The sequence below is a fragment of the Mytilus edulis genome, unplaced genomic scaffold (assembly GCF_963676685.1).
Source record: "Mytilus edulis unplaced genomic scaffold, xbMytEdul2.2 SCAFFOLD_131, whole genome shotgun sequence".
Taxonomy (NCBI): Eukaryota; Metazoa; Mollusca; class Bivalvia; order Mytilida; family Mytilidae; genus Mytilus; species Mytilus edulis.
The window spans coordinates 1-72,089 of NW_027269189.1; the positions used below are offsets into that span (position 1 = coordinate 1).

Below are 72,089 nucleotides of genomic sequence, written 5' to 3' on the forward strand. Positions count from 1 at the left end.
CATAGGGAGTACAGCAGCTGATATTAGAGATTAATATTGAACGATATGTCTTTATCAATAGATACGTTACATGATCTTACATTAACTTTTATACGGCGTATATTTAAGAATTGGATGCTCTTTTTTGTAAATTTATTGGGGTGTAAAAGCGTTGACCGAAGTACATTTTGTAAAAATGTGCGCACGGTCAACGCTTTTACAACCCTATAAAGTTACAAAAAAAAGCATTCAATACTTATAATTACATTTTTACCTATAGGATCACGAAAACACGCCTTTTATCAAGTTTTTATTTCATTTACCTGTGCACTTTATTGTGGGACCTCGTGTCATCATGAATGAAAAGTTGTATTGTGTAATGCAATTGTTTAAGGAATATCACGAGATTGCTAGTTAGCCAATCAGAATAACGTATTATAATGAAACATACATCTAATGTAATTATTTAAGAATTGAATGCTTCTTTTTGTAAATTTATTGGGGTGTAAAAGCGTTGACCGAAGTACATTTTGTATGAAGCGCGGAAGCGCTTCATTCTAAAAATGTACGCACGGTCAACGCTTTTACAACCCTATAAAGTTACAAAAAGAAGCATTCAATACTTATAATTACAATTTTTAGCTATGATCATGAAAACACGAATTTTATATATTTTATTATTTAATTCACCTGTGCACTTTATTGTTGGAGCACGTGTTATCATGAATGAAAAGTTGTATTGTGCAATGCAACTGCTTACGGAATAACACGTGATGTGCAGTTAGCCAATCAGAATAAAATATTATAATGAAACATACATCTAATGTATTCATATATGTATGATTATTGGCTTACTTGTCTGTCTAGAAGTAGAGCTATATTGCAAACACTTTGTTTGTTCTTCCGTCCGATCGTCTAACAATATGTTTGTTACTTTTCTCAGAAACAACCTTACTGAATGACATGTATACATGTATAAATAAGAAGACGTGGTATGATTACCAATACGGCAAATCTCAAACAGAAACCAAATGACATAGAAGTTAACGACTAAAGGACATCGGACGGCCTTCAACAATGAGTAAACCCTTACCGCATAGTCATGACAAATGAAAAACATCTCAAACGGGAAACTTACGGCCTGATTTAAGTACAAAACAATAAACGAAATACAAATATGATTCACAATAACAAACGACAACCATTGAATTACAAGCTCATTTAACAGCATGTGAACGGGCGTTTTCTAGTTTTGGTCTATTACATTCAGTTTGATGTACACAAAAAAATACAACCAATTAAGCAAACTAACCTGTGACAATTCTGCATCTATTATCAATTTGCTAAAAATCAAACCAAAAATGACACCAATATATTTTTTTGAAATCTTTTTAATGGACTTTTGTTGACCCTTTTTCTACATACACATAATATGTCATGTGTTTTTTAAAACATCAATTAAATTCGGCAATTTTTTGTATGTACCAATTGCAATTTCAAGTACAAAACAGGATGAGACACTCTCTTTATTTATTATTTTATTTACGTGGGGGTGTTATACGACCTTGTCTACCCATGAGGGTTTCGCACATGCAGACGGTTTTGTTATTTTGTTGATAGTCTGTTAAATTTGATCGTACAATGGCAATTCTCCATACAATTTGGAGTCTGTCTAATGCTATACAAGAAAAACAAAAAATAAAGACACAAAATATTAGAAACGGCGTGGCCGCTTTTTTAGCGGGTACGCAAAACCGGATTTATGACGTCAGTGAATATTTCGCGAAATTAGGACTTCATTTAAGTTAACCCCAACCATAACCCCAATTCTCACGTTTACCATAACCCTAGGTTAGTCCCCTCCGTGAAATATCCAATATTCCTACAGAATATACAAAGTATTGTCAAGAATTTCAATAACGACCGGGAAACATGCAAACTACCATAACCCTTCCCCTTAACCTAGCCCTAACCCTAACCCTAAACATAACCCTATAACTCTAACTCTTACCCCAGCCCTAACCCTTACCCTTAAAGTTATAGGTCACATTAGATGTATGTTTTATTATGATACGTTATTCTGAGTGGCTAACTGCACATCACGTGTTATTCCTTAAGCAATTGCATTACACAATAAAACTTACATTCATGATAACACGAGGTCTCACAATAAAGTGCACGTGTGAATTAAATAAAAAAAATGATAAAATTCGTGTGTTCATGATCTTAGCTAAAAAATGTAATTATAAGTATTGAATGCTACTTTTTGAAACTTTTTCTGCACATTTTTAGAATGAAGCGCTTTCGCGCTTCATACAAAATGCACTTCGGTCAACGCTTTTACACCCCAATAAAGTTCCAAAAAGAAGCATGTCACACAAAATTCATTTGAGCATGTTGAGCTAAAAAGGAAGTTTAGACTTTATAATGCTAAGATCAAACAACGATATCTTTATTTTTATTTGATCCTAGCATTTTTAAATCTGAACTAAGTGGTCGATTTTTGTCTGTTTAAGCTTAACTGGCCCAACGTGCTATGCGAGCTATGACGCATGGGTCTAATTTCAAAAATAAAAGAAAACGAAAATTTGGTTTTTACTCAAGTACATCATTGGAGTTCAGGCACGGATTAGAACGGAGGCGCCCCCTAAAACCAGAAAAAATGTAAATCCCAGGAACCTTGAAAGTTCTCCCCCTTTCCAATAAACACAAACGCGCCTACAGTAGAATTGTAACGTTTGTGGATCATGGTAAATCCCCGTTTTCTATTTTTAGATAGAATCTATATAACTGTTTGTCAGTTCACTTTCGCGGGGATCGTTTTTCTCGTGCTTGAGGCTCAATGTCCAAACTAGAAAATTCAAACCTCGTCTGGACAACATTTCTTTAGATTTGGGAAAACTTTCGTACTGGTAAGTTGTACCTAATTTCATTTTATTCGTTTTCAATGTTTGACTTATATATATCTATTTCTTAACATTTGATATATTTTTTGGTTTTAGAGTAAAACATTTCTAATTCATAATTTACGTTTACAAAAAATAGAAGGAATTGTTCAATAGCTATATATTTCATGATTTGGGGTTTATAAAAAGAGATGGGGTACATTTTGGTAGCGATATTGAATCTGTGTTCTTAGTGTTATTCTAGGGGGGGGGGGGGTCCGGGGGTTGGAACCCCCCTTTTTTTTGACAATCAATGCATTTGAATGGGAACATGTAGTTGCCCCCCCTTTTGTCCTGGGTTAGGAATCCCCCTTTTTTTAAATGGCTGGATCCGCCCCTGGTTCTCCAAGTGTTGCATCATTTCATATAGAACAGTCAACACAGTCAGTGATAAAATCATATAACAACGTGACTTATGTGTGCAGTAAAAATGTAATAAATGTGACGGGTGAAGATTGTTTTCATTTGTGCATAATCTCAGAGGCGGATTAAGAGGGTTTCCTTTTCTGGGAAAAAAATTTGTTGATTATATAGGAATAGCTGAAGCATTACTGGAGCGGACCCCTCTTAGGCAGACAGTGGGCCCCTCTTAGGCAGTCAGTGGGCCCCTCTTACAAACATTTCTGGATCTGCCTCTGAATATAACAATTAAAACTGAAGCAGGAGTTATCTGGACAAACCACGTTGGACGGACGAACAATGGTAAAACAGATTGTCCTATATTTTGTAGCCGGGGAAAAGGGGGGGGGGGGTCAAAACCAGTGAGTGATAAAAAGAATTAACCAGTTCTTGACGCTGTTGTCAGACAATATCCGGGTTACTAAGATAGTTATTTCTCTGATCCTTTTTCCAACTCCTACAATTCGAAGGACGAATTTTTCTAAAGACATTAACCTAATCGCCCATATGTTTCCCCCAGCTGCTTTCATCATCGTTTATGCATCTGTGCAATGTCTTGTTTAATAAATTATTGTATAATCAATTCTTTATTTTTCAGTTTTTCGTAAAAGGACACTGAAAAAAAAACTTTTAAAAAGAATTATCATATAGTTTTTGTCTATTTGTTAAGTTTTTCGTAAAAAAAAAAGTACTTTTAAACTTTGTCAACACGTGTTTATTGCAAAAAAACAGGGAAATGTATATTATAGATTTTAATTGTAATCGAAAAGTAGATACTTCTAACTACTTTTATATTTCTATTATCAACGAAAATCGACATTGAATAGACAAATAATCAGTTTCATATATTTCTTGACCGATGTGAAAAAGAACAACTCAATTTCAAACCGTGCTCAATATTTGATGAAAGAAAATCGAGAAAAAATATTGCAAACGTCGAATAGTGACCACACGTACAAGTTATATGGAATGCAGGATGCGAATGGACGGCATTGCGCGAAAGGATGTTCTAAGATTTACGTTTTCATTGTTATTGATTCTCATAACGATTCAGATGGCATTCAATTTGTCCGTTCAACAGGCATCTTTCACACTTATGTCAAAATGGGTACAAGTATCGGACCAGTTGTACTCGAGTTCGTCTCTTCTAGCACAATTGCAACCATCAATATTAAGGATAACAAAGAATTCTTCAAGTGCTGCATTATTTCATATAGAACAGTCAACACAGTCAACACAGTCAACACAGTCAGTGATACAATCAGATAACAACGTGACTTATGTGTGCAGTAAAAATGTAACAAATGTGACGGATGAAGATTGTTTGCCGTTGTGTCCAGTAATTCCAGATAAACTAGGTAAGCCAAATTAAAGGATTAAAGAAAAGTCAGGATTACCTACTAAGTATTTTGAATGATAATCTCCTTCTTCTTGCACTCACAATAGTTGTCTTTTATGCTTTCTGGTCTGCAAGTCCGTTCGTTCGTCCGTCCGTCTGTCCCGCTTCGGGTTAAAAGTTTTGGTCAACGTAGTTTTTGATGAAATTGAAGTCCAATCAACTTCAACCTAGTACACACGCTCCCTATGATATGATCTCTCTAAATTAAATGTCAAATTAAAGTTTTACCCCAATTTTACGGTCCATCGGGCATCCGTGTACTATGGACACATTCTTGTTTCAATATATTCTTTAACGTCATTCGTTCCATTGTATCGTTAGCGTCACACCATGGAAGTGCTATTTTGAAATACAGTAAATGGTATTTTAACAATGTTTTTTCCTGATAATTGTTATGTGGGGTATCCCATACAACTCTCAAAATAGATATGCTCATTTTCAAAGTATCAACTGGATATTTACCATACATTCCTATCGTCAATCATTTTTATTTGTATCTGAGCAGTATGGACATAATTTCAAATTTTAATGGAAGCTGAACAGTCAAGTTTGCAAGATAAATTGTTTAACAAGAATTATAAAAAAAACATGGCGTAAAACAGTAAGTGAAATATGGATTTGTTTTATCTGTGTGCAAGTTTATGCGGTTGTATACGCCAGTTTACTGGACATATTATTATGGTACACCATTGTCAGTCCATCTGTCCGTTCGTCCGTTTGCTGTAACATGTTGGACAATAACTCCAAAACGCTCTAACCAAGTTGCAATGAAACTTTGGTGTTGTTTATATCTATTGATACATGTTACGTTTTTTTATGTAATTGTCATATAGGAAAATTAAAGTAAAAAAAGTTCTCTCAAAACATTGACCCGCTGAGTTTTTACGCCTGTCCCAAGTCGGGAGCCTCGGGTCGTTGTTACTCTTGTATGTTTAATATTGGTTAATTTATTTGTTTCGGAATTTAGTGTGACGATAATTTTCGCTGAACTAGAACCCATCGTTTAGGGGCCATCTTAAGCCTGCCTCCGGATGCGGGATTTCCTCGCTGAGTTAAAGACCCATTGGTGGCCTGGGGCTGTTTTCTACTCTTTGGTCAGGTTGTTGTCTCTTTGACACATTCCCCGTTTCCATTCTCAATTTTATTTAAAGTCTCCGAAAAACTATTCCTAAGCACACTATAATAACTTTTCGAAGAGTTATCCACCGCAACGTCGATACCAAATTGACATGCCATTGTTATCAAGTGACGGACAAATAATCTGCTGTTATCATGTCATGATCAATTCATGAATTGAAATATTGTGATACTTGCCACTGGAGGTTAAATATTCTAAAGATATAAAAAAGAAGATGTGGTATGATTGCCAATTAGACAACTATTCACAAACGACCAAAATGACACAGACATTAACAACTATAGGTCACCGTACGGCCTTCAACGATGAGCAAAGCCCATACCGCATAGTCAGCTATAAAAGGCCCCGATAAGACAATGTAAAACAATTCATACGAGAAAACTAACGGCCTTATTTATGTAAAAAAATGAAAACTCTAAAGAGTTTATTCTAATTCTTACCATTCGGCAATCCTCGGTAGAATCCGCTACTCTCCTTCTATCTTATATGAGGGTACGGAATCGGCCGAGTTGAGACGAATGTAATTCTTACATGACTCTCTTTTTTGAGTATGCAACATTTATGTCGCGAAACGACTTATATCGATCCTTGATTCCTTCGGTGGTGTCATTCTATTGTTAAAGTTTTTAGACATCAATTATTTTTGTCAAACCTTCATGGAATATTAGGAAATTTGGACAGAACTTAAATCGCATCCAGGGCAAAATTGAGAAACTATTTATTTTCATTTTTCCGTATTTAACTGATTTTTTTTTTATATTTAACAAATAAATACAATCCTAGGTTAAAGTTTGTCACACATTTAAAATTACTTAATCAAACCTTCATAGAATTTTTATGAAACTTTTTATCATTGAAAGATAATGTCTAAAGAAAACTTTTGAACACATATTTTTTTTTCATTTCAAGTATTATTTTGACAGATGGACTTAGTCTTTTACAATTAAGATTAAACAGACAGTCTCGGATTAAACTTTTTTGACATGATAAACTTGTAAACCTTCATGAATTTTTATTCAACTCGGACAAAAGCTAATCCGCAAAACCATGAAATAGCATCTAAAGAAAAGGTTTTTACTCATAAATGGACCTACTATTCGGTATGTCGGACTTTGCTCACTTTTGAAGACCGTATGATGACCTATAGGTGTTAATTTCTGTGTCATTTGGAGACAATATCAATCATTCCACATCTTTTTTACATATACTTTTTTTTAAGTCAACATTACAATTTGACACTGACAGCAGCAATCTGAGGTCTATATTGTCCTACTGTTTTGAATTGGTTTTGAGAAATAATATGCTAATCCATACATGTCCTAAGTCAGGAGCCTCATTGGCGGAACCAGGGGGACCGGGGTTGGAACCCCCCTTTTTTTGGCCAATCAATGCATTTGAATGGGGACATATAGTTTGATCCCCCTTTGTTCTGGGTTTGGACCCCCCCCCCCCTCATTTTCAAAATGGCTGGATCCGCCCCTGAGCCTGTAGTTTAGTGCATGGTTGTCTTTTGTTGATGTGGTTTGAGTGTTTCTCGTTTTTCGTTTTTTATATAAATTAATCCGTTGGTTTTCCTTTTAAATTTGTTTTACACTAGTCATTTTTGGGCCCATTAAAGCTTGCTGTTCGGTGTGAGCCAGGACTCCTTGTAGAAAGCCGTATATTTTGACCTATAATTATTTACTTTTACACATTGGACTTTGATGGAGTGTTGTTTCATTGGCACTCATACCACATCTTCTTTCTATAATATTACTCATGCGGTTTTTTTCTTTTTCAGTTGGCGCTTTAGCAACTTATTCCGACTCCCCAACTTACTCTGACTTAGATAGACTGTATCCCTGGGTTCAGGATGGAGGAAGGGGAAAGCCGTCCGACTGTTACCCGCGCCATCGTGTTGCCATCATCATTCCATACAGAAACAGAGATAGTCAACTCCGGACATTTTTATATAATATCCATCCTATACTTTATAGACAAGAGTTGGATTATGGAATATATGTCGTAGAACAGGTATGCAAATACGGTCCAGGCACGGATCCAGTCATTTTTAAACAGTGGGGTTCCCGGTCCAGGATAAAAGGGGGTTTCAACTGTATGTCCCCATTCAAATGCATTGATTGAAAAAGAAATGGGGGGTCAGACCCCCCCCCCCCCCCCGTATCCGCCACTGTGGAGTTCAAACCACCAGGAAACCGATAAAACGGGGTTGAACCAGGGGATTAATTGATTGATTGTTGGTTGCTTGAAGTCCAGTGGCAAATATTTCATGCATACTCAGCTCAAGAACAAAAAACATGTATACATACATTCGATAGGTTCTGTAATAGAAGCGTCCGGGATTAAGGTCGGTGAAATTTAGACTGCCACGCGAAATAAGGGTTTATTGAATAGTGACAGAAATTAAGCATTGCAATAGGTCACCTACATACACCTCGAGGAGTTGTTGCAAGGTTTCTTAAAGCGTGCACGCTCTTTAAACGAGGTATAGGATGTATTGTCCCCATTCAGACCGGACGTGGCTGCACAGCCAAACTTTCCGCTTTGGCGAGAGTTTTACTGCCGGTCGGAAGAGGACTAGTGATGACCATACTTCTAGATCTATTCCCAGTCACACCGAGGGGAGAACAGGAGGAAACTTGCCTTGTAATCTGGTATGCAATGTTGATAATAAACCTAACCAAGACATGAACGAAATCAATAGTTTGTACCACGAATTGTACATAATTGGCCTGTTTGATTCACTGATCGGATCATCATGATACAAAGATCAAATTAATGGAACCAAATTTTCTACAGAAACTGTACTTTTTTCATTTATCAAATTGATAAACAAAATAACTAGTCTACCAAGAAAAAAAAGCCCATGCTTTGTATTGTACTAATGGGATAAAAAAAAAGCGAATTTATTTTTTTGATAATAAAAAAAAATGTGTGGACTTTAACGGTGTTTTTGTGGACTTTACACTGACTGGATATTTATGGAATAGTAAGTTTATTGTCCCCTCGGATACAACTATAATATTGTACCTCAGGAGACAATACTATTCTACTCATACCCAGTCTGATTGTCATTAAGTATATAATATTGCAACTTATAGCGATTATTATACAATTTACTTTAACGCATTCTAATGATTTGTTGCACGCAAAATATCGATAGTTTTATAAAAGTTAACCCATATCGTACATGTCTCACGTTTCAGAATGGAAGTTCTGTATTTAACCGTGCCATGCTGATGAATATTGGGTATGCAGAAGCAATGAAGATACACGACTATCAATGTTTTGTCTTCCATGATGTCGACTTGATTCCAGAAAACGACAAAAATATTTACAACTGTCCAAAACAACCAAGACATATGTCAGTTGCAATAGATAAGTTCAAATACCGGTAAGAATAATAATGTATATTACTGTACAGTTATATGGGCTTAACAACTATAGGTCATCGTACGGCCTTCAACAATGATAAACAAGTAATTGTTTATCAAGCTTTAGTTGCAAATGTTATATATTTTGTTTGCACATGTCTATCTTTGTTACTTTTTTTGCTCGCATGTGTTCAGCGAGTTAAATTGTAGGCATCCCGATTTCCCGAATTAAAAAATGGCCAATCCCGACGTCCCATGTTTAGAGGTTCCGAATTTTACTTTTCTTCTTGGCTTTTTGTCAAACCATTATAATCGGTTATCATATGTGATTATGAATGTAATTTATCTTTTAGATTACCCTACAATTCAATATTTGGAGGCGTATCATCTTTAACAAAAGAACAGTTCCAAAAAGTCAACGGGTTTCCGAACAGATATTTTGGCTGGGGAGGAGAGGACGATGATATGTGGAAAAGGTAAGTGTTCAGCATTCCGATGTGCACGCACGTGCGTGTTGGCGTATTGGGAGTAACGCGCCTGCATGTAAGGAGCATGCGTTAGATAGGTATATTCACATCAATAAGGCATCCGTTTTCCCGTTTTTGTTTGGAATTGTTTTATGACGGTCTATCTAAATAATGTTTTTTTTTGGTAAACAAGCAAAGGACTGGCAATGTGATTTTTCAGAGGGAGGACATTTGACCAGCCAACATGAAGGGTTGTCGTATAGAGGTCAAATATGTCAATTTCGAATTGCAACACATGAGAGTCATAATAAATGAATTAGTTACAACATGTGCATCATTTAAGAGTTTGGAAGTGTTTTTAATAAGTTAATGAAATATATTAAATGCATGCCAATTTGATAAAATTCATTATTCTGTAGTAGTCAATATACATGTGCAAACAAATTTTATTGGATTTAGAGCATGGGTTTATTCACAAAGCGAAAGAAGCATGCACGTCATATTAGAATACATATTTAGGAATAAAAGTTCCGTCACTGGAGTAAACAGTATATATTCCTAACGGAATAAATGGTATAAAACATTTGTTCCAACAGGAATAGATATGGCATTGTTTATAACAGTTTCCATCGAAACTTCTGTTAGGCGGAACAAGTATACGTTGACGGTGGAATCTAAACCGTTTTTGTTTTGATTAATCTGACGGGACAACTAATGTAAGAAAACTATCGCATTTTTCAAGCACTAACAAATAAACAGAGTAAATAAATTACATGTCTTAAAGTCATAAGAAACCTCAAATCAAAAAAAAATAATGCATATGATTTTAATAACTCAATGGATAGTTTTCATTATAAAACTTATGTACATATACTTTTTTCTGAAGAAAATTCTTTAATTTATTCATATTTAGAAGAAGTTTACTTTATTTGAATAGCTTCCTTCCAGCAAGCTATTCCCCCGACATATTTTCCGTATGCAAGGTGACCTCAGTGTGACCCATCTCGTAAAAATCCGGTGACCACAATACGCATGGATGTCCTTAAAATAAACTATTATCTGAATTTACATGTTAAACACGTGCTCAATTTCCATGCTTTTTTGTTTATTTTTCGTCAATTGTTGACAAACAGGTGACAATCGTTAAACTTCGGCTTCAAAACACGAACTTTAATTACCTGCCATATTTTCACAACAACACTGACCGATTGAGAAAAAAATTGACAATTATACGAAATTTACACGAAAAAAATGATAAATTCGAGCACAGAAGACGAAGTTTAGGATGTTTGTATGCATTAGTTCAAGAATTGGAAGAACATTATTTTTCACCGGTCACTCGTTTCTTATGACTTTAAAAAAAAATAGTTAGAAAAAAGTTTACCGAAATCAGTAAAGGCAAAAACGCAAGTGATTGAGATATTAGGATCTTTCCATGGGTAAAAATTGACACTCGCAAAAAGAAAATTTAACTCTTGATAAACATATTGACCTTTGAAATTCCAATGTTTTACTCTTTTTCTTTTACCCCAATACGATTTATATGCAGAGTAATGCTTTGAATGGACACTACAAATTTAAATCATTTACAACATAATAAGCTATAAAAAAAAAGTGCAAACTTTATTTTAGAAAAGCTATTACTTGTTGTAAAGATCAGTTAAACGATAAAAAAGACAACTCAATATTTTATGTAATTATTTAATTTTGTTTTTTAGAATTCACAATGCTGGATATAAAGTGATCCGATATGCCCGGGAAATAGCTCGTTATAAGATGATTAAACATGGCACCGAAACGGGAAATAAAGCTAATCCTATAAGGTAACTACGAATCTCTAAAATTAAATGAAATGTTTAAAATGGAAATTCTACTATTTATATGAGACAATATCTGAAAAAGTCTAATTTCCATGTCCCATTTTTCGAACTATGTCCAGTGCACGATGTTTTGTCGATATTGTCAACATCGCAATGTCAACTTTATAGTGTCGTTATTGTGTTTACATTGTATCCTATCAATATGTCCTATACCTTTCTGTTTACATCGTTCACATCGTATACATTGGGATGTTGACAATATCGTGTCGACATCGTGTTTATATTGTATATATATAGAGTCTATAGCTTTCTGTTTACATCGTTCACATCGTATGCATCGCGATGTTGACAATAACGTGTCAACATCGTGTTTATATTGTATATATAGATATAGTCTATACTTTTCTGTTTACATCGTTCACATCGTATACATCCCGATGTTGACAATATTGTGTCAACATCGTATTTATATTGTATATATAGAGTCTATACCTTTCTGTTTACATCGTTCACATCGTATACATCGCGATGTTGACAATATCGTGTCAACATCGTGTTTATATTGTATATATACATATATATATAAAGTCTATACCTTTCTGTTTACATCGTTCACATCGTATACATCGCGATGTTGTCAACATCGTGTTTATATTGATATATATATGTAAAGTCTATACCTTTCTGTTTACATCGTTCACATCGTATACATCACGATGTTGACACCAACATCGTGTTTATATTGTATTTATATATATAAAGTCTATACCTTTCTGTTTAAATCGTTCATATCGTATACATTGCGATGTTGACAATATCGTGTCAACATCGTGTTTATATTATATTTATATATATAAAGTCTATACCTTTCTGTTTACATCATTCATATCGTATACATCGTTATGTTGACAATATTGTGTCAACATCGTGTTTATATTGTATATATAGTGTCTACACCTTTCTGTTTACATCGTTCACATCGTATACATCGTAATGTTAACAATATAGTGTCAACATATTGTTGTTGTTGTATATACATTTTTTTTTCGTTCTTTTTTTTAAAATAAGTTAACATGGTTAAGCAGTTAGTTATATAGTTTTTAAAAAAAATCATTTTTTCATGTCATGTCGGCGTCTTTTATTGTTAACTATGCCATATAAACTTTACTCAATGTTAAAGGCCATACGGTTATCTATAGATGTGCCAGTTAGTATGTATGTACTGGAAATTTTACTTATTTTTTTATATATACCTTTCTGTTTAAATTGTTCACATAACAATGCTAACGATATTGTGTCAAAATCGTGTTTATATTTTATATTGAGTCTATGGTACGTATATAAACGTTAAACTAACTGCATTTGTTTGCACCTGTCCTTAGTCAGGAATCTGTCGTTCAGTAGTTGTCGTTTGTTAAATTGTTCATACGTGTTTCTGGTTTCATGTTTTTTACATTAGACCTTTATTTTTCCTGTTCAAATAGTTTTACACTAGTGTTTTTGTGCCTATCATAGCTTGCTACTCGATAAAAACCAAAACTCCGTATTAATGACAAACCTATAGGGGTTTACTTATAAAAGATGTAACATAAAAAGTTGTCTCATTTGAACTTATACAGCATCTTCTTATATGTATATATCGCTATGTTAACGATGTCAACGATGTAAACAATATATAAGAGTTCAAACAATGTTAACGAAGTTGACTAGATATCGGTTAAATATTGTGTACATCGCGATGTTAACGATGTCAACGATGTAAACAATATATAAGAGTTCAAACAATGTCAACGATGTTCACACGACATCGTGTTAACCTTGTAAACATCACGATGTTAACGATGTCAACGATGTAAACAATATATAAAAGTTCAAACAATGTCAACAATGTTGACAAGACATCGTGTTAACATTGTAAACATCGCGATGTTAACGATGTCAACGATGTAAACAATATATAAGGGATCAAACAATGTAAACAATGTTGACACGACATCGTGTTAACATTGTAAACATCGCGATGTTAACGATGTCAACGATGTAAACAATTTATAAGAGTTCAAACAATGTCAACGATGTTGACACGACATCGTGTTTACATTGTATACATCGCAATGATAACGATGTCAACGATGTAAACAATATATAAGGGTTCATACAATGTAAACGATGTTGACACAACATCGTTTTAACATTGTATACATCGCGATGTCAACGATGTATACATTATATAAGGGTTCAAACAATGTAAACAATGTTGACACTATATCGTGTTAACATTGTGGATATTGCGATGTCGACAATATTGAATAAACATCCTTCACTGGACATGAATGAAAATAATAGGGGACAACATGATTTTTTTGGGAGGGGGAGGGTTGACCATTTAAATCATACTATTTTATTAGAAGAAATACTAAAAAGAATGTTTAATTGTGTGCAGTTGGTGCATTGTATACTCAATCTTAAAATTTTCCAAAAAAGATGCCTGAATAAAAAAATAATTGCTTGTGAAAAATGCATTCATGAAAATTAAATCATTCAAAGAATTATATATATAAATTCAGAAAACAGCTTTCCGATTTTCACAAATCTGATAGATTATATATAAAACTTCACCATTACTGGTCTGATTTTGTTACAACTAAAGCATGTAAGAATATTTTTTTTAATTTTTAATGGTCTTTTAAATGTGGTCACCAGGGGTAATTTCCCTCAGGACTGTTACCACTGTTTTTTTCCAACTTGGCTGCGGACACGTTTGAAAGACCGTAGATTTATTTCTTGTAATGCAACGTGAAGAGCATCATTTCCTGAATGTATGACTCCATATGTTAAGGTGAATAGCAGCCAGTTTAAAAATCTGAACTCCCCAAAGATCAGAATTTAAGTGAGCTTTTCTCATCATTTGGCGTCCGTCGTCCATTGTCGTCTGTTAACTTTTACAAAAATCTTCTCTGAAACTAATGGGCCAAATTAAACCAAACTTAGCCACAATCATTATTAGGGTATCTAGTTTAAAAAATGTGTCCGGTGACCCTGCCAACCAACTAAGATGGCCGCCATGGCTAAAAATAGAACATAGGGGTAAAATGTAGATTTTGGCTTATAACTCTGAAACCAAAGCATTGAGAGCAAATCTGACATAGATCAAATTGTTTATTAAGTCAAGATCTATCTGCCCTGAAATTTTCCGATGAATCGGACAACCGGCTGTTGGGTTGCTGCCCCTGAATTGGTAATTTTAAGGAAATTTTGCCGTGTTTGGTTATTATCTTGAATATTATTATAGATAGAGATAAACTGTAATCAGCAATAATGTTCAGCAAAGTAAGATCTACAAATAAGTCAACATGACCAAAATGGTCAGTTGACCCCTTAAGTAGTTAATGCCCTTTACAGCTTTGACCCCTTAAGGTAATTTTTTTATTATTTTTTTGTAGATTTTTGTAATCTTCTACAAAATCTTCTCCTCTGAAACTAATGGGCCAAATTCAACCAAACTTAGCCACAATCTTCATTAGGGTATCTAGTTTAAAAAATGAGTGCGATGACCCTGCCAACCAACCAAGATGGCTGCCATGGCTAAAAATAGAACATAGGGGTAAAATGTAGATTTTGGCTTATAACTCTATTACCAAAGCATTTAGAGCAAATCTGACAAGTGGTTACATTGTTTATCAAGTCAATTTCTGACTTCCCTGAAATTTTCAGGTGAATTGGACGACTGGTTGATGGGTTGCTGCCCCCAATTGGTAATTTTTAAAGAAATTTTGCCATTTGTGGTTATTATCTTAAATACAAATATAGATAGAGATGAACTGTAAACAGCAATAATGTTAAGCAAAGTAAGATCTACAAATAAATCAACATGACCAAAATGGTCAATTGACCCCTTAAGGAGTTATTACCCTTTACAGTAAATTTTTAACAATTTTCATTAATTTAGTAAATTTTTGTAAATTTTTGTAAATTTTTACAAAATATTTTCCTCTGTAACGAAAGGGCCAAGTTTATTATAGATAGAGAAAATTGTAAGTAGCAAGAATGTTCAGTAAAGTAAGATCTACAAACACATCACCATCACCAAAACACAGTTTTGTCATGAATCCATCTGTGTAATTTGTTTAATACATAGCCTCTAGTAAAGGAAATTCTGCTGTTTTTGGTTATTATCTTGAATATTATTATAGACAGAGTTAAACTGTAAACAGCAACAATGTTCAGCAAAGTAAGATCTACAAATAAGTCAACATGACCAAAATGGTCAGTTGACCCCTTAAGTAGTTAATGCCCTTTACAGTAAATTTTTTTAAATTTTCATAAATTTTGTAATTTTTTAACAAAATATTTTCCTCTGTAACTAATTGGCCAAGTTCATTATATATAGAGATAATTGTAAGTAGTAAGAATGTTCAGTAAAGTAAGAGCTACAAACACATCACCATCACCAAAACACAATTCTGTCATTAATCCATCTGTGTCTTCTGTTTAATATGCACATAGACCAGGGTGAGCGACACAGGCTCTTAAGAGCCTCTACTCATAGTATCTTATCAAATTGATATGTAGATGGAAGTAAACTTCTACACAATTCGAGTAAATGAACAAAAAGTACTGAGTAATTCCTTTCTGTTACGTTCTGTCATGTTACCTGATAAAAAGTAACAGCATAACCATAATCAGTAAAAGGAAGGATGTTCAAGACAATTTCACTGATGAATTAAAAAGTTAATCTACTATATGCCAACCATTTCATTAAATATAAGTTATCATCACCATATCAAATAAATTTCAAAATAATATACAGTATATTGAATGAAAAAATAGGTTTTTTGCTTTTGATAACAGCAGAGAACATTGTGCAATTCTAGTATAGTAATTAGTAACAGAAAGGAATTTATTTTAGAATTACCTAAGCAGATTTGTCATCTTGCAAATAGTTTCAAAGGATAAATGACATTGTTTGCTGTTATCTTCCAACTGTGACCAATCTGAAATGATGTATTTTTCTTAAACTATAAAATAAAGCATATTTTTGAGAAAAAAATCCTTTCTGTTACCAACTCTGTCCTGTTACCGTTGTCCTGTTACTCAAGATTCTTTCATGTTACCGACATATCTGACTATATTTTAGTATATATTTAAACCTTTTGTATTGCAAATACTAAAATATTGCAGGGTTATACTAGTAAAACACAGATAGTGTCTTAAACTTATTCCTTATTCCCATTAGAAACTTTTTAAAATTTATTCACTTTGGAAACAGGAAAGAACTGGATTTTTTTTGTACCATCTTAAAATTGCCATTGTTACCACATTTAAGAATTGTTTGAATTACAGACAACAGTTCCTAGATCCTCAATGTGTGTTCTTCGATTTGTGCTAATAAAATACCAGGGTCTAAAGACATTTTTTTGTTTTTTCTTATTGCAAAAAATTAGACTTTTTCAGATATTGTCTTATACAGATTATAACATGTCATTTTTCATATCAAACACCAATTCCGCCCTAGGTCATGTCATCAGCCCGAGTGCCGACAGACTCCAGGATTATTTTTTTTTATGTACTTTCACTTCCTAATTGTTTAAACTATCTATCATCTTTGATTCTTGATTGCAGGTTTAAAATGCTGACAGAAAGTAAAAAATATTTTAAAACTGATGGTATTAATAGCCTGAAGTATAAAGTATTAAAGATTGACTTTAATCATCTCTACACACGAGTCGTTGTTGACATAGATGAAAAAGAAGTTATGGCGGTATGTTCAAATGTTATATTTTTATGCCCCACCTACGATAGTAGGGGGCATTATGTTTTCTGGTCTGTCCGTCCGTCCGTTCGTTCGTTCGTTCAGGTTAAAGTTTTTGATCAAGGTAGTTTTTGATTAAGTTGAAGTCCAATCAACTTCAAACTTAGTAAACATGTTCCCTATGATATGATCTTTCTAATTTAATTGCCAAATTAGACTTTTGACCCCAATTTCACGGTCCACTGAGCATAGAATATGATAGTGCAAGTTTCAGGTTAAAGTTTTTGGTCAAGGTAGTTTTTGATGAAGTTGAAGTCCAATCAACTTCAAACTTAGTACACATGTTCCCTATGATATGATCTTTCTAATTTAATTGCCAAATTAGACTTTTGACCCCAATTTCACGGCCCAATGAACATAGAAAAGGATAGTGCAAGTTTCAGGTTAAAGTTTTCGGTCAAGGTAGTTTTTGATGAAGTTGAAGTCCAATCAACTTCAAACTTAGTACACATGTTCCTTATGATATGATCTTTCTAATTTAATTGACAAATAAGACTTTATACCCCAATTTCACGGTCCACTGAACATAGAAAATGATTATGCGAGTGGGGCATCCGTGTACTATGGACACATTCTTGTTATTCTTGTTTTTGATTGAAAAAAAATTGAGAAAAAGTATCATGGCAATAAACCTATTTGCATATATGACGGTATCCATATTTTAAATTAAGAGTCTTTGATTCTGACAATTGAGATTAGATAAATAGATTTTAGGGTGTAATTAGATTATGCGAACTATAAATATTAATAAAACTAATAATTATTTTAGGGAATAAAAAAGTCATAACACAATCCGTCAGTGTAGAACACTCTTGGGTATTTTGGAGCATTGAAACAGTATGGATAGCATGAATTTGGATGACAGAAGATGGATTATTTAATCGACACATTACAGCAAAACCTCATTAACACTGTTTCACAAGAAAGAAAAGTAAACGTCCTTGTTATTATGAAGCTACATTTGAGATGGAGTGATTAAATAATTGTTTTTTGTGTGTGTGTGTGTGGTTTTTTTTTTTTATTATATTAAATCGTTATTAAATGAATATAGATAGTTTATTTGAGTAATTTGTATTTATGCATTGTTTAACAGGTCGAGTACAATAAATTATATTTATAGGAAAGCACATAAATTATCATATAAATTACAATTTAATTGTTTATAAAGAGCATTATGTTTTACTTTAGCCCATTGAAACCAGTACATCCGCTCCTTGTGAGCCTATTTAATGAAAATAAAAAAAAACCTTCTTAGGGCTCCATTTACTCACTTCTGATGGTGTTGATGGGTTAAGCATATAAATCACCTAGCATTTTTCCGACAAATCCTTAACAGGAAAATTCTTTACAAATAGTTCAAAATTAGTTTCTATGTGTACTGACAATAATTCTTAATTTCCATATTGGCCAAATTTTTGAAGCGATAAGTTCAAATTTGTTCACAAAACGGCGGGTTTATCTTTTTGATTTTTTAAATCTACGTGACTTTTTCATAGTATAAATATGTTCTTATATCAAAAACATATATATATACTGTTCCCAGCTTATATGTAGTTCTACAAGTTACGCCACTGCCAGGTTAACCCCGTCACATTATCGTAGTATGTGTCTGTCCCAAGTCAGCAGTCTTTAACTCAGTGGAAGCCGTTTGTTGCTGTATATTATATGGGTTTTCCCAGCTGTTCGTTTTCGTCTTTTTATTGTTTACATTGCCAATTTAGGGCCTATATATTATAATTAAGCTGACTATGCGGTATTATAAGTTTTGCTCATTTCTGAAGACCTTTTGGTGACCTTTAACAGTTGTTAACTTCTATGTAATTTAGTCTCTTATCGAGAGTTGTCTCATTGACAATCAACCATATACTGTTATTGTAAAATGTGTTGTACCTGTTTATCAAACCAAATCAAAATTCTTTATTCCTTACCATAGGGCATAAAGCATAAGCATAAAAGATTTATTTAAAGTCGGTTATACATATAACAATACAACATAAGCTCTGTAGAGCTTTTATCCGACATACATATAAGACCAGCACAATACATAAAACACATAAAACATGCAAAATAAATAATGTTATCAAGCACAACAATTAATTAGCACAATTAAAGCATATAAGCAAACATAAAATGCAGATAAACTAACATTCATGCAATAGCAATTATAAAGCACTAAAAGTAATTCAAGCATTAAGAACACAAATAAAAAAAATTATGCCAAATAATTTAAAAGCCAGAGTATACAAGATAAATAAATAAACTGATCTACAGCTCACTGAGATCTGCAGGAGGAACACCGACACGAACTGCCCTCCCAATTACCAACCAAACTTTTAAACTGACCCAATGGCATTTCGTCCCTCATTTTATTTGGCAGTTCGTTCCAGAGTTTGGCTCCTGCATATCTAAATGAGTGTATCCCATGCCGTAGTTGTCCTTACCCTGGGAACATCTGCTATGTTTATGGCAAGCCGTTGTGGAATTTATTCCCTATTTATTAATATTAATAAATCATTTATTAATATTAAATATTATTTTTTAATATTAATAAATCGAATTTTTAATATTAATAAATATTTTTTAATATTAAAAAATCGTCATTTTTTAATATTAATAAATAGGTTTTATTTTTTAATATTAAAAAATCATTTTTTAATATTAAATATTCGATTTATTAATATTAAAAAATAATATTTAATATTAAAAAATAGATCCTATTTATTAATATTAAAAAATCATTTTTTAATATTAATAAATCATTTTTTAATATTAAAAAATCATTTTCTAATATCAATAAATGGTCTTATTTTTTAATATTAAAAAATGAATATTTAATATTAAATATTCAGGTTGATTTTTTAATATTAAAAAATCATTTTCTAATATTAATAAATACGCCACCTATATGTAAGAGTTGTTTGAGCGCTTTTATTTACGATGATCATACCTTACTGCAAGCATGTAGCTGAACTAGATCAGTAACTTGTAACTTGTATTGCATAACTTCCTCCAATAAAGGAGCACCTCAATCAATGAGTATTCCACCACCAGTTCGAAAGTACATATATCTTAATCTTTAAAATATAATAATCACACAGGTAGATATCTATCATCATTAAAAGGAATATTTAAAATGTTTTGTATATACACATGTATCGGCATAAAAATATGAGCTAGTTCAACGTCATTAAATTTAAAATTTAAAATACTTCCTCGATATTTACAGTTTATTTACATGTATATATATATATGATCAGCATAAATCGTTCTTCTGCATGTTTGCTGGTTTTATTTAGGATAGTTAATCTTTATCTGTATACAGTGTAGTGTGGCCACGTACCCACGCTTACTGCTTCATAGGACTTTATTGGGCTGAGTTGTAGTATGATAGTTTCATTAAAGTGTGGCGAGATCCACACTTATTCTCTGATAACGATATATTTAGCATCTTCAGTAAAGTGTGGCGAGATCCACGCTTTAGAAGGCATTATAGGCTATGGTTGAGTTAACAAGTGTGGCGAAAACCACGCTCATTTTGTATTAATGTCGAGATTCCTTTATCGATGTGTCCGTAGAGTGTGGCGTAACCCACGCTCACGGTGTCTTTTAAGCTAACTTGATGTTGGATCGATATCATTGAGAATTCTCGACCTGCTTGTGTGTAGTAGAAAGCATAGTCTCCTTGATTGAAATTCTATGTCCATTAGGATTGAATTGTCACAACTGGGTTCCAGTAATCCAATTGTGCTTGAATCAATTATCACTTGGATAAGGTCTACTTCGCTACCGTTGTGTTTGAATTGAATACTGAGCTTTTCATGTAGCAGTTGGATATTGCTTAAGATTGATTTTCTCTGGTTCGACAGTGCAGGACAGAGTAGTAAGAAATGTTCCAAGGTTTCATCTGATGTTTGACACAAAGGACACGTTGCCAATAGTCCTTTGTTTTTTGAATGCCTTGTTCTGTCAGCCATGAGTATATAACTTCCTGTTGCTATTCTTAATTTTACGGGTATTCTCATAGCTTCTTGCATGGAATTACTAGCAGATAGGTTTACTAATACATGTGTCTTTCCTGGTATATATTGACTATTTGAATACTTTAGTGAGGGGTACAGCTTACAATGACCCTCGATAAAATGTTTCCAATACTTTGATACTTCTTTATTTACCATGGTCTTCCATTTTAATTTTTGAATTTGACTGTCTAATAGATATAAGGCGGATGGTAAGTTGTATTTCGCTAGAATCGTTTTAACAATAATAAACCAGCTGTTACTATCATCTGTTTTCATAAGTAGTTGTCTATATGCAATTTGTTTTTCTAAACTATTTTGTGGTTGTCTAGATATATTTCCAAATAATGATAAAATCTTTTTATGTATTTGGCCCTCTATTGGTAGTTGTCCAGAAAGAATATATATGGCGGGCGTAGCTGTACTTGTTGGTAAAGAAAGTAATTGTTTAATGCATTTTTTGTGGAATATGTCAATAATATCCAAGTTTTTTCCTGTAGGAGTTACTAATTCCAGGCCGTACAGAAGTACAGGAATGACATAGATGTTAAATATATGTAGTAAGGATTGTATGTCCAGTCCATTCTTCCCATGCAAACCAGCTGGCATTAAACTGTACATGGCTCGTCTAGCTTTTTTCACGTTTTCATACAACGGATTAGGATCATCTGGTTTTGATGTGCGTAAGACCCCCATATGGGTTGTTTGGCTAACTATTGGCATTATTGAGTTACCTATACTCCATGGAAAGGAAGGTTCTTGTTGTTTTCTACGATTTGGATACACTGGCAGAATAACACTCTTCACTGGTTGAAGCTTATATCTCTCCCTTTGACTGTAGTTGTATGCCATGTTAATAAGTACCTGTAGTTCCTCAGGGTTGTCGCTCATTAGTGCCACATCATCTGCACAAGTCGGAGCTGCGCAACAAATGGATCCTATTTTTGCTCCCAATCCTGAGTGCTCGATATCTGTTAGATTATTGATGTACAGCTTGTATAGGTCGGCGCTCAGTATACCACCTTGTTTTACGCCTTGACATATTGAGAATGGTTCAGATATTAGACCATTAAATTTAACTACACTGCTAGAGTCCATGTGAAGACTATGTATAAGTTTCCATAGTAGCCCCTCTACCCCTGCTATGTATAGCTTTCTTAGGATACTCTCATGCGTTACCACATCAAATGCCGATTTAGCATCTAGAAGCGCTATATATATATTATTTTACCAGCATCCCTGCACTCTCTGATAAATTCTTCTATAAAGAAGGAGCAGTTCATTGGAGCTGAGTTCACAGTAAATCCTCTTTGTAGTCTATTTTGTTCCTTCAATATTTTAGGTTGGACCTTAGCCTTTGCTACAGACTCAATTAGTTTCAGCAGTATTGGCATAATAGATATCCCTCTATAGTTAGTGGCGTTCTTGTTACTTCCTTTGTTCTTGAATACAGGAGTGAGGAGACCCATTTTGAGTATTTCAGGTATTACTCCTAATTTGAATGATGATACTATCATATTTTTTATAACTGTTTGCAGCTTATCACCACCATATTTGATATTTTCAGAGGATATGCTGTAAATGTCTGGAGATTTGTTTATTTTCAACCCATTTATGGCATCTTGAACATCTTTTTCAGTTACAGAGATGGTATTAGTTTGATTGTTACATATATCAATTATATTGTCTAGATCTAATGCTAGCTGTTTGTAATATTCGTCGTCATAAATCAGTGGAAAATATGAATAACAAAAACATCTACGAAACACCTGCTTTTATCCGGCAATCAGCCAATTATTGTAAAAATAACAAGTTGAAAAATAAAGTTTTTTTTTTTTTACTTGTACAAATAAAGTCTCTTGTTACTCCAACTCCATATTGAGCAAAGATCAGCAAACGGTAATGAGAATATTTCTGTTTCTGCCGTGACCACTTCGCGGTCTGCGTTTAAACTATGTAGATTTCTTTGAAAAATGTTAAGAATCAGAGACTTGGATTTAAAAAATAAACTTTAGAGCCCCAGTTGTAAATTGTAGAATATAAACAATAGATGTACATTGTCGGAAATACTAAATGTATGTGTACTCGCTGAGAAAGAAGAGAAAACCTCGGCAAGAGTAGCTTTTCGTTCTGTTTCTAAATCTTCCCGGAACAAAAATGAGTGATTTTAACAACTAAATGATTATGTAATTACAGGTGACCAGATTATCAAAGCTTTATTTGTGATTTATGACTGACGTTTAATTGCTATAACAACTGCCCCCAATAAATGTTGACATAACCATGATAACAGGAAAAAGGCAATAAAAGTTATTTTCATGACTGTTCAAAACAATTATAAATTAATTCATGCACGAAAAAGAAATTTTGAAAGATTTATATTCTAAACGGGAAAAAAGTCACAGGATAAAAAGTCACAATATACCTAGGAAAAAAAGTCACAGGAAAAAAAGTCACAAGAAAAAAAGTCACAGGAAAAAAAGTCACAATTTGTTTAAGTAAACATATTTGTCAGAAATATGTTGGAATGCATGTGGAAAGGTCACTTTGTACATGTATGCAATAAATAACTAAAATGGAGTTTTTGAATGCATTGATAAAAAGTCATAATATATTTGTATCGGATTACTTATTAAAGTTATGTTAGTGGTTAATTTTAAAAACCTATAAAGGAATTATATAAATAATAAAAGTGTATTGGAATAAATAATGTTCTTTTTTTTTTAATTCAAAATTGACTTTTTAACAAACAGGGAAAACTGAAGTTGTGTCCTTTTATTTAATATTGAGCTAAGTTGTATTTTATTGATATGGCTACGAAGACAGGAAATCATGGTCGACAAAGGGGGAGGTGCCACAAGAAGCCACACATCAATATCAACAGTCCCTAGATATATATGTTTACAAATACTAATAGTAAGCTATTATTGATGGCCTTGATTTGTTTGTTTAACACTAAATAACACAAAACTTATCTTTATAAAAATTTAAAAAAAAACATGTGGTCCGAGACCACAATTGTCGTCCCTTGAATATAGTCCCTAGTGTTAACAGTGGGTTACTTGCCAATAATTTTTATACCCCTTCCAAATTTATTTCTCCGAGTTTAATGCCTCAAATTGTAAGTAGGGGGGTGAAATTACACTGTAAAAAAATTTGGGTCCAGAATTTTACAGGAAAGTAGTGATTTGGTCCAGCTGAAAAAGGTTAAAAATTAGCACTTCGGAAGCTGTCAAAAGATTTCAAGACACCCTAAACACAAAATTGTCCATATTTTGAGTTAGAGGCGATGAAGTTTTCTATAATTTTGATATAATTTGTCCCAAAAGTAGTACAACACACTGTAAAAGTTTCATTGGGAAAGCGCAGGTGGGATTTTTTTTATTTTCATTTATGTTCTAAAAGAAATGCACTACGAATTAATTGTGTTCTCGGACCTAAGAGGTGAAGTCTGTAAATATAGAATCTGAACTTTGGCAACTTCCCTAAATGATTTGGTGGTGTCACTTTGTCAAATAGCATGAAACTAAAGGATTTAAACTTTTATTTTATAGAATTTCTGCAAAAATGACCAATTTTGGCATTTTATGGTCAAAATAGGCATTTCAAGGCTTTTTCAATATTGATGCATTCATGGCATCCTGACTTTCTATCTGACAGGTTTTCATGTGTGAATACTTGTGTTTATGTGCCTTCATCTAGTACTTTTACTTGTTTATGAACTCAGAATCTACAGAAAAGAAGGTTATTTCAGATAATATGTACAAAATGTGTTGTATAAATGACCCTTGTCTAACGCCCTGTTTGGATGAAGTCAAAAGTGGGGTTCTTGGTATATAAAATTTGAAGTCTACAATAAAGACCTCACTAAATTTGTATCAAAAGCACTTTACAATGTCTAATGTACCTGTTCCATTTCACATAATATCTTTCTTTTCTTCTGTAGGATAGCAAGTGGTTTAAATATAAGCCTGTTGAGACTAAAATTGCATTCAAGTTTTTATTAAAAAGGCAAAAATCTTTGTATCAGACCATACTGTCTGTAAGAAAAGTTAATTGCAAGAGCCTTTTTGTGCTCAGATTTGTTGTATCATGTCACATGAGTATAGAAATGATAAAAAGGACACAATTTTTTATTTCTTATAGCCTCAATCTGCATTTTTTAATGTAAATATGTGGCACGGCTTAAATTGACCCTTATTTTTTTCCAGTCTTGCTTGGCTTAAGACCCTTTTAAAGTAATATGATATGCTATTTGTAACTTTTCTTTCTATTTAAAGTACATTCAATACATATGTAAGGATTATTTATAACCAAAAAGCTTCACAAATTTAAAATTGCTGGAATATATTACATCTTCATGTAAGGCCCCCTTTCATTGAAAAACCTCAATTTTTAGGCCCAGGCTGATATAAATTTGACTTTTGAATAATTATGCTAAGTCTGATAAATCAAATGAGTACTCTATTGCTTTTAGTACATAATAAATGATATATTAGGGCATTTGAACAGTATTTTTTTGCAACATTTTAATTTTCAAAGCCCAAAATGTTGATAGTTGAAATTTTTCAATTTTAACGTCAAAATTTAACACGCAAAGATGAGTATAGAATTTAACATAGTGTCTATAATATATATCCTATTGTTATGAAACTTTGCAAGCAGTGTTATAATTTATTAAGCTTTGGTCATACCAAGTTTTTTTAAGATTTGTCAACTCTTTCTATCCTATTAGGTCCGAGACCACAATTGTCGTCCCTTGATTTTCGTTGTTCACGAATATAGTCCCTAGTGTTAACAGTGGGTTACTTGCCAATAATTTTTATACCCCTTCCAAATTTATTTCTCCGAGTTTAATGCCTCAAATTGTAAGTAGGGGGGTGAAATTACACTGTAAAAAAATTTGGGTCCAGAATTTTACAGGAAAGTAGTGATTTGGTCCAGCTGAAAAAGGTTAAAAATTAGCACTTCGGAAGCTGTCAAAAGATTTCAAGACACCCTAAACACAAAATTGTCCATATTTTGAGTTAGAGGCGATGAAGTTTTCTATAATTTTGATATAATTTGTCCCAAAAGTAGTACAACACACTGTAAAAGTTTCATTGGGAAAGCGCAGGTGGGATTTTTTTTATTTTCATTTATGTTCTAAAAGAAATGCACTACGAATTAATTGTGTTCTCGGACCTAAGAGGTGAAGTCTGTAAATATAGAATCTGAACTTTGGCAACTTCCCTAAATGATTTGGTGGTGTCACTTTGTCAAATAGCATGAAACTAAAGGATTTAAACTTTTATTTTATAGAATTTCTGCAAAAATGACCAATTTTGGCATTTTATGGTCAAAATAGGCATTTCAAGGCTTTTTCAATATTGATGCATTCATGGCATCCTGACTTTCTATCTGACAGGTTTTCATGTGTGAATACTTGTGTTTATGTGCCTTCATCTAGTACTTTTACTTGTTTATGAACTCAGAATCTACAGAAAAGAAGGTTATTTCAGATAATATGTACAAAATGTGTTGTATAAATGACCCTTGTCTAACGCCCTGTTTGGATGAAGTCAAAAGTGGGGTTCTTGGTATATAAAATTTGAAGTCTACAATAAAGACCTCACTAAATTTGTATCAAAAGCACTTTACAATGTCTAATGTACCTGTTCCATTTCACATAATATCTTTCTTTTCTTCTGTAGGATAGCAAGTGGTTTAAATATAAGCCTGTTGAGACTAAAATTGCATTCAAGTTTTTATTAAAAAGGCAAAAATCTTTGTATCAGACCATACTGTCTGTAAGAAAAGTTAATTGCAAGAGCCTTTTTGTGCTCAGATTTGTTGTATCATGTCACATGAGTATAGAAATGATAAAAAGGACACAATTTTTTATTTCTTATAGCCTCAATATGCATTTTTTAATGTAAATATGTGGCACGGCTTAAATTGACCCTTATTTTTTTCCAGTCTTGCTTGGCTTAAGACCCTTTTAAAGTAATATGATATGCTATTTGTAACTTTTCTTTCTATTTAAAGTACATTCAATACATATGTAAGGATTATTTATAACCAAAAAGCTTCACAAATTTAAAATTGCTGGAATATATTACATCTTCATGTAAGGCCCCCTTTCATTGAAAAACCTCAATTTTTAGGCCCAGGCTGATATAAATTTGACTTTTGAATAATTATGCTAAGTCTGATAAATCAAATGAGTACTCTATTGCTTTTAGTACATAATAAATGATATATTAGGGCATTTGAACAGTATTTTTTTGCAACATTTTAATTTTCAAAGCCCAAAATGTTGATAGTTGAAATTTTTCAATTTTAACGTCAAAATTTAACACGCAAAGATGAGTATAGAATTTAACATAGTGTCTATAATATATATCCTATTGTTATGAAACTTTGCAAGCAGTGTTATAATTTATTAAGCTTTGGTCATACCAAGTTTTTTTAAGATTTGTCAACTCTTTCTATCCTATTAGGTGAAGTCTGTAAATATAGAATCTGAACTTTGGCAACTTCCCTAAATGATTTGGTGGTGTCACTTTGTCAAATAGCATGAAACTAAAGGATTTAAACTTTTATTTTATAGAATTTCTGCAAAAATGACCAATTTTGGCATTTTATGGTCAAAATAGGCATTTCAAGGCTTTTTCAATATTGATGCATTCATGGCATCCTGACTTTCTATCTGACAGGTTTTCATGTGTGAATACTTGTGTTTATGTGCCTTCATCTAGTACTTTTACTTGTTTATGAACTCAGAATCTACAGAAAAGAAGGTTATTTCAGATAATATGTACAAAATGTGTTGTATAAATGACCCTTGTCTAACGCCCTGTTTGGATGAAGTCAAAAGTGGGGTTCTTGGTATATAAAATTTGAAGTCTACAATAAAGACCTCACTAAATTTGTATCAAAAGCACTTTACAATGTCTAATGTACCTGTTCCATTTCACATAATATCTTTCTTTTCTTCTGTAGGATAGCAAGTGGTTTAAATATAAGCCTGTTGAGACTAAAATTGCATTCAAGTTTTTATTAAAAAGGCAAAAATCTTTGTATCAGACCATACTGTCTGTAAGAAAAGTTAATTGCAAGAGCCTTTTTGTGCTCAGATTTGTTGTATCATGTCACATGAGTATAGAAATGATAAAAAGGACACAATTTTTTATTTCTTATAGCCTCAATATGCATTTTTTAATGTAAATATGTGGCACGGCTTAAATTGACCCTTATTTTTTTTCCAGTCTTGCTTGGCTTAAGACCCTTTTAAAGTAATATGATATGCTATTTGTAACTTTTCTTTCTATTTAAAGTACATTCAATACATATGTAAGGATTATTTATAACCAAAAAGCTTCACAAATTTAAAATTGCTGGAATATATTACATCTTCATGTAAGGCCCCCTTTCATTGAAAAACCTCAATTTTTAGGCCCAGGCTGATATAAATTTGACTTTTGAATAATTATGCTAAGTCTGATAAATCAAATGAGTACTCTATTGCTTTTAGTACATAATAAATGATATATTAGGGCATTTGAACAGTATTTTTTTGCAACATTTTAATTTTCAAAGCCCAAAATGTTGATAGTTGAAATTTTTCAATTTTAACGTCAAAATTTAACACGCAAAGATGAGTATAGAATTTAACATAGTGTCTATAATATATATCCTATTGTTATGAAACTTTGCAAGCAGTGTTATAATTTATTAAGCTTTGGTCATACCAAGTTTTTTTAAGATTTGTCAACTCTTTCTATCCTATTAGGTCCGAGACCACAATTGTCGTCCCTTGATTTTCGTTGTTCACGAATATAGTCCCTAGTGTTAACAGTGGGTTACTTGCCAATAATTTTTATACCCCTTCCAAATTTATTTCTCCGAGTTTAATGCCTCAAATTGTAAGTAGGGGGGTGAAATTACACTGTAAAAAAATTTGGGTCCAGAATTTTACAGGAAAGTAGTGATTTGGTCCAGCTGAAAAAGGTTAAAAATTAGCACTTCGGAAGCTGTCAAAAGATTTCAAGACACCCTAAACACAAAATTGTCCATATTTTGAGTTAGAGGCGATGAAGTTTTCTATAATTTTGATATAATTTGTCCCAAAAGTAGTACAACACACTGTAAAAGTTTCATTGGGAAAGCGCAGGTGGGATTTTTTTTATTTTCATTTATGTTCTAAAAGAAATGCACTACGAATTAATTGTGTTCTCGGACCTAAGAGGTGAAGTCTGTAAATATAGAATCTGAACTTTGGCAACTTCCCTAAATGATTTGGTGGTGTCACTTTGTCAAATAGCATGAAACTAAAGGATTTAAACTTTTATTTTATAGAATTTCTGCAAAAATGACCAATTTTGGCATTTTATGGTCAAAATAGGCATTTCAAGGCTTTTTCAATATTGATGCATTCATGGCATCCTGACTTTCTATCTGACAGGTTTTCATGTGTGAATACTTGTGTTTATGTGCCTTCATCTAGTACTTTTACTTGTTTATGAACTCAGAATCTACAGAAAAGAAGGTTATTTCAGATAATATGTACAAAATGTGTTGTATAAATGACCCTTGTCTAACGCCCTGTTTGGATGAAGTCAAAAGTGGGGTTCTTGGTATATAAAATTTGAAGTCTACAATAAAGACCTCACTAAATTTGTATCAAAAGCACTTTACAATGTCTAATGTACCTGTTCCATTTCACATAATATCTTTCTTTTCTTCTGTAGGATAGCAAGTGGTTTAAATATAAGCCTGTTGAGACTAAAATTGCATTCAAGTTTTTATTAAAAAGGCAAAAATCTTTGTATCAGACCATACTGTCTGTAAGAAAAGTTAATTGCAAGAGCCTTTTTGTGCTCAGATTTGTTGTATCATGTCACATGAGTATAGAAATGATAAAAAGGACACAATTTTTTATTTCTTATAGCCTCAATATGCATTTTTTAATGTAAATATGTGGCACGGCTTAAATTGACCCTTATTTTTTTCCAGTCTTGCTTGGCTTAAGACCCTTTTAAAGTAATATGATATGCTATTTGTAACTTTTCTTTCTATTTAAAGTACATTCAATACATATGTAAGGATTATTTATAACCAAAAAGCTTCACAAATTTAAAATTGCTGGAATATATTACATCTTCATGTAAGGCCCCCTTTCATTGAAAAACCTCAATTTTTAGGCCCAGGCTGATATAAATTTGACTTTTGAATAATTATGCTAAGTCTGATAAATCAAATGAGTACTCTATTGCTTTTAGTACATAATAAATGATATATTAGGGCATTTGAACAGTATTTTTTTGCAACATTTTAATTTTCAAAGCCCAAAATGTTGATAGTTGAAATTTTTCAATTTTAACGTCAAAATTTAACACGCAAAGATGAGTATAGAATTTAACATAGTGTCTATAATATATATCCTATTGTTATGAAACTTTGCAAGCAGTGTTATAATTTATTAAGCTTTGGTCATACCAAGTTTTTTTAAGATTTGTCAACTCTTTCTATCCTATTAGGTGAAGTCTGTAAATATAGAATCTGAACTTTGGCAACTTCCCTAAATGATTTGGTGGTGTCACTTTGTCAAATAGCATGAAACTAAAGGATTTAAACTTTTATTTTATAGAATTTCTGCAAAAATGACCAATTTTGGCATTTTATGGTCAAAATAGGCATTTCAAGGCTTTTTCAATATTGATGCATTCATGGCATCCTGACTTTCTATCTGACAGGTTTTCATGTGTGAATACTTGTGTTTATGTGCCTTCATCTAGTACTTTTACTTGTTTATGAACTCAGAATCTACAGAAAAGAAGGTTATTTCAGATAATATGTACAAAATGTGTTGTATAAATGACCCTTGTCTAACGCCCTGTTTGGATGAAGTCAAAAGTGGGGTTCTTGGTATATAAAATTTGAAGTCTACAATAAAGACCTCACTAAATTTGTATCAAAAGCACTTTACAATGTCTAATGTACCTGTTCCATTTCACATAATATCTTTCTTTTCTTCTGTAGGATAGCAAGTGGTTTAAATATAAGCCTGTTGAGACTAAAATTGCATTCAAGTTTTTATTAAAAAGGCAAAAATCTTTGTATCAGACCATACTGTCTGTAAGAAAAGTTAATTGCAAGAGCCTTTTTGTGCTCAGATTTGTTGTATCATGTCACATGAGTATAGAAATGATAAAAAGGACACAATTTTTTATTTCTTATAGCCTCAATATGCATTTTTTAATGTAAATATGTGGCACGGCTTAAATTGACCCTTATTTTTTTCCAGTCTTGCTTGGCTTAAGACCCTTTTAAAGTAATATGATATGCTATTTGTAACTTTTCTTTCTATTTAAAGTACATTCAATACATATGTAAGGATTATTTATAACCAAAAAGCTTCACAAATTTAAAATTGCTGGAATATATTACATCTTCATGTAAGGCCCCCTTTCATTGAAAAACCTCAATTTTTAGGCCCAGGCTGATATAAATTTGACTTTTGAATAATTATGCTAAGTCTGATAAATCAAATGAGTACTCTATTGCTTTTAGTACATAATAAATGATATATTAGGGCATTTGAACAGTATTTTTTTGCAACATTTTAATTTTCAAAGCCCAAAATGTTGATAGTTGAAATTTTTCAATTTTAACGTCAAAATTTAACACGCAAAGATGAGTATAGAATTTAACATAGTGTCTATAATATATATCCTATTGTTATGAAACTTTGCAAGCAGTGTTATAATTTATTAAGCTTTGGTCATACCAAGTTTTTTTAAGATTTGTCAACTCTTTCTATCCTATTAGGTGAAGTCTGTAAATATAGAATCTGAACTTTGGCAACTTCCCTAAATGATTTGGTGGTGTCACTTTGTCAAATAGCATGAAACTAAAGGATTTAAACTTTTATTTTATAGAATTTCTGCAAAAATGACCAATTTTGGCATTTTATGGTCAAAATAGGCATTTCAAGGCTTTTTCAATATTGATGCATTCATGGCATCCTGACTTTCTATCTGACAGGTTTTCATGTGTGAATACTTGTGTTTATGTGCCTTCATCTAGTACTTTTACTTGTTTATGAACTCAGAATCTACAGAAAAGAAGGTTATTTCAGATAATATGTACAAAATGTGTTGTATAAATGACCCTTGTCTAACGCCCTGTTTGGATGAAGTCAAAAGTGGGGTTCTTGGTATATAAAATTTGAAGTCTACAATAAAGACCTCACTAAATTTGTATCAAAAGCACTTTACAATGTCTAATGTACCTGTTCCATTTCACATAATATCTTTCTTTTCTTCTGTAGGATAGCAAGTGGTTTAAATATAAGCCTGTTGAGACTAAAATTGCATTCAAGTTTTTATTAAAAAGGCAAAAATCTTTGTATCAGACCATACTGTCTGTAAGAAAAGTTAATTGCAAGAGCCTTTTTGTGCTCAGATTTGTTGTATCATGTCACATGAGTATAGAAATGATAAAAAGGACACAATTTTTTATTTCTTATAGCCTCAATATGCATTTTTTAATGTAAATATGTGGCACGGCTTAAATTGACCCTTATTTTTTTCCAGTCTTGCTTGGCTTAAGACCCTTTTAAAGTAATATGATATGCTATTTGTAACTTTTCTTTCTATTTAAAGTACATTCAATACATATGTAAGGATTATTTATAACCAAAAAGCTTCACAAATTTAAAATTGCTGGAATATATTACATCTTCATGTAAGGCCCCCTTTCATTGAAAAACCTCAATTTTTAGGCCCAGGCTGATATAAATTTGACTTTTGAATAATTATGCTAAGTCTGATAAATCAAATGAGTACTCTATTGCTTTTAGTACATAATAAATGATATATTAGGGCATTTGAACAGTATTTTTTTGCAACATTTTAATTTTCAAAGCCCAAAATGTTGATAGTTGAAATTTTTCAATTTTAACGTCAAAATTTAACACGCAAAGATGAGTATAGAATTTAACATAGTGTCTATAATATATATCCTATTGTTATGAAACTTTGCAAGCAGTGTTATAATTTATTAAGCTTTGGTCATACCAAGTTTTTTTAAGATTTGTCAACTCTTTCTATCCTATTAGGTGAAGTCTGTAAATATAGAATCTGAACTTTGGCAACTTCCCTAAATGATTTGGTGGTGTCACTTTGTCAAATAGCATGAAACTAAAGGATTTAAACTTTTATTTTATAGAATTTCTGCAAAAATGACCAATTTTGGCATTTTATGGTCAAAATAGGCATTTCAAGGCTTTTTCAATATTGATGCATTCATGGCATCCTGACTTTCTATCTGACAGGTTTTCATGTGTGAATACTTGTGTTTATGTGCCTTCATCTAGTACTTTTACTTGTTTATGAACTCAGAATCTACAGAAAAGAAGGTTATTTCAGATAATATGTACAAAATGTGTTGTATAAATGACCCTTGTCTAACGCCCTGTTTGGATGAAGTCAAAAGTGGGGTTCTTGGTATATAAAATTTGAAGTCTACAATAAAGACCTCACTAAATTTGTATCAAAAGCACTTTACAATGTCTAATGTACCTGTTCCATTTCACATAATATCTTTCTTTTCTTCTGTAGGATAGCAAGTGGTTTAAATATAAGCCTGTTGAGACTAAAATTGCATTCAAGTTTTTATTAAAAAGGCAAAAATCTTTGTATCAGACCATACTGTCTGTAAGAAAAGTTAATTGCAAGAGCCTTTTTGTGCTCAGATTTGTTGTATCATGTCACATGAGTATAGAAATGACAAAAAAGGACACAATTTTTTATTTCTTATAGCCTCAATATGCATTTTTTAATGTAAATATGTGGCACGGCTTAAATTGACCCTTATTTTTTTCCAGTCTTGCTTGGCTTAAGACCCTTTTAAAGTAATATGATATGCTATTTGTAACTTTTCTTTCTATTTAAAGTACATTCAATACATATGTAAGGATTATTTATAACCAAAAAGCTTCACAAATTTAAAATTGCTGGAATATATTACATCTTCATGTAAGGCCCCCTTTCATTGAAAAACCTCAATTTTTAGGCCCAGGCTGATATAAATTTGACTTTTGAATAATTATGCTAAGTCTGATAAATCAAATGAGTACTCTATTGCTTTTAGTACATAATAAATGATATATTAGGGCATTTGAACAGTATTTTTTTGCAACATTTTAATTTTCAAAGCCCAAAATGTTGATAGTTGAAATTTTTCAATTTTAACGTCAAAATTTAACACGCAAAGATGAGTATAGAATTTAACATAGTGTCTATAATATATATCCTATTGTTATGAAACTTTGCAAGCAGTGTTATAATTTATTAAGCTTTGGTCATACCAAGTTTTTTTAAGATTTGTCAACTCTTTCTATCCTATTAGGTCCGAGACCACAATTGTCGTCCCTTGATTTTCGTTGTTCACGAATATAGTCCCTAGTGTTAACAGTGGGTTACTTGCCAATAATTTTTATACCCCTTCCAAATTTATTTCTCCGAGTTTAATGCCTCAAATTGTAAGTAGGGGGGTGAAATTACACTGTAAAAAAATTTGGGTCCAGAATTTTACAGGAAAGTAGTGATTTGGTCCAGCTGAAAAAGGTTAAAAATTAGCACTTCGGAAGCTGTCAAAAGATTTCAAGACACCCTAAACACAAAATTGTCCATATTTTGAGTTAGAGGCGATGAAGTTTTCTATAATTTTGATATAATTTGTCCCAAAAGTAGTACAACACACTGTAAAAGTTTCATTGGGAAAGCGCAGGTGGGATTTTTTTTATTTTCATTTATGTTCTAAAAGAAATGCACTACGAATTAATTGTGTTCTCGGACCATGTGGTCAAGTTATATACTTAACTTCTAACTTGTTCTAAATTGTTGCTGTTAAACTCACATCTCTAAGAGATATAAAACAAAAATAGTTACAACAAATCCTTGAAAACATGTATCAATCTAGTACACCAGCATGTACATGTTTCATTTCAATGTTTTGCGATTTATATCTAAATTTCCAAAGCTAGTCGTATAAAATGAATAAAAAAATGTCTATTTCCAAACAAAATATCTATTGGGAATGTTTCCCAATATATTCATATATATGTGCGGCCTTATGACCATTTCCATAAAAAAAAATACAAATTGGGAATGTTTTTCCTGTTAATACATGTATGTGCAGACCCTATGACTATTTCATGCAAAAAATATATATTGTGACTTTTTTTCCTGTGACTTTTTTTCCGTGACTTTTTTTCCTGTGACTTTTTTTCCTACATTCATCTTTTTAGACACTCATTTTTTTATACGGAAATCTATAAAACATTTTGTTTATTATATTTAATGAAATTACTGTTTAAAATATTACTAAACATGAACATATTAATAAAAGCTGCCCATTTAATAGACATAAATGGTAAACAATAAAAGGTCATAGGAAATAATCTTTCTACAATAATTAATAGCTCTTCAAAACTAGTCGAAGAACACTTAGAAAAGAAAGTTCAGTGAAAATGGACTTCATACTAAACTCCAAAACATATAAATGAACTAAAATTTAAAAAAAACCATACACGACTTGGTAACAAAAGCCAGAGGCTCCTGATTTAGGACATGGGGTTAATAGGTATAGGAAGATGTGGTATGGGTGCCAATGAGACATCTCTCCATCCAAATAACAATTTATAAAAGTAAACAATTATAGGTCAAGGTACGGCCTTCAACACGGAGCCTTGGCTCACACCGAACAACAAGCTATTAAGCATAATAAAGGGCCCCACAATTACAAGTGTAAAACCATTAAAACGGGAAAACCATTTCTTTTAATGAAATTTGGTTTATAATTTTTAAATGTATAAATGATTTGGTCCATTTTAGAGGTCATGTATAACTCTACCTCCATATCCATGGACCATGGTGCGAATCACTTACTTTGGTTAGCAGGTAAAAGTTCAGGTGGTCTTTGCGACAAACCAGACACCTCATACCCTATCCACTTGTATTTTTGTCCATCTGATGAGTTAAGCCTTTTTCAACTAATTTTTATAGTTCGTTCTTATGTTGTACTGTTATAACACTGTCCCGGGTTAGGGGAGGGTTGGGATCCCGCTAACACGTTTAACCCCGCCACATTATGTATGTTTGTGCCTGTCCCAAGTCAGGAGCCTGCAAGTCAGTGGTTGTTCATTTTTTATATAAATAAGACCGTTAGTTTTCTCGTTTGAATTGTTTTACATTGTCATTTCGGGGCCTTTATTGGCTGGCTATGCGGTATGGGATTGGCTCATTGTTGAAGGCCATACAGTGACCTATAGTTGTTAATTTCTGTGTCATTTTGGTCTCTTGTGGAGAGTTGTCTCATTAGCAATCATACCACATCTTCTTGTTTATATTCAAAACTTTTACAAGTCTGGTACTATGGGTAATATTAGAGACCATGCCTACCTCTACTTCTGGTCAACATGGAAAATATCTTAGTGGAAAATAGGAAAGTTGGCATATTTGCCATACCAAGACACCCAAACTCCCATTTTTTGCTGACATATACGTATGGGTCTAAGCTTTAATTGCTTTAATTACTTTGGGAAATGCCAACCCCACTCTCTATTTCCAAGGCACACGTAACAAATCTCTTAGTTTGGTTATTAAACTTTGCTGATAAACTCGTACAGTTGTAGGGTTTAAAATGCTATATTCCATTTAAGATTTTCAAGATTTTCAAGATTTTATTCATAACCTCAGACACATACTTGTGTACAAGAGGACAATATATACAAACATATTAAGATAATACATAGCGAGACAGGACAAACGAAACACAAATACATACCCGTAGCCAGGGGGGGTTCGGACGAACCCCCCCCCCCTTGAAATCAAATAAGCACTGTTAAAGTCAACGTGTTCAAATTGTGACTGTTAAAGTCGAGTTCATGAGTCCAACGAACCCCCCCTTGGAAATTCCTGGCTACGGGCCTGAAATACATAGTAATGTAACGGATTTCGGCCTCGTTGTTCAACAGTTTGAGTCCCCTCCCCCTTTTCACTTTTTATTAGATTAAATTTCTGTTTAAACCGTATTGGATACTTATAAATTTTTGAATATGTTTCTTTTTATCAGAATAAGTTATATTAGATATTTATTATGAACAGTAACTTGAGCAAAGATAAAAATAACGTCAAGTCCTCCCTGAAACTGAGTCGCCTTTCTATTTATTTTTGTACAGTGTAAATACAGAATTTCCTTTATACTGGACCTACCTTTATATATTTGTTGATGATTGTATTATGTTGTTTTAATCTCTATATATATTTATATTGAGTGAATAAGTTAACCTGGTCAAGTTTCTAGAGACTCAGAGTCTCTCTTTTTCCTTGTAATGTCCGCCATGTTTACTTGAGTCGCTTTACCGTAAACCGTCAAAGTGCACTGTCGTGAACGGCAATATTACGTTGAAATAGAGTCTTTCGAGTCGCTTTTGACGTCAATATGAAGTCTTTTAAGTCTTTTTGTTGTATATATAGTGCACTACCAGTGAGCGCGTTAGTCGTGATCGGACTACCGTGGCAAAAGGTTGCTTACAATCACAAGCCTAATAATAAATCCTTTTTCACTGTAGCTTACAATTTGAGTCTTGCACTTTAAAAGGTTAGGAAATATTTTGTCAGAGTTTTACTTTATGTAAAGTATAGATTTATAATTTTATATTATAAGAGACTCTAAAGATTAGAGATCATTAGACGTACAAAAAGTTATATACTGAAAAGTACAGAAAAGTCAGAAATATAAAATATTCCATATTTTATACAGAGACTCACCGACGCAGTCTCGAGTCTTAAAGTCGCTATTCAATAAGACGTCAATATAGTTTTTCTTCAGAGAAAGTAACAGTTAAAGTTATTCTTGTATTATTTACTCGATATACCAATAGTATAGAAACTGCAATTATTAACGATTCTTTACATATATATTACGAATGTCAAATATTCACAAAAAGTACAGTAAAACCCGGAGTCGCAACTTATACATTTGAGAAGTCGACATAACTTATATAATTATAGAGATTTCTATAATTACTTGTTAATAAGATTGTTTATTTAATACATGTGTATATAGAACTTGACCAGAGTACTCACTAGCTTGCATACTATTTAAGTGTTATTTATTGTGTTGATCTGATGTAAAAAGAGATACAATATTGAAATTGTCTGAATTACATATATATATATAACTGATCATAGTAACACTTCATTAAATCATTAACTTTAAACGAATTATTTATTTCTGTCTTCTGAATCAACGCATCTTTAAATACACCTATTGGATTACAGGGTTGAGTTAACCCAAGGGAGCAGTCATTTGAAACAGTATTTATTGCCGAGTATTAGTTTGTCTGGCAAATTGTCTAGTTTTGTCAGTGGGTCAGAGTTTCACTTCAGGGTAACGAAAACGCTATAGCAACACAGAGCGAAAACGTTACATTTGGTGGCCAATGTGGGGAGTCCCAAATTCTAAGGGGCTCTCCGAACTAAGCTGAAGTGAAATTCATATAAATATTTAAATAAATATAATTAATTCCGTTTAATAAATAAATATGTCAAAAACAAATATCAGACAACCCAGTTTTGTTGTTATTGAAGAAGAGGAAAATAGTGCAAGTCCGTTTGGGGTTCGATCACGGCTCCCCGCAATGTCCGTGAACCTGGACTCAGATATGAACAGGAGTCTTATTGATTTGACACCATCAGGGGAGGTTCAAATGCGGGTAAATAGGGAAAAGCATGATGAATTCACTAGTCCACAAGCTCAAGCGGGAGCTACTGAAAAGTCTATGCAGACTTCAACAGAAAATATAGATGTACCTAAACTTAAACAAGAGTTAAATGAAATAAGGGAGAGGGAAAGCATGTTAATGGGTTTATTGGAGAGTCATTCAGGCGACGAGTGTCGCAAATCACGGGAATCCTATGGAGGGGGAGATAGTTTTTGTAATAAGGTTTTCCCTGGTCTCCTAAATGACAGGAGGCGGCAACAGGCAGATCTCCGCGGTCTAAGTAGTGACCAGTGCTATGGGCCCAGCACCAGTAGGATATTCAACAAGTACCTGTCATACTGTAGGACATTCAATAAGTACCTATTATACTTTAGGACATTCAACAAGAACCTACTATACCAATAGGATATCCAACAAGTACCTAACATACTTTAGGACATTCAACAAGAACCTACTATACTGTAGGACATTCAACAAGAACCTACTATATCAATAGGATATCCAACAAGTACCTGTCATACTGTAAGACATTCAACAAGAACCTTCTATACCAAGAGGACATTCAACAAGAACCTACTATACCAAAAGGATATCCACCAAGTACCTAACATACTGTAGGACATTCAACAAGTACCTGTCATACTGTAGGACATTCAACAAGAACCTACTATTCCATTAGGACATTCAACAAGTACCTAACATACTGTAGGACATTCAACAAGAACCTACTATACCAAGAGGACATTCAACAAGAACCTTCTATACCAAGAGGACATTCAACAAGAACCTACTATACCAATAGGATATCCAACAAGTACATGTCATACTGTAGGACATTCAACAAGAACCTACTATACTGTAGGACATTCAACAAGAACCTACTATACCAATAGGATATCCAACAAGTACCTAACATACTGTAGGACATTCAACAAGTACCTATCATACTGTAGGATATTCTACAAGGACCTACTATACTATAAGGACATTCAACAAGTACCTGTCATACTGTAGGATATTCAACAAGAACCTACTATACCAATAAGACATTCAACAAGTACTTTTCATACTGTAGGACATTCAACAAAAACCTACTATACCAATAGGATATTCAACAATTACCTGTCATACTGTAGGACATTTAACAAGTACATATCATACTGTAGGATATTCAACAAGAACCTACTATACCAATAAGACATTCAACAAGTACCTGTCATACTGTAGGACATTCAACAAAAACCTACTGTACCAGTAGGATATTCAACAAGTACCTGTCATACTGTAGGACATTCAATAAGAACCTACTATACTTTAGGACATTCAACAAGAACCTACTATACCAATAGGATATCCAACAAGAACCTAACATACTTTAGGACATTCAACAAGAACCTACTATACTGTAGGACATTCAACAAGAACCTACTATATCAATAGGATATCCAACAAGTACCTGTCATACTGTAAGACATTCAACAAGAACCTACTATACCAATAGGATATCCAACAAGTACCTGTCATACTGTAGGACATTCAACAAGTATCTATCATACTGTAGGACATTCAACAAAAACCTTCTATACAAATAGGATATCCAACAAGTACCTAACATACTGTAGGACATTCAACAAGTACCTATCATACTGTAGGATATTCAACAAGGACCTACTATACCATTAGGACATTCAACAAGTACCTGTCATACTGTAGGATATTCAACAAGAACCTACTATACCAATAAGACATTCAACAAGTACCTTTCATACTGTAGGACATTCAACAAAAACCTACTGTACCAGTAGGATATTCAACAAGTACCTGTCATACTGTAGGACATTCAATAAGTACCTGTTATACTTTAGGACATTCAACAAGAACCTACTATACCAATAGGATATCCAACAAGTACCTAACATACTGTAGGATATCCAGCAAGTACCTATCATACTGTAAGACATTCAACAAGAACCTACTATACCAATAGGATATCCAACAAGTACCTGTCATACTGTAGGACATTCAACAAGTATCTATCATACTGTAGGACATTCAACATAAACCTTCTATACCAATAGGATATCCAACAAGTAACTTACATACTGTAGGACATTCAACAAGTACCTATCATACTGTAGGATATTCAACAAGGACCTACTATACCATAATGACATTCAACAAGTACCTGTCATACTGTAGGATATTCAACAAGAACCTACTATACCAATAAGACATTCAACAAGTACCTTTCATACTGTAGGACATTCAACAAAAACCGACTGTACCAGTAGGATATTCAACAAGTACCTGTCATACTGTAGGACATTCAATAAGTACCTTTTATACTTTAGGACATTCAACAAGAACCTTCTATACCAATAGGATATCCAACAAGTACCTAACATACTTTAGGACATTCAACAAGAACCTACTATACTGTAGGACATTCAACAAGAACCTACTATATCAATAGGATATCCAACAAGTACCTGTCATACTGTAGGACATTCAGCAAGAACCTTCTATACCATTAGGACATTCAACAAGTACCTAACATACTGTAGGACATTCAACAAGTACCTAACATACTGTAGGACATTCAACAAGTACCTAACATACTGTAGGACATTCAACAAGAACCTACTATATCAATAGGATATCCAACAAGTACCTGTCATATTGTGTGACTTTTTTACAAGTACCTAACATACTGTAGGACATTCAACAAGAACCTACTATACCAATAGGATATCCAACAAGTACATGTCATACTGTAGGACATTCAACAATAACCTACTATACTGTAGGACATTCAACAAGAACCTACTATACCAATAGGATATCCACCAAGTACCTAACATACTGTAGGACATTCAACAAGAACCTACTATTCCATTAGGACATTCAACAAGTACCTAACATACTGTAGGACATTCAACAAGAACCTACTATACCAAGAGGACATACAACAAGAACCTTCTATACCAAGAGGACATTCAACAAGAACCTACTATACCAATAGGATATCCAACAAGTACATGTCATACTGTAGGACATTCAACAAGAACCTACTATACTGTAGGACATTCAACAAGAACCTACTATACCAATAGGATATCCAACAAGTACCTAATATACTGTAGGACATTCAACAAGTACCTATCATACTGTAGGATATTCTACAAGGACCTACTATACTATAAGGGCATTCAACAAGTACCTGTCATACTGTAGGATATTCAACAAGAACCTACTATACCAATAAGACATTCAACAAGTACCTTTCATACTGTAGGACATTCAACAAAAACCTACTATACCAATAGGATATTCAACAATTACCTGTCATACTGTAGGACATTGAACAAGTACATATCATACTGTAGGACATTCAACAAGAACCTACTATACCATTAAGACATTGAACAAGTACCTGTCATACTGTAGGAGATTCAACAAGAACCTACTATACAAATAGGACATTCAACAAAAACCTACTATACCAATAGGACATTCAACAAGTACCTGTCATACTGTAGGACATTCAACAAGAACCTACTATACCAACAGGACATTCAACAAGAACCTACTATACCAATTGGACATTAAACAAGTACCTGTCCTACTGTAGAACATTCAACAAGAACCTACTATACCAATTGGACATTCAACAAGAACCTACTATACCAATAGGACATTCAACAAGTACCTGTCATACTGTAGGACATTCAATAAGTACCTATCATACTTTAGGACATTCAACAAGAACCTACTATACCAATAGGATATCCAACAAGTACCTAACATACTGTAGGATATCCAGCAAGTACCTATCATACTGTAAGACATTCAACAAGGACCTACTATACCATTAGGACATTAAACAAGTATTTGCCATACTGTAGGACATTCAACAAGAACCTACTATACCACTAGGACATTCAACAAGTACCTGTCATACTGTAGGACATTCAACAAGAACCTACTATACCAATAGGATATTCAACAAGTACTTGTCATACTGTAGGACATTCAACAAGAACCTATCATACTGTAGGACATTCAACAAGAACCTACTATACCAATAGGACATTCAACAAGTACCTGCTATACCTATAGGACATTCAACAAACACCTGATATAACTAGATGACATTCAACAAGTACCTTCTATGATATTTGGTCAAGAAATAAGCAATTTATACAAAGTATTAGAAATGAATTGTTTCTGTACCCTTGTTGACCCCTCATTCCTAAACAGTTAGGGCCATAACCCCCAAAAGCCATCCCAACCTTCCTTTTCCGGTATGGAACCTTATGGTACAATTTCAGAAAGATCTATACACTAACACAAGTTAGTGTCTGGAAACTCAAAAAATGCTTATTTGGACCGCTTTTTAGGCCCTTTTAAAATTCTTAAACTATTGTGGCCATAACCCCCAAAATCAATCCCAACCTTCTTTTTGTTGTTTCATAGAGATCCATTTACTTAAACTAAAATTATTTTCTGGAAACTAAGTGTCTTTGGACGACGCAGACGACGACGACGTGATACCACAATACGACTGCAAATTTTTTTTGCGGTCGTATACAAATTATTGTTACATTAGAGACTAGTTTAATAAATCTAGCGTACATTGAAGTTAATGTAACAATAACGCAATGTAACATGGTAGCCGTAGACCTAAATAATATGTTACATTTGTAATTATTCAGATCCCTACCCAACCATTTATTCCGGCAACTACTAGTAGTCTCCAATGTAACAATAATGTTTTTGTAATTTAGATGTAGCCAGTGCAATAAAAATATCTACAATATGTGTTGCCCAGTGCGGGTAGCTGACTATGCAGTATGGGCTTTGCTCATTGTTGAAGGCCATACGGTGACCTATAGTTTTTACTTTCTGTGTCATTTGGTCTCTTGTGGAGAGTTGTCTCATTGGTAATCATACAACATTTTCTTTATTAACATAAGCCCTTAATTAAGCAGCATAACTTATATAGTATTTTCACATCTATTTCTTTCTGATTGGGAATAATTAATATACGTCAATTGAAAGTACATGTATATTGACGATCTTGCCCCTGGCTACACAAACACATACTAATGATATACACACAGTCAATGCCTCGGGCAGAAGTTCTGTTCATACTTTGGGACAAAATTCAAGAAATTCATATTTCCTTATATCCTGTATACTCCCTACCTGCTAAGGAATTTGAATGCATGTTTATGGTCATTACACGTAGATCTTTGATTACTCGAAGTTACTGAAAGCTTGATTGATTGATGGATTGTTTAACGTCCAGTGGCAAATAGTTCATGCATGTTCAGGACAAAATCAAAATAATGATAAATATAACAGGAAGCTAGGTTCTGTAATAGGGGTCGTCGAGGACGAAGGTCTGGAAATTTGAAAATCCCATGCATTGGCAAATGAGGGTTTATTGGATAGGAACATAAATTTAGAATTTCAGTAGACCACCTACGAACCCCTCAAAGAGTTGTTGCAAGTTTCTTAACGTGCAGAGAGCGTGGCATTCTCTCTCCATCATGCATCGGATTTAACGTCCCCATTCTGACCTGAATTGACTGCGTCTGTATACATCCTGCACAGCCAAACGGACGCCCAACTTTGGCACGGTTTTATGTAGGTAGAATGAAGACTAAGTGGGAAGCTAGTTGAAAACCAGCAACTAATTAACAAAAAATCATGTGTGTAAGTTGAGGTGGCAATAAGTCCTTACGTAAAACAAAAATTTACGCCTCGTTCCAGAGAGGGACATGAAAGGCTTCTCTTTTGGTGAATAATTTGTCGTTACAGCTCATTTACTTATAACTAAGTTGAGGTTTATTCTAGCATTTGTTGATAGAAGCGAAATGATCTGAACGAAAGTTTTAGTTATATTTTCTATATAAAGGGGGGATATGATGACATTTAAGTATATCCAATACTCCATTCACTAATAGTCACTAGTGTATACATGATATTTGATAATTAAAGAGTTTTGACGACTTCTCTATCGTGCATCTGCAGATAGCGTTGTTTATTAATTTTTTTATACAAAAATTATGTGTAGACACGTGCCTAACGTGCCTAAGGCAGCTACGCCCCTGGAAGAAACAAGGTAACTCAACTGTATGCATTGGACTAAAAGTTTGTATGTCACACTACTCACTATATATTACTTAGTCCAGACTCCAAGTTAGGGAAATCGTATTACAATTATTTGAATGTAAAAAATGGAAGGGTCGAAATTCCGTGTCTTATTTGACTAGTAAAAAGATGCATACAAATCGCTTATGTCGACCCAAGTAAATAAATCGATCGAGAATTTATTCAGTGGTTCACTTGAATGTGACTTTATATGTTTTGATTTGTTCCTGAACTTAAATATTGATATGCATAGATCTTTTCAAAGCTCTGATAGGGGCAATGCAGAATATTTAACCACGGTACTGTGGTATGTTTACCAAATATCGGTCATTCTCAATTTGTTTTGTCCCTAAAACGCTTTTATTTTGGCAAGTTCAGAAACTATTAAAAGAAAATCTAATTAAACATTTAATATTTAATGGTTTATAATCATTAAATAGTTCAAACTTTCCTAAAATACTTGTCAGGGTCGATATAAGATGGTCCGAGCACAGGCACTAGACGTTCTGTCAATAGTATAAAAATATTGGCAATTGGAAGAAAATAGTGTCCATGCATATATATAATACTAGACGTTCTGTCAATAATATAAAAATATTGGCATTTGGAAGAAAATAGTGTCCATATATATAATATATTATATATATGGACACTATTTTCTTCCAATTGCCAATATTTTTATACTATTGACAGAACGTCTAGTGCCTGTGGTCCGAGTTAACTTAAGATAGACTAGTCTCCAAAATTTCTACGGACCGACTTGTCCAATAATCATCATTAAAGCGTTTGACAGATAATGATTGATTTGCCTTAAATTAAACGCTAAGGTTACATTGATGTTGATTTTTTAATATTAATAAATGATTTTTTAATATTAAAAAATCAGCGTATTATTTAATATTAAAAATTCATTTATTAATATTAAGAAATCAGACTGAATATTTAATATTAAAAAATGATTTTTTAATATTAATAAATGAATTTTTAATATTAAATATTCATTTATTAATATTAAAAAATCAGCGTATTATTTAATATTAAAAATTCGATTTATTAATATTAAAAAATGATTTATTAATATTAAAAAATCATTTATTAATATTAATAAATGATTTTTTAACATTAATAAATAGGGAATAAATTCCACAACGGCTTGCCATATATGTTGTTATTTCTAAAAGAGTAATTACATTTTTTAATTTCAATAAGTTCATGTAGATAAGATAAATATATATTTTACATGTATTATAGTGTCACATATTGATTGACAATATTTACAAATCACAGTATACAATAAAACAATCAATACCCAGTCATAAATTTGACTTATGAGACACTTAACACATGTTATATACATTATTACATTTTGTAATAGAGTTTAACGGTAAAATTCATAAATTTATCATAAAAAAAAAAGTTAAAACGTGTTTATGCATTTAAAAGCATATATATTTGAGCAAAAAATAAAATCCGAAATGAATGTTGTTAAAAAGTATGGAAATAAGTTAAAAAGAATAAAATATATATTCTAGGTTTTAAAATAATTTCATCTAAAAATTAACGATTACATATTTAATTATCTTATAAAAAATTAATCGCAGTGACTTTTAAATCATAAAATAGACTTTTACAACTAGTATGTTATTAGTAATAATTAAGAAAATATTTTTCGTCTCATTAAACTCTTATGTAAACATTTGCTTAAACATTTTTGAATATCAGAACATTTCATTATTCAACAAGTTTGACATCATCATTTAACATTGAGAAATTGTCAATATATTTTGAACATTCGAACAACAATTCAAACCTAATGTCATCATATAAGGAACATTGCAAAAGAAAATGTTTTTCAGATTCAACACAATTTAAGGAACAAAATTTACAAAGTCTATTTTCTAAAGCTGTAGGCGGCCTGGTGTACCTGCCAGTCTCGATGGCTAACGGGAGCGAGCCGGCGCGGAACAAGGCTAGAGTACGTCTGTACGAGCGTGGTATAATTTGGAGAACGTATGTCTCGGCAAAATTGTTAGTTTTAAATAACCTGTACGTTCGAAGTTTGTTGCCATTTTGATGTCCACGATCATTGAATAGTTCACTTTGCCACTCGGTATTGTCTAAAACCTTTATTTTGTCCGTCACAAACTTCATAACTGTTTTCGTAGATAAAGATAGATCGTTTACGGTGTTTCGAATGTTTAATAACTCGGTAAATTTATCCACATCGCGGCACCAACCTTTGCGTCTTCTTGAGGCCCACTTCCATATTTTGAACACGTTCCGATTTTCGTCTGTTCTTGTGATTTTACAAAAAAGTCTGATACATGATATACGCTGATTATTTAAACATGAAATCCACCCCATGTCGCCCCGACTTGCGATATTGGACGTGTTTTTTCCCACAGATAAAAAGAATTTACATGCTTTGTTTTGAACTGTATTAATGACATTAATTGATTTAGTTCCCCACACTGCACTTCCATACATTAGAATTGGTTCCACCATAGAGTTATAAAGTTTAGTATATACACTATGTGACATTCCACCAGATGATGCAAATTTACCAAAAAGAGCTCCTTAAGCTCGACTAGCGGACTTCGCGAGTTCTTTACTGTTTTTGATAAAAGTCAAATGCTCGTCTAGCCATATCCCAAGATACTTATATGAGTCAATGCATTTAATACTGTTTTCATCACATTCAAAATTACATCTGGTAACGTTAAATGACTGTGGGCGGAAATGTACAACTTTAGTTTTATCTAGATTTATGTAGATATAATGGACATTGTTTATTAATAATTTTATATACCTCTATTGCTATCATTCTAATTCTTCTGATTTCTAAGCTTGGTAATTTTGATTTAATTAATAGGTGTTGATAGGTACTACAATAGTCTTCATATATAAATCTTAGGGCACGCTCCTGTATTTTCTCTATTTTTCTGGTGTTACAACCACCACAGAAGTGCCATATTACAGGACAATAATTAAAATTTGACATTATAAATGAATAATATATAGTAAGTCTACCTAATTTTGTTAAATGTTTACCAATACGTTTACGTACATGTAATTGTCTTGATGCCTTTTTACAAATATTGGAAATATGGGCATCAAACTTAAGTTGATAATCAATTGTTACACCCAATAATTTTACTTCTCTTTCACAATGTATAATATTATCATCTAAATTAAATGAAATGTTTTTATTTTCAGTTTTCTTGCCTATGGCTATTGCTTGAAATTTGTCAGGGTTGGCCTTCATATGATTTAGACTGAACCAATTTATTAGCTCTAAGCTTTCTTTTTCTAAAATATTTACCACAGTGTCTATATCAGAGTGTGAATATGATAAAGTATTGTCATCTGCATAATTATACAATGAACTGTTTGAAACAAAATGAAAAATGTCATTCAAGAAAATGTTAAAAAGTACAGGTCCTAATATAGAGCCTTGCGGCACACCTTTATATCTTTCCAGGTACTAATATCTATACCAACTTTTACACATTGTTTTTTTTTACTTAAATAGCTGTCTATTAAGCTTAAAGCTGTTTCCGATAACCCATATGCCTTTAGTTTTAAAATTAGTGAATCACGAGGAAGGCAATCAAAGGCTTTCGAGAGGTCCATCAACACAGCAGCAATATATTGATTATCATCAATAGCCTTCTTCCAATCCTCAATGATTTTCAAAAGTGCTGTCTGGCAGCCGTATCCTGCTCTGAAGGCAGACAAATATGGGTGAAATATATTTTGAAAAATCAACTAGCTGCTTGAATATGGCTCTCTCGAAAAACTTTGATACAACAGGTAAAAAACTGACTGGCCTATAGTTGCCAACTTCCAGTTGACTATTCTTCTTGTGAAGTGGCACCACTTGATCCTCTTTAAGTTTGTCTGGAAATACAGAGTGCTCAATATATTTGTTTATTAATTTTGTTATTGGTGTCACAACTGCTGGTTTTGCCAATTTCTGTATTTTAACGGATAACACGTCTTTACCTGTAGCCTTATTTATACCAAGTTTGTTTATTTGTTTTTCTACAAACTTCTCTTCTATACATTTAAAAATTAAATTACCTTCAGATCTACAATTATTATATATAGCTTTTATACTAGGGTGGTTCTGATCTACAGTACAGTCTGATCCAATATCTTTTGCTACATTAACAAAAAAATCATTAAACATATTAGCAACCTTTGACTGATCATTTATAATGTTATCATTGTCACATAAAATAATGTTGTTCTCAAAATAACTACCTTTGTTGGTTAAGAAAGGTTTTATGGTGGGCCAAAAGTCTTTACTTTTTGGCCCCCCTACACAACGCTCTATAAAATAAGTTCTGATTTACGCTTGATCTTGTTTACAAAATTTCTTTGGGCTCTGTATTTTTCCCAGTTTTTCTTAGATTTTACCTTATTGTATTTATTGTACAACATCTTTTTCTTAAATAGATTGCCTAAGCTCTTGATTCATAAATGGAGCAGGACTTTGTACATTTTTTCGTTGTTTCAATGGTATGTGTTTATTTACAGTATTTAGAAGATCAGATTCAAAGTCTTCATATGCTTTGTTGACATCATTGTTCTCATCAATTTTCTCATTAAATTTACTTTGTTCAAGATCTCTCAAAAAATGCTCATGATCAAATTTTTTAAAACTTCTATATGATTTATACTGAGGATTTATATTGAGGTTTAATTATTGGCACATTGCTTTTAAATTGAAATGATATCATATTGTGTACATCACTTATTGCACAATTAAAATTGACTACATTTTGTATATTATGTTTTTTGTTAGATAGTATAACATCATTTAATGTTGGTTCAGCGTGCTGTATGAAGCAGGTTGCATCTTTCACTACATTCTCTAGGTCACATATATCACAGGCTGACTCTAATGTCTGTTTCTTCTCGTATAAATCATGTTACGATGTATATAGCATATAAATCAATACAAAACACAAAGTTAAGTATTATCCACACAAACAACACATGTAATGTAACAACATATATTGCATATTGTTTGTTAATGATGAAAAAAGACAAATAAAAATTAATATCTTATACATACATTTCGTACATGAGGAGAGACAGCAAGTACAAAGAGAGATAACTCTATTAGTTCGCCTTATCTCTTTATTTTTCCTGTCTAAAAACTGTATGAAAATCTAAATCCTCATTTATCATGATCAAGCTAAAACATTTTCTAAAATGAAATTAACGTTTGAAATCAATTTCTCCAATCAACTTTCTGTTTTAAAGACCTTACGGGGTCCTCTGGTCTTGTCTGATTAACTCACACTTTTCGAATTTGAAGACTGAAAGCACCACGATTTAATTTCTGTTCTGAATAGGATAGAATATAATATAAAAATTTATTCTGATTCTGAATAAGATGAATCAAACGAACATAAGCTCGGGTGTTTTTCCCCCGAATATAAATACGTATACAAGACAAATAAAACAAGCATTCTAATGAGTGTTGCATATCAAAACATAAAAGTCTCTACTGGATAAAGAAATATTTTACTGGAACAAAATTAAAACTTGATCTGTAACTTGTCATGATAAAACTATATGCAAACTATCAAATCAATGTCTTCCAGCATGACGAAAAAAAGTGCGAAAAACTGATTATTTTCGTGAATTCTGAAAGTCCAAGGACCAGAACTCTGCACAAAATCATCAGACCTGAAAAAATTCGAACTCTATATGTAAACTTGTCTTGATAAAACAATACACCAAATACCAAATGAATATCTTCAAGAACGAAGAAAAAAAGGTTGGAAAACTGATTTGTCGGACTGACGAACGGACAGTCAGAAAGACGGACGGACGGAGTGAAAACCTACAGTCCCCTTATACTTCGTGGGTTGGGGACTAACAGAACAATGCGCATATAAACATACAATAAAATAACGCCAAGCAACAATCATAATTTCAGGTTTCTAGCAATCATATATAAACAAAAAATAATAATAAAATAAAATTGAGAATGGAAGTGGGGAATGTGTCAAAGAGACAAAAACAACCGCTGACCATAGAACAGACAACAGCAGAAGGTCCCCAATAGGTCTTCAATGCAGCGAGAAACTCCCGCACCCGGAGGCGTCCTTCAGCTGTGTCATTGCTTCATGGATTTGAAAGATATGCTATCATCTTTCCAGCTTGTTTGAATACAATATGAACATTTAGAGTGTAAAGTTGAAAAAAAATATTGTATACATAGTGATTAAATATAATCATAGTTGAACCATACATAGTCAAATATCGTAACAGTAGTTTCCAATAGAAGAGATAAACACAGAAATGTTGAAAATGACAGATTATGACATCGATCAGAATTTTTTTCAAGATATTTGAAATAATTCAGTATAGATAGCATACGTTCAAATGCTCAAAATGACAGAAAATTACCAACGTCTAGCGGGCCCGAGACCACAATTAATTCCTCTATTAGTTCTTTATAATGTTTTGTCTCATTAAAAAAAATTGACCTATTCTTTTTGGCAGATCTTTTGTGTGTGTAATGTACAGTACAAGTCCAAAAATATGTCCAAGTTTCAGAAAAATTGCACATATACAACTTACAAATTTAGCCAATACACATCCATACCCCTATGGACAAGTCAAGAGATGTTCCGAAAACTGTAAATATCACCTTTTTGCACCTGACCTAATCACTCTTTCCATATCAAAATCAGTTAAAATTAAACATCTGAAAATTTATTTCACCTCTCTTCTTTCATTTCCACCTTATAAAAGCTAAGAAATGTTTGAGAAAAGGAAAGAAAAAAATTTAAGAAGAAATACACTTTAATTAAAGGGAACTATATTCGTGAACAACGAAAAGTGGGGTCATTAATTGTGGTCTTGGGCCTATTAGACCCTTTTTCTTCAATATAATGCCCCAAAAAATGGCACGCATTAAGTTTATTCTATATCCAACTAGCATACCAAATATCAAATCAATCCGACAAGTTTTATGGCAGTTCTGATAGTTTTAATAACACTACCCTCAGGTTGATAATTGTAGGTATTTTCTGGCTTGAAATTATAAAAACATGAAACTACTAGGAAAAGTAAAAGTTTAATAACTTTCTTGTTAAACATGATATCTTAAAAAAGTAAAATGTCTATAGTAGCTAAATGGTTATATTTCTAGAATCTGAAAGAAAATTTATAAAAAAATATGTTTTTTCAATTGAAATTAATTTTTTTTTAAATTTTTTTTTTTAATTTAGCTAACATACCAACACTAGATATAAAAAAATCCATTTAAAATATTTAAAAAGAAAATTTACATTCAAAACTTATCTTAAAAAATTGCTTATCTTATCTGTAATAAGTAAAATATAACATAAACACTAATTAGTCATAGTTCACAGGTACTTGGCCTATTTACCTGAGGTACCAATATTCAAGTGTAACATCAGGTCAGATTACATGTAAAGACAATTTCAAACTTGTGTAATTTCTTTATTCCTTGAAATATTCCTCTAAAATAAACTTTTTAGTGAAGTTTTCTGTTTTGTTTATCCTTGTAGATAAAAAGAATTTAATTTTCTAACAGATTTCTGTAAAAAAAAAACAGTTATTAAAAATTATCCTGAATTTTGAAAAATAAATTATCTAAAACATTAATAAAAAAAATAAATATGCTTCTTTGTTCAATTAATCTCTTAATAAATGATTAAGTAACCTATTTCAATAGATTTGGATAAAACAATCTTTATCTGGACCCCTAATAGTACATTAATTGGCTTAGTTGGATACTGCTAAGAAAACTCTGTTAATTCAAAGTTGCCTCTGAAGGTGGTCTCTTGAAATCCATGTCACAGACTGCATCAAAAGAAAACATGTACATCAAAGCAGATATCATACAGTGCTTGATTATAAATATAAGGATGTCCAAAGTTTATGCTATCAGTCCAAGTTGTGATATTACGGATCCAGTTAAATTTTTAAAATGTTCACTAAAGGTTATACCCCATATAGCAAAGGCAAGAAGAGGTCAAAGAAAGACAACTCTCCAAGAAATCCTGGATGGTTCCCTGTAGGCACAAGTGGTAGAAGCAGAAGCCGGACGCCAATACAGATCCCTGATTCAGCTAGTGCAAGTACTTCCTACGTGCGGCAAACTTTACAATCTCCTGACTGTGAAAAGGCTACTGGTCACATCTGTACTCTTCGACCGCAAGCGAATGCTAACCTGAAAATAGAAGAAAACAACGCATTACATTCTGGTATGAGATTGATAGACAGTGAACTGACAACCAGCTTGATCAACACTACTTATGATAAACATAAAGTGGAGTCACCATCTTGTCCTAGGATGAATGTGGACTATCATGCACAGAAAAAGTGGGGAACTTGCTGGCAGTATACCCTGAAATGCAAAACCTGTGGTTTTATTGGAGACAGAATGAAGATGTATAAAGAAATAGCTAATGGCAAACCAGGACCCAACCCAGGACAACCAAATGTAGCCCTTGCATCTGCTTTGCAGGATTGCCCAATTGGTAATACCACGGTGCAGCAACTACTTGCAGGAGTTGACACACCACCACCATGCCGAAGCAGTATGCAACGCACATCTAACAGAGTAGCAGCTGAAATGGTCAATCTCAACAAAACAGACATGGCACAGAAACTTGAACTAGTAAAAGAAGAGAACAGAAAGAGAGGTGTACCAGAAAATGAAATCAACATAACTGTGGATGCTAGATACAACAGCAATACAATTGTTAGTAAAAAGAAGCCGGGTCAGAATGCCACTCAAGCATTCGCACTTGGTATTGAAACAATGACAGACAGAAAGTTTATTGTAGCTGCAGTTGTGCAGAACAAGATGTGCTGGAGAGGGGCTTGGCTTAGAGGGAAAGGCTTTCCAATAGAATGTCCTGGTCATGAAGAATGTACTTCAAATTTATACAGAGCTGCTGCCCTGTCAGAGTATGAGCTGGGAAAAGAGATGGGGAACCAGCTAGGACTACAGAAATTTCTTGTACGGTATGTGACCACAGATGGAGATGGACGTTCAGCTAGAGGTATTGAAGATGCTATTAAAGCTCTGGAACCAATGTGGGAGGTAGAAAGACTAGCAGATCCAGTACATTTGGGGCAGTCTCAATTCAGGGCCTCTAATCGTGCTCAATACAGTGCGGGAATGTTCCATGGTAAAACAAAAGAAGAAAATAGACAACTAAAGACAGTGTTTAGCAAAGATATTAAGTGCAGATGCTCCATGATAATTAATAAACTGATGGAAAAGTACGACAAAAACATTCACGATATGAGTAAAGACTTACCAAAAGTTCTAGATGCAACTCTTCGCTGCTATGATGGTGACTGCACCCTGTGTCAGGAACATTCCATTGTCTGCAAAGGTGATGCTGCACTTAACTGGTGGAGTCGTTCCCATTACTTGTCCACATACCAAATCACTGCCCTGCAAATGGATAAAACAGACAAATTTTTACTACAAGAAATCCTGAAAATGAAACTAACAAAAGCAGCTGTTGAAAGTATGAAACTGTATGATAATACAAATAAAAATGAAGGAGTTCACAGAGCAATGAGTGTAAATTTGCCAAAAAATGTAATTTACTCCAAAAATATGGAAGGACGACTTGCCTCAGGAGTGCATCGAAATAACAATATGCCAGGAACTTCAACCCAACTGAAATGTAAGAATTTAGGAGTAGACCTTTCAACTAGAAGTCAACTTTACCTGAAGAAAATGGACACCAACTTCAAATACAGTCAGGATTATGAACTGAGACCAGCAGTTCAAGAAAGGAGATTACAGCAGAGTGCAGAAAAGTTAGCCGAGCACAAAACATGGAGGGAAATGAATAAAAAGCACGATTATTACTGCAAAGACCAATTAGATCCACAACCTGCCTTACATTTCCAGGACCATGACAGCTACTGTAAACCGAAGCTCAATCCAAGACCTGCTGCTGACTGAGATACCAGCTGATCCACCTAAAGACCAACAGCAAACAGAATCATAAAAGGTCCTTTTAAGGGCCACACAAATATTAAAAAAAGAATCTGAATTTGTTGTACATCAGTCTTGAAATTTCTTTTCTTTTTCTCCCTCATTTCAATTTTTTTGCCAGCCCTTCCCTTGGATAGTTATAAAAATAAATGTACCCAATTAATATTTTACCCAAATTATTATTATCCATTTTCAACTCCACTCTACAGGGAGGGAGGGGTTCTGGGTGGCCCAAGCAGGAACAGGTTGAAACGCATGACTGTCGGCTGTTGTTGAAGCCATGAGGTTCCAACGACAGATGCCCGACAGTAATACATTTAGAATTGTGGCACAGGTGCGAAACATCATAAGATTTATCAATAAAAATATTCTGATGATGCACCATGTAGGCAAGCCTGTGCACATGCATTTGTCTCCACCCTCTGGCATCTGGAAATTTACAATTTATAACCCCATATTTGCCATTAGGTGTACATAAACCTGTCCAAATTTGACACTGCCCATTATAGCCAGGTGCAGAGCTATCATTCAGTTTTTGTCTATATTTTTGTAAAAATGCATCCATTTTGAAGATATTGTTTTAGAAAGACATAAGAGTAGTAATATATTCTAAAAATAAAAAGGGGTCCAACAGAATTGACAGAAAGGGCTGAAACAGGGGTCAAAGGTTTTTCAGTGCATCAAAATGGCCAAAAATACCCCCAAAGTGCCCATTATCCCAGAATCATGATATATATAAGTTAAAAATACAATAATCAACTAGTATTTATCATTTGAAGTGACTTTCTGCCAATAAAGTTGGTCAATTCTTTATTTTCAAGATTTTGGGAATCAGCCTCTTAGACCCTTTTTCTTCAATATAATGCCCCAAAAAATGGCACGCATTAAGTTTATTCTATATCCAACTAGCATACCAAATATCAAATCAATCCGACAAGTTTTATGGCAGTTCTGATAGTTTTAATAACACTACCCTCAGGTTGATAATTGTAGGTATTTTCTGGCTTGAAATTATAAAAACATGAAACTACTAGGAAAAGTAAAAGTTTAATAACTTTCTTGTTAAACATGATATCTTAAAAAAGTAAAATGTCTATAGTAGCTAAATGGTTATATTTCTAGAATCTGAAAGAAAATTTATAAAAAAATATGTTTTTTCAATTGAAATTAATTTTTTTTTAAATTTTTTTTTTTAATTTAGCTAACATACCAACACTAGATATAAAAAAATCCATTTAAAATATTTAAAAAGAAAATTTACATTCAAAACTTATCTTAAAAAATTGCTTATCTTATCTGTAATAAGTAAAATATAACATAAACACTAATTAGTCATAGTTCACAGGTACTTGGCCTATTTACCTGAGGTACCAATATTCAAGTGTAACATCAGGTCAGATTACATGTAAAGACAATTTCAAACTTGTGTAATTTCTTTATTCCTTGAAATATTCCTCTAAAATAAACTTTTTAGTGAAGTTTTCTGTTTTGTTTATCCTTGTAGATAAAAAGAATTTAATTTTCTAACAGATTTCTGTAAAAAAAAAACAGTTATTAAAAATTATCCTGAATTTTGAAAAATAAATTATCTAAAACATTAATAAAAAAAATAAATATGCTTCTTTGTTCAATTAATCTCTTAATAAATGATTAAGTAACCTATTTCAATAGATTTGGATAAAACAATCTTTATCTGGACCCCTAATAGTACATTAATTGGCTTAGTTGGATACTGCTAAGAAAACTCTGTTAATTCAAAGTTGCCTCTGAAGGTGGTCTCTTGAAATCCATGTCACAGACTGCATCAAAAGAAAACATGTACATCAAAGCAGATATCATACAGTGCTTGATTATAAATATAAGGATGTCCAAAGTTTATGCTATCAGTCCAAGTTGTGATATTACGGATCCAGTTAAATTTTTAAAATGTTCACTAAAGGTTATACCCCATATAGCAAAGGCAAGAAGAGGTCAAAGAAAGACAACTCTCCAAGAAATCCTGGATGGTTCCCTGTAGGCACAAGTGGTAGAAGCAGAAGCCGGACGCCAATACAGATCCCTGATTCAGCTAGTGCAAGTACTTCCTACGTGCGGCAAACTTTACAATCTCCTGACTGTGAAAAGGCTACTGGTCACATCTGTACTCTTCGACCGCAAGCGAATGCTAACCTGAAAATAGAAGAAAACAACGCATTACATTCTGGTATGAGATTGATAGACAGTGAACTGACAACCAGCTTGATCAACACTACTTATGATAAACATAAAGTGGAGTCACCATCTTGTCCTAGGATGAATGTGGACTATCATGCACAGAAAAAGTGGGGAACTTGCTGGCAGTATACCCTGAAATGCAAAACCTGTGGTTTTATTGGAGACAGAATGAAGATGTATAAAGAAATAGCTAATGGCAAACCAGGACCCAACCCAGGACAACCAAATGTAGCCCTTGCATCTGCTTTGCAGGATTGCCCAATTGGTAATACCACGGTGCAGCAACTACTTGCAGGAGTTGACACACCACCACCATGCCGAAGCAGTATGCAACGCACATCTAACAGAGTAGCAGCTGAAATGGTCAATCTCAACAAAACAGACATGGCACAGAAACTTGAACTAGTAAAAGAAGAGAACAGAAAGAGAGGTGTACCAGAAAATGAAATCAACATAACTGTGGATGCTAGATACAACAGCAATACAATTGTTAGTAAAAAGAAGCCGGGTCAGAATGCCACTCAAGCATTCGCACTTGGTATTGAAACAATGACAGACAGAAAGTTTATTGTAGCTGCAGTTGTGCAGAACAAGATGTGCTGGAGAGGGGCTTGGCTTAGAGGGAAAGGCTTTCCAATAGAATGTCCTGGTCATGAAGAATGTACTTCAAATTTATACAGAGCTGCTGCCCTGTCAGAGTATGAGCTGGGAAAAGAGATGGGGAACCAGCTAGGACTACAGAAATTTCTTGTACGGTATGTGACCACAGATGGAGATGGACGTTCAGCTAGAGGTATTGAAGATGCTATTAAAGCTCTGGAACCAATGTGGGAGGTAGAAAGACTAGCAGATCCAGTACATTTGGGGCAGTCTCAATTCAGGGCCTCTAATCGTGCTCAATACAGTGCGGGAATGTTCCATGGTAAAACAAAAGAAGAAAATAGACAACTAAAGACAGTGTTTAGCAAAGATATTAAGTGCAGATGCTCCATGATAATTAATAAACTGATGGAAAAGTACGACAAAAACATTCACGATATGAGTAAAGACTTACCAAAAGTTCTAGATGCAACTCTTCGCTGCTATGATGGTGACTGCACCCTGTGTCAGGAACATTCCATTGTCTGCAAAGGTGATGCTGCACTTAACTGGTGGAGTCGTTCCCATTACTTGTCCACATACCAAATCACTGCCCTGCAAATGGATAAAACAGACAAATTTTTACTACAAGAAATCCTGAAAATGAAACTAACAAAAGCAGCTGTTGAAAGTATGAAACTGTATGATAATACAAATAAAAATGAAGGAGTTCACAGAGCAATGAGTGTAAATTTGCCAAAAAATGTAATTTACTCCAAAAATATGGAAGGACGACTTGCCTCAGGAGTGCATCGAAATAACAATATGCCAGGAACTTCAACCCAACTGAAATGTAAGAATTTAGGAGTAGACCTTTCAACTAGAAGTCAACTTTACCTGAAGAAAATGGACACCAACTTCAAATACAGTCAGGATTATGAACTGAGACCAGCAGTTCAAGAAAGGAGATTACAGCAGAGTGCAGAAAAGTTAGCCGAGCACAAAACATGGAGGGAAATGAATAAAAAGCACGATTATTACTGCAAAGACCAATTAGATCCACAACCTGCCTTACATTTCCAGGACCATGACAGCTACTGTAAACCGAAGCTCAATCCAAGACCTGCTGCTGACTGAGATACCAGCTGATCCACCTAAAGACCAACAGCAAACAGAATCATAAAAGGTCCTTTTAAGGGCCACACAAATATTAAAAAAAGAATCTGAATTTGTTGTACATCAGTCTTGAAATTTCTTTTCTTTTTCTCCCTCATTTCAATTTTTTTGCCAGCCCTTCCCTTGGATAGTTATAAAAATAAATGTACCCAATTAATATTTTACCCAAATTATTATTATCCATTTTCAACTCCACTCTACAGGGAGGGAGGGGTTCTGGGTGGCCCAAGCAGGAACAGGTTGAAACGCATGACTGTCGGCTGTTGTTGAAGCCATGAGGTTCCAACGACAGATGCCCGACAGTAATACATTTAGAATTGTGGCACAGGTGCGAAACATCATAAGATTTATCAATAAAAATATTCTGATGATGCACCATGTAGGCAAGCCTGTGCACATGCATTTGTCTCCACCCTCTGGCATCTGGAAATTTACAATTTATAACCCCATATTTGCCATTAGGTGTACATAAACCTGTCCAAATTTGACACTGCCCATTATAGCCAGGTGCAGAGCTATCATTCAGTTTTTGTCTATATTTTTGTAAAAATGCATCCATTTTGAAGATATTGTTTTAGAAAGACATAAGAGTAGTAATATATTCTAAAAATAAAAAGGGGTCCAACAGAATTGACAGAAAGGGCTGAAACAGGGGTCAAAGGTTTTTCAGTGCATCAAAATGGCCAAAAATACCCCCAAAGTGCCCATTATCCCAGAATCATGATATATATAAGTTAAAAATACAATAATCAACTAGTATTTATCATTTGAAGTGACTTTCTGCCAATAAAGTTGGTCAATTCTTTATTTTCAAGATTTTGGGAATCAGCCTCTTAGGCCCGAGACCACAATTAATTCCTCTATTAGTTCTTTATAATGTTTTGTCTCATTAAAAAAAATTGACCTATTCTTTTTGGCAGATCTTTTGTGTGTGTAATGTACAGTACAAGTCCAAAAATATGTCCAAGTTTCAGAAAAATTGCACATATACAACTTACAAATTTAGCCAATACACATCCATACCCCTATGGACAAGTCAAGAGATGTTCCGAAAACTGTAAATATCACCTTTTTGCACCTGACCTAATCACTCTTTCCATATCAAAATCAGTTAAAATTAAACATCTGAAAATTTATTTCACCTCTCTTCTTTCATTTCCACCTTATAAAAGCTAAGAAATGTTTGAGAAAAGGAAAGAAAAAAATTTAAGAAGAAATACACTTTAATTAAAGGGAACTATATTCGTGAACAACGAAAAGTGGGGTCATTAATTGTGGTCTTGGGCCTATTAGACCCTTTTTCTTCAATATAATGCCCCAAAAAATGGCACGCATTAAGTTTATTCTATATCCAACTAGCATACCAAATATCAAATCAATCCGACAAGTTTTATGGCAGTTCTGATAGTTTTAATAACACTACCCTCAGGTTGATAATTGTAGGTATTTTCTGGCTTGAAATTATAAAAACATGAAACTACTAGGAAAAGTAAAAGTTTAATAACTTTCTTGTTAAACATGATATCTTAAAAAAGTAAAATGTCTATAGTAGCTAAATGGTTATATTTCTAGAATCTGAAAGAAAATTTATAAAAAAATATGTTTTTTCAATTGAAATTAATTTTTTTTTAAATTTTTTTTTTTAATTTAGCTAACATACCAACACTAGATATAAAAAAATCCATTTAAAATATTTAAAAAGAAAATTTACATTCAAAACTTATCTTAAAAAATTGCTTATCTTATCTGTAATAAGTAAAATATAACATAAACACTAATTAGTCATAGTTCACAGGTACTTGGCCTATTTACCTGAGGTACCAATATTCAAGTGTAACATCAGGTCAGATTACATGTAAAGACAATTTCAAACTTGTGTAATTTCTTTATTCCTTGAAATATTCCTCTAAAATAAACTTTTTAGTGAAGTTTTCTGTTTTGTTTATCCTTGTAGATAAAAAGAATTTAATTTTCTAACAGATTTCTGTAAAAAAAAAACAGTTATTAAAAATTATCCTGAATTTTGAAAAATAAATTATCTAAAACATTAATAAAAAAAATAAATATGCTTCTTTGTTCAATTAATCTCTTAATAAATGATTAAGTAACCTATTTCAATAGATTTGGATAAAACAATCTTTATCTGGACCCCTAATAGTACATTAATTGGCTTAGTTGGATACTGCTAAGAAAACTCTGTTAATTCAAAGTTGCCTCTGAAGGTGGTCTCTTGAAATCCATGTCACAGACTGCATCAAAAGAAAACATGTACATCAAAGCAGATATCATACAGTGCTTGATTATAAATATAAGGATGTCCAAAGTTTATGCTATCAGTCCAAGTTGTGATATTACGGATCCAGTTAAATTTTTAAAATGTTCACTAAAGGTTATACCCCATATAGCAAAGGCAAGAAGAGGTCAAAGAAAGACAACTCTCCAAGAAATCCTGGATGGTTCCCTGTAGGCACAAGTGGTAGAAGCAGAAGCCGGACGCCAATACAGATCCCTGATTCAGCTAGTGCAAGTACTTCCTACGTGCGGCAAACTTTACAATCTCCTGACTGTGAAAAGGCTACTGGTCACATCTGTACTCTTCGACCGCAAGCGAATGCTAACCTGAAAATAGAAGAAAACAACGCATTACATTCTGGTATGAGATTGATAGACAGTGAACTGACAACCAGCTTGATCAACACTACTTATGATAAACATAAAGTGGAGTCACCATCTTGTCCTAGGATGAATGTGGACTATCATGCACAGAAAAAGTGGGGAACTTGCTGGCAGTATACCCTGAAATGCAAAACCTGTGGTTTTATTGGAGACAGAATGAAGATGTATAAAGAAATAGCTAATGGCAAACCAGGACCCAACCCAGGACAACCAAATGTAGCCCTTGCATCTGCTTTGCAGGATTGCCCAATTGGTAATACCACGGTGCAGCAACTACTTGCAGGAGTTGACACACCACCACCATGCCGAAGCAGTATGCAACGCACATCTAACAGAGTAGCAGCTGAAATGGTCAATCTCAACAAAACAGACATGGCACAGAAACTTGAACTAGTAAAAGAAGAGAACAGAAAGAGAGGTGTACCAGAAAATGAAATCAACATAACTGTGGATGCTAGATACAACAGCAATACAATTGTTAGTAAAAAGAAGCCGGGTCAGAATGCCACTCAAGCATTCGCACTTGGTATTGAAACAATGACAGACAGAAAGTTTATTGTAGCTGCAGTTGTGCAGAACAAGATGTGCTGGAGAGGGGCTTGGCTTAGAGGGAAAGGCTTTCCAATAGAATGTCCTGGTCATGAAGAATGTACTTCAAATTTATACAGAGCTGCTGCCCTGTCAGAGTATGAGCTGGGAAAAGAGATGGGGAACCAGCTAGGACTACAGAAATTTCTTGTACGGTATGTGACCACAGATGGAGATGGACGTTCAGCTAGAGGTATTGAAGATGCTATTAAAGCTCTGGAACCAATGTGGGAGGTAGAAAGACTAGCAGATCCAGTACATTTGGGGCAGTCTCAATTCAGGGCCTCTAATCGTGCTCAATACAGTGCGGGAATGTTCCATGGTAAAACAAAAGAAGAAAATAGACAACTAAAGACAGTGTTTAGCAAAGATATTAAGTGCAGATGCTCCATGATAATTAATAAACTGATGGAAAAGTACGACAAAAACATTCACGATATGAGTAAAGACTTACCAAAAGTTCTAGATGCAACTCTTCGCTGCTATGATGGTGACTGCACCCTGTGTCAGGAACATTCCATTGTCTGCAAAGGTGATGCTGCACTTAACTGGTGGAGTCGTTCCCATTACTTGTCCACATACCAAATCACTGCCCTGCAAATGGATAAAACAGACAAATTTTTACTACAAGAAATCCTGAAAATGAAACTAACAAAAGCAGCTGTTGAAAGTATGAAACTGTATGATAATACAAATAAAAATGAAGGAGTTCACAGAGCAATGAGTGTAAATTTGCCAAAAAATGTAATTTACTCCAAAAATATGGAAGGACGACTTGCCTCAGGAGTGCATCGAAATAACAATATGCCAGGAACTTCAACCCAACTGAAATGTAAGAATTTAGGAGTAGACCTTTCAACTAGAAGTCAACTTTACCTGAAGAAAATGGACACCAACTTCAAATACAGTCAGGATTATGAACTGAGACCAGCAGTTCAAGAAAGGAGATTACAGCAGAGTGCAGAAAAGTTAGCCGAGCACAAAACATGGAGGGAAATGAATAAAAAGCACGATTATTACTGCAAAGACCAATTAGATCCACAACCTGCCTTACATTTCCAGGACCATGACAGCTACTGTAAACCGAAGCTCAATCCAAGACCTGCTGCTGACTGAGATACCAGCTGATCCACCTAAAGACCAACAGCAAACAGAATCATAAAAGGTCCTTTTAAGGGCCACACAAATATTAAAAAAAGAATCTGAATTTGTTGTACATCAGTCTTGAAATTTCTTTTCTTTTTCTCCCTCATTTCAATTTTTTTGCCAGCCCTTCCCTTGGATAGTTATAAAAATAAATGTACCCAATTAATATTTTACCCAAATTATTATTATCCATTTTCAACTCCACTCTACAGGGAGGGAGGGGTTCTGGGTGGCCCAAGCAGGAACAGGTTGAAACGCATGACTGTCGGCTGTTGTTGAAGCCATGAGGTTCCAACGACAGATGCCCGACAGTAATACATTTAGAATTGTGGCACAGGTGCGAAACATCATAAGATTTATCAATAAAAATATTCTGATGATGCACCATGTAGGCAAGCCTGTGCACATGCATTTGTCTCCACCCTCTGGCATCTGGAAATTTACAATTTATAACCCCATATTTGCCATTAGGTGTACATAAACCTGTCCAAATTTGACACTGCCCATTATAGCCAGGTGCAGAGCTATCATTCAGTTTTTGTCTATATTTTTGTAAAAATGCATCCATTTTGAAGATATTGTTTTAGAAAGACATAAGAGTAGTAATATATTCTAAAAATAAAAAGGGGTCCAACAGAATTGACAGAAAGGGCTGAAACAGGGGTCAAAGGTTTTTCAGTGCATCAAAATGGCCAAAAATACCCCCAAAGTGCCCATTATCCCAGAATCATGATATATATAAGTTAAAAATACAATAATCAACTAGTATTTATCATTTGAAGTGACTTTCTGCCAATAAAGTTGGTCAATTCTTTATTTTCAAGATTTTGGGAATCAGCCTCTTAGGCCCGAGACCACAATTAATTCCTCTATTAGTTCTTTATAATGTTTTGTCTCATTAAAAAAAATTGACCTATTCTTTTTGGCAGATCTTTTGTGTGTGTAATGTACAGTACAAGTCCAAAAATATGTCCAAGTTTCAGAAAAATTGCACATATACAACTTACAAATTTAGCCAATACACATCCATACCCCTATGGACAAGTCAAGAGATGTTCCGAAAACTGTAAATATCACCTTTTTGCACCTGACCTAATCACTCTTTCCATATCAAAATCAGTTAAAATTAAACATCTGAAAATTTATTTCACCTCTCTTCTTTCATTTCCACCTTATAAAAGCTAAGAAATGTTTGAGAAAAGGAAAGAAAAAAATTTAAGAAGAAATACACTTTAATTAAAGGGAACTATATTCGTGAACAACGAAAAGTGGGGTCATTAATTGTGGTCTTGGGCCTATTAGACCCTTTTTCTTCAATATAATGCCCCAAAAAATGGCACGCATTAAGTTTATTCTATATCCAACTAGCATACCAAATATCAAATCAATCCGACAAGTTTTATGGCAGTTCTGATAGTTTTAATAACACTACCCTCAGGTTGATAATTGTAGGTATTTTCTGGCTTGAAATTATAAAAACATGAAACTACTAGGAAAAGTAAAAGTTTAATAACTTTCTTGTTAAACATGATATCTTAAAAAAGTAAAATGTCTATAGTAGCTAAATGGTTATATTTCTAGAATCTGAAAGAAAATTTATAAAAAAATATGTTTTTTCAATTGAAATTAATTTTTTTTTAAATTTTTTTTTTTAATTTAGCTAACATACCAACACTAGATATAAAAAAATCCATTTAAAATATTTAAAAAGAAAATTTACATTCAAAACTTATCTTAAAAAATTGCTTATCTTATCTGTAATAAGTAAAATATAACATAAACACTAATTAGTCATAGTTCACAGGTACTTGGCCTATTTACCTGAGGTACCAATATTCAAGTGTAACATCAGGTCAGATTACATGTAAAGACAATTTCAAACTTGTGTAATTTCTTTATTCCTTGAAATATTCCTCTAAAATAAACTTTTTAGTGAAGTTTTCTGTTTTGTTTATCCTTGTAGATAAAAAGAATTTAATTTTCTAACAGATTTCTGTAAAAAAAAAACAGTTATTAAAAATTATCCTGAATTTTGAAAAATAAATTATCTAAAACATTAATAAAAAAAATAAATATGCTTCTTTGTTCAATTAATCTCTTAATAAATGATTAAGTAACCTATTTCAATAGATTTGGATAAAACAATCTTTATCTGGACCCCTAATAGTACATTAATTGGCTTAGTTGGATACTGCTAAGAAAACTCTGTTAATTCAAAGTTGCCTCTGAAGGTGGTCTCTTGAAATCCATGTCACAGACTGCATCAAAAGAAAACATGTACATCAAAGCAGATATCATACAGTGCTTGATTATAAATATAAGGATGTCCAAAGTTTATGCTATCAGTCCAAGTTGTGATATTACGGATCCAGTTAAATTTTTAAAATGTTCACTAAAGGTTATACCCCATATAGCAAAGGCAAGAAGAGGTCAAAGAAAGACAACTCTCCAAGAAATCCTGGATGGTTCCCTGTAGGCACAAGTGGTAGAAGCAGAAGCCGGACGCCAATACAGATCCCTGATTCAGCTAGTGCAAGTACTTCCTACGTGCGGCAAACTTTACAATCTCCTGACTGTGAAAAGGCTACTGGTCACATCTGTACTCTTCGACCGCAAGCGAATGCTAACCTGAAAATAGAAGAAAACAACGCATTACATTCTGGTATGAGATTGATAGACAGTGAACTGACAACCAGCTTGATCAACACTACTTATGATAAACATAAAGTGGAGTCACCATCTTGTCCTAGGATGAATGTGGACTATCATGCACAGAAAAAGTGGGGAACTTGCTGGCAGTATACCCTGAAATGCAAAACCTGTGGTTTTATTGGAGACAGAATGAAGATGTATAAAGAAATAGCTAATGGCAAACCAGGACCCAACCCAGGACAACCAAATGTAGCCCTTGCATCTGCTTTGCAGGATTGCCCAATTGGTAATACCACGGTGCAGCAACTACTTGCAGGAGTTGACACACCACCACCATGCCGAAGCAGTATGCAACGCACATCTAACAGAGTAGCAGCTGAAATGGTCAATCTCAACAAAACAGACATGGCACAGAAACTTGAACTAGTAAAAGAAGAGAACAGAAAGAGAGGTGTACCAGAAAATGAAATCAACATAACTGTGGATGCTAGATACAACAGCAATACAATTGTTAGTAAAAAGAAGCCGGGTCAGAATGCCACTCAAGCATTCGCACTTGGTATTGAAACAATGACAGACAGAAAGTTTATTGTAGCTGCAGTTGTGCAGAACAAGATGTGCTGGAGAGGGGCTTGGCTTAGAGGGAAAGGCTTTCCAATAGAATGTCCTGGTCATGAAGAATGTACTTCAAATTTATACAGAGCTGCTGCCCTGTCAGAGTATGAGCTGGGAAAAGAGATGGGGAACCAGCTAGGACTACAGAAATTTCTTGTACGGTATGTGACCACAGATGGAGATGGACGTTCAGCTAGAGGTATTGAAGATGCTATTAAAGCTCTGGAACCAATGTGGGAGGTAGAAAGACTAGCAGATCCAGTACATTTGGGGCAGTCTCAATTCAGGGCCTCTAATCGTGCTCAATACAGTGCGGGAATGTTCCATGGTAAAACAAAAGAAGAAAATAGACAACTAAAGACAGTGTTTAGCAAAGATATTAAGTGCAGATGCTCCATGATAATTAATAAACTGATGGAAAAGTACGACAAAAACATTCACGATATGAGTAAAGACTTACCAAAAGTTCTAGATGCAACTCTTCGCTGCTATGATGGTGACTGCACCCTGTGTCAGGAACATTCCATTGTCTGCAAAGGTGATGCTGCACTTAACTGGTGGAGTCGTTCCCATTACTTGTCCACATACCAAATCACTGCCCTGCAAATGGATAAAACAGACAAATTTTTACTACAAGAAATCCTGAAAATGAAACTAACAAAAGCAGCTGTTGAAAGTATGAAACTGTATGATAATACAAATAAAAATGAAGGAGTTCACAGAGCAATGAGTGTAAATTTGCCAAAAAATGTAATTTACTCCAAAAATATGGAAGGACGACTTGCCTCAGGAGTGCATCGAAATAACAATATGCCAGGAACTTCAACCCAACTGAAATGTAAGAATTTAGGAGTAGACCTTTCAACTAGAAGTCAACTTTACCTGAAGAAAATGGACACCAACTTCAAATACAGTCAGGATTATGAACTGAGACCAGCAGTTCAAGAAAGGAGATTACAGCAGAGTGCAGAAAAGTTAGCCGAGCACAAAACATGGAGGGAAATGAATAAAAAGCACGATTATTACTGCAAAGACCAATTAGATCCACAACCTGCCTTACATTTCCAGGACCATGACAGCTACTGTAAACCGAAGCTCAATCCAAGACCTGCTGCTGACTGAGATACCAGCTGATCCACCTAAAGACCAACAGCAAACAGAATCATAAAAGGTCCTTTTAAGGGCCACACAAATATTAAAAAAAGAATCTGAATTTGTTGTACATCAGTCTTGAAATTTCTTTTCTTTTTCTCCCTCATTTCAATTTTTTTGCCAGCCCTTCCCTTGGATAGTTATAAAAATAAATGTACCCAATTAATATTTTACCCAAATTATTATTATCCATTTTCAACTCCACTCTACAGGGAGGGAGGGGTTCTGGGTGGCCCAAGCAGGAACAGGTTGAAACGCATGACTGTCGGCTGTTGTTGAAGCCATGAGGTTCCAACGACAGATGCCCGACAGTAATACATTTAGAATTGTGGCACAGGTGCGAAACATCATAAGATTTATCAATAAAAATATTCTGATGATGCACCATGTAGGCAAGCCTGTGCACATGCATTTGTCTCCACCCTCTGGCATCTGGAAATTTACAATTTATAACCCCATATTTGCCATTAGGTGTACATAAACCTGTCCAAATTTGACACTGCCCATTATAGCCAGGTGCAGAGCTATCATTCAGTTTTTGTCTATATTTTTGTAAAAATGCATCCATTTTGAAGATATTGTTTTAGAAAGACATAAGAGTAGTAATATATTCTAAAAATAAAAAGGGGTCCAACAGAATTGACAGAAAGGGCTGAAACAGGGGTCAAAGGTTTTTCAGTGCATCAAAATGGCCAAAAATACCCCCAAAGTGCCCATTATCCCAGAATCATGATATATATAAGTTAAAAATACAATAATCAACTAGTATTTATCATTTGAAGTGACTTTCTGCCAATAAAGTTGGTCAATTCTTTATTTTCAAGATTTTGGGAATCAGCCTCTTAGGCCCGAGACCACAATTAATTCCTCTATTAGTTCTTTATAATGTTTTGTCTCATTAAAAAAAATTGACCTATTCTTTTTGGCAGATCTTTTGTGTGTGTAATGTACAGTACAAGTCCAAAAATATGTCCAAGTTTCAGAAAAATTGCACATATACAACTTACAAATTTAGCCAATACACATCCATACCCCTATGGACAAGTCAAGAGATGTTCCGAAAACTGTAAATATCACCTTTTTGCACCTGACCTAATCACTCTTTCCATATCAAAATCAGTTAAAATTAAACATCTGAAAATTTATTTCACCTCTCTTCTTTCATTTCCACCTTATAAAAGCTAAGAAATGTTTGAGAAAAGGAAAGAAAAAAATTTAAGAAGAAATACACTTTAATTAAAGGGAACTATATTCGTGAACAACGAAAAGTGGGGTCATTAATTGTGGTCTTGGGCCTATTAGACCCTTTTTCTTCAATATAATGCCCCAAAAAATGGCACGCATTAAGTTTATTCTATATCCAACTAGCATACCAAATATCAAATCAATCCGACAAGTTTTATGGCAGTTCTGATAGTTTTAATAACACTACCCTCAGGTTGATAATTGTAGGTATTTTCTGGCTTGAAATTATAAAAACATGAAACTACTAGGAAAAGTAAAAGTTTAATAACTTTCTTGTTAAACATGATATCTTAAAAAAGTAAAATGTCTATAGTAGCTAAATGGTTATATTTCTAGAATCTGAAAGAAAATTTATAAAAAAATATGTTTTTTCAATTGAAATTAATTTTTTTTTAAATTTTTTTTTTTAATTTAGCTAACATACCAACACTAGATATAAAAAAATCCATTTAAAATATTTAAAAAGAAAATTTACATTCAAAACTTATCTTAAAAAATTGCTTATCTTATCTGTAATAAGTAAAATATAACATAAACACTAATTAGTCATAGTTCACAGGTACTTGGCCTATTTACCTGAGGTACCAATATTCAAGTGTAACATCAGGTCAGATTACATGTAAAGACAATTTCAAACTTGTGTAATTTCTTTATTCCTTGAAATATTCCTCTAAAATAAACTTTTTAGTGAAGTTTTCTGTTTTGTTTATCCTTGTAGATAAAAAGAATTTAATTTTCTAACAGATTTCTGTAAAAAAAAAACAGTTATTAAAAATTATCCTGAATTTTGAAAAATAAATTATCTAAAACATTAATAAAAAAAATAAATATGCTTCTTTGTTCAATTAATCTCTTAATAAATGATTAAGTAACCTATTTCAATAGATTTGGATAAAACAATCTTTATCTGGACCCCTAATAGTACATTAATTGGCTTAGTTGGATACTGCTAAGAAAACTCTGTTAATTCAAAGTTGCCTCTGAAGGTGGTCTCTTGAAATCCATGTCACAGACTGCATCAAAAGAAAACATGTACATCAAAGCAGATATCATACAGTGCTTGATTATAAATATAAGGATGTCCAAAGTTTATGCTATCAGTCCAAGTTGTGATATTACGGATCCAGTTAAATTTTTAAAATGTTCACTAAAGGTTATACCCCATATAGCAAAGGCAAGAAGAGGTCAAAGAAAGACAACTCTCCAAGAAATCCTGGATGGTTCCCTGTAGGCACAAGTGGTAGAAGCAGAAGCCGGACGCCAATACAGATCCCTGATTCAGCTAGTGCAAGTACTTCCTACGTGCGGCAAACTTTACAATCTCCTGACTGTGAAAAGGCTACTGGTCACATCTGTACTCTTCGACCGCAAGCGAATGCTAACCTGAAAATAGAAGAAAACAACGCATTACATTCTGGTATGAGATTGATAGACAGTGAACTGACAACCAGCTTGATCAACACTACTTATGATAAACATAAAGTGGAGTCACCATCTTGTCCTAGGATGAATGTGGACTATCATGCACAGAAAAAGTGGGGAACTTGCTGGCAGTATACCCTGAAATGCAAAACCTGTGGTTTTATTGGAGACAGAATGAAGATGTATAAAGAAATAGCTAATGGCAAACCAGGACCCAACCCAGGACAACCAAATGTAGCCCTTGCATCTGCTTTGCAGGATTGCCCAATTGGTAATACCACGGTGCAGCAACTACTTGCAGGAGTTGACACACCACCACCATGCCGAAGCAGTATGCAACGCACATCTAACAGAGTAGCAGCTGAAATGGTCAATCTCAACAAAACAGACATGGCACAGAAACTTGAACTAGTAAAAGAAGAGAACAGAAAGAGAGGTGTACCAGAAAATGAAATCAACATAACTGTGGATGCTAGATACAACAGCAATACAATTGTTAGTAAAAAGAAGCCGGGTCAGAATGCCACTCAAGCATTCGCACTTGGTATTGAAACAATGACAGACAGAAAGTTTATTGTAGCTGCAGTTGTGCAGAACAAGATGTGCTGGAGAGGGGCTTGGCTTAGAGGGAAAGGCTTTCCAATAGAATGTCCTGGTCATGAAGAATGTACTTCAAATTTATACAGAGCTGCTGCCCTGTCAGAGTATGAGCTGGGAAAAGAGATGGGGAACCAGCTAGGACTACAGAAATTTCTTGTACGGTATGTGACCACAGATGGAGATGGACGTTCAGCTAGAGGTATTGAAGATGCTATTAAAGCTCTGGAACCAATGTGGGAGGTAGAAAGACTAGCAGATCCAGTACATTTGGGGCAGTCTCAATTCAGGGCCTCTAATCGTGCTCAATACAGTGCGGGAATGTTCCATGGTAAAACAAAAGAAGAAAATAGACAACTAAAGACAGTGTTTAGCAAAGATATTAAGTGCAGATGCTCCATGATAATTAATAAACTGATGGAAAAGTACGACAAAAACATTCACGATATGAGTAAAGACTTACCAAAAGTTCTAGATGCAACTCTTCGCTGCTATGATGGTGACTGCACCCTGTGTCAGGAACATTCCATTGTCTGCAAAGGTGATGCTGCACTTAACTGGTGGAGTCGTTCCCATTACTTGTCCACATACCAAATCACTGCCCTGCAAATGGATAAAACAGACAAATTTTTACTACAAGAAATCCTGAAAATGAAACTAACAAAAGCAGCTGTTGAAAGTATGAAACTGTATGATAATACAAATAAAAATGAAGGAGTTCACAG

The 72,089-nt window shown here is 33.5% G+C and overlaps 1 protein-coding gene across 1 annotated transcript; it reads left to right on the plus strand.

The window, feature by feature from the left end:
• Positions 1-2,791: 2,791 nt before the first annotated feature.
• On the plus strand, positions 2,792-18,500 carry LOC139509661 (beta-1,4-N-acetylgalactosaminyltransferase bre-4-like; the record flags this gene model as incomplete). Its single annotated transcript, XM_071296225.1, is given in 8 exon segments — positions 2,792-2,891; positions 4,405-4,681; positions 7,641-7,873; positions 9,067-9,254; positions 9,588-9,710; positions 11,420-11,524; positions 17,144-17,282; positions 18,103-18,500. Coding segments are annotated over 7 exon segments (1,068 nt in total). The 3' UTR covers positions 18,121-18,500.
• Positions 18,501-72,089: the final 53,589 nt, after the last annotated feature.